At 40.1% G+C, this 72,089-nt stretch overlaps 3 protein-coding genes across 7 annotated transcripts in view; all 3 read left to right on the plus strand.

Moving 5' to 3' along the window:
* The window catches only part of POGLUT2 (protein O-glucosyltransferase 2), an 11,542-nt gene extending 5,309 nt beyond the window's left edge, over positions 1–6,233 (plus strand). Inside the window, exons 5-10 of one of the 2 annotated variants that reach the window (XM_057532770.1) lie at positions 1–33; positions 155–392; positions 2,057–2,266; positions 2,970–3,059; positions 4,231–4,371; positions 6,001–6,233. The exon at positions 1–33 is cut by the window's left edge and continues 140 nt beyond it. In XM_057532770.1, coding sequence (XP_057388753.1) covers positions 1–33; positions 155–392; positions 2,057–2,266; positions 2,970–3,059; positions 4,231–4,371; positions 6,001–6,018 — 730 coding nt within the window. In that variant the 3' untranslated portion in view covers positions 6,019–6,233. The remainder of the gene's footprint in view (positions 34–154; positions 393–2,056; positions 2,267–2,969; positions 3,060–4,230; positions 4,372–6,000) is intronic. The other variant, XM_007196799.2, reaches the window with a different exon arrangement.
* Positions 6,234–15,639: 9,406 nt separating this feature from the next.
* TEX30 (testis expressed 30) lies at positions 15,640–22,563 on the plus strand. Of its 4 annotated transcripts, none has more exons than XM_057532908.1 (6): positions 15,640–15,750; positions 18,882–18,955; positions 19,445–19,675; positions 20,454–20,505; positions 21,028–21,233; positions 22,079–22,563. In XM_057532908.1, exons 2-6 carry the CDS (start codon positions 18,941–18,943, stop codon positions 22,250–22,252), a joined length of 678 nt encoding a protein of 225 aa, XP_057388891.1. In that variant the 5' UTR covers positions 15,640–15,750; positions 18,882–18,940; the 3' UTR covers positions 22,253–22,563. The 4 variants fall into 4 exon arrangements, with proteins under 4 accessions (XP_057388891.1, XP_057388894.1, XP_057388893.1 ...); XM_057532909.1 differs by having other exon boundaries at positions 15,660–15,750; positions 18,868–18,955; XM_057532911.1 differs by lacking the exon at positions 21,028–21,233 and having other exon boundaries at positions 22,079–22,268.
* A 3,679-nt stretch (positions 22,564–26,242) lies between these two features.
* CCDC168 (coiled-coil domain containing 168) lies at positions 26,243–55,370 on the plus strand. The gene is given in 4 exon segments (XM_057532912.1): positions 26,243–26,965; positions 27,090–27,123; positions 27,221–27,254; positions 33,800–55,370. Coding segments are annotated over 4 exon segments (20,889 nt in total). The 5' UTR covers positions 26,243–26,701; the 3' UTR covers positions 54,357–55,370.
* The last annotated feature ends 16,719 nt before the right edge of the window (positions 55,371–72,089 follow it).

Below are 72,089 nucleotides of genomic sequence, written 5' to 3' on the forward strand. Positions count from 1 at the left end.
CCTGACTGACTCTGTCCTCGAGACCATGGGCCGGTGAGAGATGGGTCCCAGACGACCCAGAGCCTTGGTTTTCTTTCCTTGGTGAGTTCTTTCCCAACAACCCTTGCAGTGTGATGGTTTGGGAGAAAAATCTGTTGCACTCTCTGTCTTCCAGAGTCAGTCTGGATATGATGTCTGTGCAAGCCAACACGGGTCCTCCCTGGGAAAGCAAAAACTCCACAGCTGTCTGGAGAGGGCGAGACAGCCGAAAAGAGAGACTTGAGTTGGTTAAACTCAGCAGAAAACACCCGGAACTCATAGATGCTGCTTTCACCAACTTTTTCTTCTTTAAACATGATGAGAGCCTGTATGGTCCCATTGTGAAACACATTTCATTTTTTGATTTCTTCAAGGTATGACATCATCCATGGCCAATCCTTTGTGTTTTTCCAAATACCTGCATTTGGGGGCGGGAATTTGAGGCCTGTAAATTACAGGGAGTGGGAGAGGTGAACACAACATTTTAGAAACAGTAAGGAATGGAGCCCCGGGGACTAACCAGTTCCTAGGGGGGCAACCTGGGTTGTACTCAGTACCTAGACCTGATGTTAAATATGCATCACAGGAGCTTGGGACCTGGGTAGAACTATAATTTTTCCCCCAACTGACCCTCAAGAAGAGCACATTTCAGCTCCAAATCCTTTTTTATTAATAAATACATGTAAGTAATTTTACAAATATTTCTCCCCAGAGCCATAGCATCACAACAGACTAAAGAAGAAATATAAACCAGGTGTCTCTTATTGGGCCTTCCGGTAGGGAAGTGACTTGGAATCCATCCAAACGCTCTGCCCAGGAACTCTGGGGATGCTACACACTTTCTGTATCTAGAATGTGCATTGTTCCTGTTTCCTCAGGATGGATCCTTTCTCTGACAACTCCCCTTTTTCAAGCAGTGGGATACTGCCCTGATCTCTAGACCACTGAGGGGTTTTGAAGCCCCATGTGGTGAAGGGAAAAGTGGGCCAAAAAGTAGTCAGCTGTCTCCTGCAGGTGGGAAGGCCAGTGATTAGCTGTCTGTGCTGTAAATGGCCTGATTTTCTTTTGATGGGTTACCTGGTACGAGGAAGACCTAAAGAAGGCCATAAGTTGAATTGTCTGTGTTTCTTCCACATGCATATCACAGAAATTTTGGAAAGAAATGGGAGATTTGATACCAAATCAAATCTGATAACCAGCCATCCCTCCTCAGAGGGTGTTTTGTCAGACCTTTGTTTCTTTCTACCTGTTGAATTTGCTACAGCTAAAGACTGTTGACTACCACAGTGCTATAAACATTTTGATTCATAGATGTTCTTGCCCCAGAGCTTGTTAATTTCATTAAAACTTGCATGTGGCCACCTGATGTTAAAAGGTTTGGTTAGGGCTTCCCTGGTGGCGCAGTGGTTAGGAGTCTGCCTGCCAATGTAGGGGACACGGGTTCGAGCCCTGGTCTGGGAAGATCCCACATGCCACGGAGCAACTGGGCCCGTGAGCCACAATTACTGAGCCTGCGCGTCTGGAGCCTGTGCTCCACAGCAAGAGAGGCCGCGATGGTGAGAGGCCCGCGCACCGCGATGAAGAGTGGCCCCCACTTGCCGCAACTAGAGAAAGCCCTCGCACAGAAATGAAGACTCAACACAGTCATAAATAAATAAATAAAAGAACATGAATTTCTTTAAAAAAAATAATAATAATACTTTAAAAAAAAAAAAAAGAAAGTAGTAAAGGGATTACAGAGTCACGATAAATCTATCTTTTCTTAGGTTGTAGCGTTAGGACAACAGTTTTATAATTTTATTGGCCGCCCCACCGTTAGCCTTGTGGACCCTTTTTGAAACTTGGGAGAACATCAAAATGTGCCCTTAGCTCTAGGTCAGCATGTTATATATAATAGCGCTTACTAAGTGGTGGAGGCCAAGGGCAAAATCTGGCCAGTTTGTATCTGAGGTTTGATGTGTGGAAAGAGAAGGAGAATAAAGAAGAGTGGGAAAAAGGAAATTTAATGGAGGTTCTTGTACTTTACTGCTGTTTGCAGCATAAGTATCAGATAAACGTAGATGGCACCGTTGCAGCCTACCGCCTACCGTATCTGCTAGTAGGTGACAGTGTGGTGCTGAAGCAGGACTCCATCTACTATGAACACTTTTATAATGAACTGCAGCCCTGGAAACACTACATTCCAGTTAAAAGCAACCTGAGCGATCTCCTAGAAAAACTTAAATGGGCAAAAGATCACGATGAAGAGGTAAGGTCAGTCTCTTTGTATCCCAATTATCATGGGTTCATTTTAAATGTCTTGTGCCTGGAAAGCATTCGGGATGCTTAGATGTAGACCCTTACCTGTAAATGGGAAGCCACCTCCCCGCGGATAGCACAGATCCCTTCAGGGTAAACACAGGCATAGTGGCTTGGATTAGCTGTGTCCACTCTACACATGACACAAAAAGCTAAACCTTGGCCTTGATTATGCTCTCTCTTTTAGTCAGTTTGATTTGAGCCCCAAGCGCTGCCTCACCTCCTCTAGCAATATGAAAATGAAGATGGCCAGCCTGGCAGGAGGAAAAACTAACTGTGCTATGGATTAAAATGAGGGATTGCATGAAAAAAGCGTCAAACTAATTGTCTGCTGAAAATTGTCAAGGCAGTGCATTAAGCTTCATCTTACGTTTACTTTGCAAAGTCATTGTTAGTTCATGTACTGTATGCCTTTTCTCTCCAAGAGAGGCCAATTCTAGAAGGCCCAATATGACTTTTCAAACTTTCGAATCTTAAAATCGTCCCTTTGATTTGAACAAACATACTCTGTTAAATGTTCTCTTTACCGCACAAGACCCCAAAGATATTTTTTCCACTATTGTCCCACTAAAACGTACTCTGAAGATCAGTTAGCATATGTCTGTATGGGGAAAAATATGTTTCATTAAAGGATATTATTCTTGTTCCCACAGGCAAGGAAGATAGCAAAAACAGGACAAGAATTTGCAAGAAATAATCTCATGGGTGATGACATATTCTGTTATTATTTTAAACTTTTCCAGGTCAGTATTTTCTAAGAAAATAGACATACTTGTAATTGGTCATGTTAGTAGCAAGTAATATTTCACTTAACAATTTCTAATAGTATATTCATTAAGGAGATATATGTATACCTCTGTAGCAAAAATCAGGGATAAATATTAAATAATAATGAAAATAGTAGAAAGCCAAAGATTAGCTAATGGAGAATGCTACAACCTTAAAAGAAAAGTATTAATGTTAGAACCATGTGGTATGTGGTTAGAAAATTGGCTTCTGATCCTACAGAATTACTGTGCGTGGATTCACATTTCCTCTCTGTACAATATTGCTGCTGCCTTACCGTTTCTTTTTCTATACAGTGTAAGGTATATTTGGACCTGTTGTGCTGAACCCATATGGGCCATGACTTTTCTTGGAAATTGTTTTTATGGACCTACCCATTTAGGCATTGTAATCAGAGCGTATCTGACAATTTGAAAGGTTCTCTTTTTAAAAAAAAATGCAGTAGTAAACAAGTAATTGGCTAATAATAGTACTAGATCTAAGTTAAAATTTTTTTAATTCATAATTGCAGAATTGCAGATATTGAGCCCCATGTCTCAGGCTCTGCTGCAGAACAAAGTTGGTCATTCCTGGTCCCTTCCCCCTTTATAACCTTTCCTAGGGGATGGTGAAGTATGTAAACTGAAGAAGGAGCTGGGAGGACGTACTATTTGAATTCCTTAAGAGCCACAGGGTAGAGTTCATTCATTCAACTCACATTTTTCGAGCCTAAGCACCTCGGCCAGAGCTTAGCCCAGAGCAAGCACATGATGAATGAAGATGCGACTGAGGCTGTACCAGCCATGGTGGGTCAGGCAGAAATAGTCTGTCCTCAGATTCTCAGTCTAGGGAAGATGGGGAGCACAGTTATTTTCGCTACATGGAAGAAGGTCAGAAAAAAATACCATACGAGTCATATCACTGAAGCGTAGACTAAGGAGTGGTCCCTTAGAAATAGGCAGCCCAAAGGTCAGCCGCCTCTCAGAAGCTCTGTTGTTGGGCTTTTAAGGGGAATATGGAGGACCTTGCATATCACCACTTGACACATGAGTTAAGTGGACTGTGCCCTAGCAGACTCCGGCGTATCTAATTTGGTAAGTGGACGTTAAGTGATATATAAGGCCTGTTTTTGTATTGTTTCCTATACAGGAATATGCCAGTTTACAAGTGAGTGAGCCCCAAATCCGGGAGGGCATGAAGAGGGTAGAACCACAGACCGAGGATGACCTCTTTCCTTGCACGTGCCATACGAAGAAGGTAACCAGAACTCACCTTCTAGCCAGTGTCAGAGTAAGAACTAACAGTGATCCGACTCTTCATTCATTCCTTTCCTCGTTCAGTCAGGCAACAGCTACCTGAATTCCTCCTGGAGCCTCCAAGCAATTCATTCTAGCAGAGGCAGATAAAATAGATCCCAACAAGGCAAAAGGCAAGCGCTAAGATGCAGTGAAGTGAGCTCTCAGCAAAGTGGAGGGAAGCCTTTTTCACTGTGAGAATTCACATCACGTGGCATTTGAATAGATGTTTACAGTTTGAAAAGTGTTTTCACACCTATCATCTAAGAGCGTCATCTCCCTGTGAGATCGTTTCTGCAGAGTTCGTCATCCCAGTTTAGAGATGGAAAAATGTATAACCATCATTATTCATGTTAACAGAGTATTCATTTAAAAGCAATCTCGGTTGATACCACTACATACTGATTTTGTTTATAAAAGGCAGATGCACATATGGACTTGGCAGGCTGAAGAGGACCTTAGAGATCACCCAGTAAATGCCTTCATTTTATAGTTAACAAAACCGAGCCCAAAGAAGAGTTTAGCTCAGAATCATCTATATCTGGATTATAGCAAAGCAAGAACCAAAAGCCAGTGTATCACCTTCAAATTGTGTGCATAATTGTGTGTAAAGACAGTGTGATGGGTTGGGGGGGGGGCGGTGATTATAGGTATTTTTCATTTGAAGGAATATATATTGTATAAAGTTATTATATGTATTATATATATATATATAAAATAGGCTGGCTTGACATTATTTTAAGCAACAGCACCATGTCTCTGAATGGACAAACTCAGAACTGTGGCATTGGAACCACAGTTGAGAGCGCAGATTTGGCAGTTATTATGTCTGCCTCTCAAGGGGGTTTAAAAGGAATAAGGTGACTACCAGCCCCGATGGTATGATGAAGCCAGCTCATACAAGTTCACAGATTGTTAAATATTTAGGAATTTTTCACAGGGGTTAAATTTTGGTAGCTTGGAATCCACCTGGTGGAAGTATTTACACCATGACAACAGTACATGCTACAAATCAGTTTTGGTTGTCTGTTTTGTTTTGGGGGCGAACTGATTTGCCACTAACTGGCTCTCAGAAGTGATACATCATCAGCATTAATTCCCCTCAGTGCTGCAAGGCCATAAAATCAGTGAAAGCCAGTGACAAAACAGAAATTGCCAGAATCGAAACATGCTCCCACATGGAGTTAGTGATTTGATATCAGAACGCTTCTGTTGGCTCCAAGTGAAAGTGGGCAGCTCCCTTTCTCCACTCCTCTTTTTAAATTTTTATCTCTAAGTGACTTTGAGGGGTGCCAAATGAGTCCCCTGATTCATAGAAGTTAGGGACGAGAATGATAGTTTTGTTTATTTTTTGCCCATTGTCTACTCTAGCCGTTCACTGATACCATTCCTAACGCAAGCCTTTTACCATAATACAGACCCTTACATGTTCAGGTTCCCCACCAATGTGACTACCCTTGGGTGATTCCAAATAATAGTCCTAAAAGCCTCTAGCAATAACTTGGCTTTTTTTTTTTTCTCCTTCTTTCATCTTTACGGGAAAATAATTAATAGACTAATGTAAGCCTTCTTGACTCGTAGAAGACTTCCTGATGGCTCTAAATATTTTGTTTCTTAATTGCAGACCAAAGATGAACTTTGATACGCAAAATACCTTTCCTTCAAATAATGGTGCTCTGAAGACTCTTCTTAACTGAAAAGAAGAAGAATGTCTTTTAAATATTAATTCCATGGACAATATAAAATCTGCTCTGTGATTGTCTGGATTATGAAGATATGTTTCTTCTTATTATGCAGTATTCCTGTGACTGACCTTTAAAGCACATTTTTAGAATTTTATAATAAAAGCACTTTTATTTTAAAAGGCTGTGTTGTGCTAATTGTTAGCTGTGTTTGGACCATGGAGCCTTAAAAAGAGAGGGTGTCTGGGTCCTGGACTCAGAGTGAAGCGTCACAGAAGCCCCACCTACCCACACATGGGGTTTACATGAGAAAACAATAAACCTCTGTCTTTTTTTTTTTTTCTTAAAGATTTTTTTGATGTGGACCATTTTTAAAGTCTTTATTGAATTTGTTACAATATTGCTTCTGTTTTTTTATGTTTTGGTTTTCTGGCCACGAGGCATGTGGGATCCTAGCTCCCCGACCCACATCCCCTGCATTGGAAGGCAACGTCATAACCACCGGACCACCGGGGAAGTCCCTAAACCTCTGTCTTGTTTACACTATTATTTTGGATAATCAGTCCGTCACAGCCAAACCTAATTCTAACTAATACATCTTCCAAGGCTTTTCTTAATCTGGCCTCTGCCTGTATCTTTAATCAAATCTCTCACAGCTTCCTAATATGTACCCTGTAGTCCAGCAAAATCAATCCCCGTTCCTTCTGTGCCTTGTTCCTTACCTTCCTTGTACATGCTTCCCCTTGGTCTGGAATGCCATGACCCTCTTGGTCCTCTGGCTTAGATATCCTTCAGTGCTCATTGCAGGAATCACTCCCCTGAATCTCTCCATCTGTGTACTTGTATCGTCTTTTCCCTCCTCTGGGGTCATGATCTAAATTGTAGTCTCTCTCCCTGACCAGATGTTAAGCAACTTGATTACAGAGACCGTGCTCTTCTTCTGTTTCATAGTGTGCCTGAAACTAGAAAGATGCAATAAGTATTAAATGGATGAATGAATGACTGAATGAAAATTACCCTGAAATATGATTAAGAGAATTAAAAAGGAACTTGAAATCCTAACACTGAACAGTAGCATATGGCCCACAAATTCCTTTCCTAATTGTTTCCCTTCTACCCATCTTCCAGTTAAATAATGTGTTATAAATTTTTTAAATTGTGAAATGTTTCATATACACAAAAGTATGTAAAACATAAACCTCCAGCTTAAAAATAACTATAAGAACACACTCATGTAACTACTGACAAAGAATCCTGAACCTTCTTGGCCCATCTGCATTTCCTTGTAAAGTCTAGTCTGCTGGCGATTCTTGGTGTTCCCTGGCTTATGGACACATCCCTCCAATCTTTGCCTCTGTCATCACATGATCTTTCCCACTGTCTCCGTATCTTCTCTTCTGTCCCTTATAAAGACACTCGTCATTGGATTTAGGGCCCACTCTTAAGTAAGTCCAAGATGATTTCATCTTGGGAGTTTTAATTACATATGCAAAGACCCTGTTTCTAAGCAAGGTCACATTTCAAAGTAGTCAGGTTAGGACTTGGACAAATCTTTGGGGGCCCATTATTTACCCACTACATCTTCTAAAAACATTCCTTTTGAAACTAAGAACAACATAAGGATTCCCACCATCACACACTCCATTCCACCTAATGCTGGACGTCTGAGCTAGCACAGTAAATCTAGAAAAGAAGGAGAAAGTTGAGGATTGAAAAACAATAAAATTATCATTAAAAGCAGATGATAGGGGACTTCCCTGGTGGTGCAGTGGTTAAGACTCTATGCTCCCAACGCCGGGGGCCTGGGTTCCGGTTCAATCCCTGGTCAGGGAACTAGATTCCACATGCATGCTGCAACTAAGGAGCCCGCCTGCCACAACTAAGACCCAGCGCAAACAAATAAATAAATATTAAAAAGAAGAAAAACAGGTGATAGGCTATGGTACACAGAAAATCCAAATGAATCTACAGATAAGTTGTTGGAATTAACAAGAAAAGTTGGCATTTGCTGGGCTTCCCTGGTGGCGCAGTGGTTGAGAATCCGCCTGCCAATGCAGGGGACACAGGTTTGATCCCTGGTCCAGGAAGATCCCACATGCCACGGAGCAACTAAGCCTGTGCACCACAATTACACAGCCTGTGCTCTAGAGCCAGCAAGCCACAACTACTGAGCCCACGAGCCACAACTACTGAGCCCGCATGACACAACTACTGAAGCCCACATGCCTAGAGCCCGTGCTCTGCAACAAGAGAAGCCACCACAATGAGAAGCCCACTCACCGCAACGAAGACCCAATGCAGCCTAAAATAAATACATTTTTTTTTAAAGTTGGCATTTGCTAAATACAAAACTAGTATATAAAATTCACTTGTATTTTAATATACCAACTAGTAACAGAAATAAAAATGTTTAAGGTAAAATTTACAGTAGCTCTGAAAACTATGATGTAATTATTCGAGGAATTAAATCTAGCAAAAAGGCCCAAGATCTTTATAGAGGAAATTATGAAATCTTTTTAAAAAGTAGTTAAATCGAAAGATATTGTATGTCCATGGATTGGCAAACTCAATATTAAAGATGTCAACTTTCCCCAACATAATATAGAGTCAATGTATTCCCAACCTAAATATACTCTGCCCCTTTTTCCGTGGAACTTTATAAAATTTCTTTAAAAATGTATGGACCTGCAAAGTCCAAGAAAAATTAAACACTTTTGAGGAAGTATGAATTGCTAGAACTTTCCCACTGTATAGCAAGACACTTTATAAAGCTATAGAATTTGAGACCATGTGATACTGCTGCAGGGATAGAAAAAAATAGAGCAATACCTGAGAGCGATGCATAAACAGACCGGAAACTTGATCTGTGATCCAGAACTACAGAGAGTCGGAAAAAGGTTCACATTTCAGTGAATGGAGCTGGGACTGTGTAGTGTATTAATGATTCTGATTCCAATTTCAATGTGTGGTGGTTCTCCCCACACCACCAGGCTACTTTCCAACACCAGCTGGGTGTCCAACAATTCAACTCAATTCTGACACACTACCCAGAGATAGCATCAGATTCCTCAGGTTAACGGCTCAGTCCTTCACTTCAGATGCCAATCACAAGTCCAGGCTGCCACCTGTGCTTCCAGCCGACTGGTTATAAATCAGAGGTGCTCACAACCACCTCCATGGGTTCAATTAATTTGCTAGAGCAGCTCACAGGACTAAGGAAACCAGGTTAGTCACTAGACTACCAGTTTATTACAAAGGATATTAGAAATATAAAAATCAACATCCAGATGAAGAGATACACAGAGCAAGGCCCCAAGCAAAGGAACTTCTGTCCTCATGGAGTTTGGGGCCAGGCTTAATGACTTGTGGAAGCATCTAGGTCACCAACCTGAAAATTCTTCGAACTCCACCCTTTTGGGTTTTTGTGGAGCCTTCATTACATAGGCATGATTGATGAAATCATTGGCCAGCCCCCTCCCTTCCCCAGAGCAGGATAGGAGGATGCTAAAAGTTCCAACGCTCTAATCACATGGTTGTTTCTCTTGGCAACCAGCTCCCATCTTTTGGTACTTTCCAAAAGTCAACTCATTAACATAACAAAAGACCTCTTCATTGCTCTGTTGCTTCAGAAATTCCAAAGGTTTTAGGAGCTCTGTGCCAGAAATAGGACAAAGGAAGACAAAATACGTATTACTTATTATAAATCATAATGTCACAGATATCCATATATGGAAGAAAAACAATTGGATCCCCAGCATACACTCTATCCAAAGATAATTCCAGGAGGGTTAGTGACAAAAGGCAAAACATAATATAGGCGGGCTTCCCTGGTGGCGCAGTGGTTAAGAATCCGCCTGCCAATGCAGGAGACACGGGTTCGAGCCCTAGTCCGGGAAGATCCCACATGCCTTGGAGCAGCTAAGCCCGTGAGCCACAACTACTGAGCCTGCGCTCTAGAGCCCGCGAGCCACAACTACTGAAGCCTGCGGGCCTAGAGCCCGTGCTCCACAACAAGAGAAGCCACCGCAATGAGAAGCCCACGCACCGCAAGGAGGAGTGGCCCCCGCTCGCCGCAACTAGAGAAAGCCCGCGCGCAGCAACAAAGACCCAACGCAGCCAAAAATTAATAAATTAATTAATTTTTTAAAAAAACATAATATTTGTAATTAGCAAAGAGGCTGTCTCTGCATTATAGTAGTATAATAGTAGTATGCTGGCAGCTGCAGTGGCTGAAGAATTATTAATTCCTTCACTTTGTGGCTCTGATAAATTAAGCCTTATAACTTATTATCAAAAAATGCCAACTCCAGAAGTTTCTGGAACATGTGTTTCTCATTGTACAAAACTGTTTTTCTTCACCCTGAGAAGCTTGCCATTTTAATCCATCACAGTGGCACTTCCATAAATGGCCCGTATGTTCCTTGGACCTCAAATGACACATTAGCATAGCAGGAATTCCTCTGTCAACACTGCCCCTTGTAAAAATAAGTGAAAAGTAGGTTCTGACAGGGTGGTATTCATACTATATCTCTGCTTGTCTTATAAATCTTTTGTTTAAATGAACAGAGTTGAGATTCCAGTAAGGAACTCAGGAGGACTGACTTTGGTTGCTGAACTTGGAGACTGTGACCTACTGATGGATGATTAACTTGACAAGTCTCCTCTGTCAGTGTGTTTCAAAGTTTGGTTTAGAGAACCAGATTTTCAGTTTGAACATTTGAATTAGGGTATAAGAAATTGAATTGAAAGCTTCATATGCTCATATAAACGTACATAAATTTTTCCCTCCCCAAAAACATTTTTCTGTAACAAATTTTCACTCAGCAATAAATTATGGCTCTCTTTCCATAATCTTACATTTTTCTTAAGAAGAATATTTTGGATATGAAGAGAGGACGTGGCTGTAAAGGTGTGGTGTAAGGGTTGCTTGTGATTATAGATCAGTCCTATATCTTCATTAGAGAGCTGGTTACATAAATATACATATGTGATAAAGCTACATAGAGCTACACACACACACACACACACACACACACACGTGCACCTGAATGCATATAGAGTTGATGAAATCTGAATAAGCTCTGTGAATTGTATAATGTCAAGCTCCTGGTTTTGATACTTTTTAAACTTCCCATGAATATATAATTATTTCAAAATGAAATTTTATTTTTAATAAAATTTCAAAAGTAATACATGCTCATAATAACAAAAAATCAACTTCTTCCAATCCCTACCTTCTTCTCAGTAGAACACCTGTTAAAAAGTAGATTTTCAGACATTTTTTGGATCCATAAACTTGGAGGTTAGGTCCATCAAGGACCCAGATCACAATAATTTATCTTCTCCATCCTTTCTACTAGGTAGGAAGGATTGTTTCTAATTTTCAGCTCTTCTAAAAAGAAGGCTGCCTGCTGGTAGTACGATGGGATAAATTTCTCAAAGTGAATTACTGAAGCAATGGGTAACTTAAATGTTTATAGATAAAGCAAAGCAGAGAGAGACTATACAAACTATTCTCCCATTACTAGGGTTTTAAAATCCCATTTTTCTATATAGTCAGCAACACTAGGTATTATTCATCTTTTTCATTTTTGTCAATTTGAATACAAAAATTGTTTTTAAAAATATTACCCTGATTATTTATGAAATTGACTACTTTTTTTTCCTTGTCTTTGACTTTTCGGCCTTGTCAAATTTTCAATTTTAAAAATTTTTTCTTACTGATTTTTTTCAACTCTTTATATATTATGGACATCAACGCTTTCCATTATGTTTGCTGCAAATGTCTCCCGGTCTTTTTTGTCCTTTGACTTTGCTCACAATGCCTATATAAATATAGATGTTCTTAATTTTTATGTGGTCAGGTCTGTCCATTGTAACTTTATAATTTCTTGGCTTTGCATCTTACATAGAAAGACCTTCTCACCTTGAGATATAAAGAATATTTTCCAAATTATTTTAAAATATGATCCTGTAAATTTTTAGGATCTTTTGATATCAGTAAAGATCCCTTCTTACTGTTCTTCTTAAGATTGTTCTCAAATTTTTTTTGTCTATTCTTCCAGTTGAACTTTAAACTCACTGTAAAAATTCCAAGTGAAATTTCATTAATTTGAATAGTTGATGAAACTAAAATGTCTATTGTGTTTTCCTATCAGGAAAGTGGTGCATATTTCCATTTATTCAGGTCTTTTTGGGGGAGGGGGGTGGCTCTTAAGTAAAATTTTATGTTTTTTCATATAAGATCTTGAATGTTTTACATTATGTTTTTTCTTGGGTAGTTTCTACAATTGTTTCTATTTTGCTTAGGCTTTTTTAAAAAATTATATTTTTCTAGCTAGTTATTTAACGTGTTTAAGAAAACTGTAGTTTTTCTGTCCTGTACCCAACTACATACTGTACTATTTTAACAGATCTAATAAACTTCACTTGATTTTCTCAAAGAATCATATCTGAAAATAATGACAGGGTATCTTCTTTACCATATTTATAATTTTATTTATTTTCCAGCCTTATCACATTGAGTGGGACTTCTAGCACAATGTTGAATAATTGTGGTGATAACAAACATTCTTATCTTGTTTCAGACTTCAGCGGTGCATTCGTCAGGGTCCTCCAGAGAAACAACCATTAGGTTGTGTGTATACAGAGAGATTTAAGGACTGGCTCACGCCTGATTATGAAGGCTGGCAAGTCCACAATCTGTGGTTCAAGTCTGAAGGCCGTCAGGCTGGAATTCTAGGCAAGACCTATGTTGCAGTTCAAAGCAGAAGGCTGTCTGTTGGCAGAATTCCCTCTCACACTGGGGATGTCAGTCTTTTGTTCTCTTCAGTTCTTCAACACATTATGGAGGGCAACTGACTTCATTCATTATGGAGTCCACTGATTTCAATGTTAATCTCATCCCACAGCATACAGAAAATCCAGAGTAATATCTGGCCACATATCTGGGCCCCTTGGCCCAAACAAGTTCACACATAAAAGTAACCATCACAAATGGATTTTATTCAACAAGTATTTACTAAGCACCTAATATGTGCCAGACATTGTATTAGTTTCTGGGCATACAACAGGGAACAGTCACTATCTCTTCTGAAAGAAGAATGAAATAAACCAGTAAAAATAAATAAATTAGCAGCACAATTAAGGACTGATAAATAAAACCAGTTATTACAGAGAGAAAGTGGGCTGGGTGGTGGTGACTACTTTAGACTGGGTGACCAAAGATGCTACTGTTTTCACTGTTAAGCAAAATGTTTGTTATGGTTTATGATAAACAACCACTATTAAAATACGAAATTTCCAATTACTAACTTATTAAAAAGGAAGAGCATTAAAATCTTATTAAATGCTTTTTAGGCATCTATTTAAATGTTTGAGTTTTATTTTAATTTGTTTTTGTTATATTAATTCATAATGAATTACATTAATAGTGTTTTAATTTTGAAACATTGTAAAAACTCCATTATAAAAACTCTAATACATCTAATTATGTATTATTCTTTTAATCCATGGATGGACTAATTGTGCTAATATTTGGCTAAATCTGGCCCACCACTTTTGTACAGCCTGCAAGCTAAGCATGATTTTAACATTTTTAAATGGTTGAAAAAAATCAAAAGAATAATAATAATGATGATGGTGACATGTGAAACTCATCTGAAATTGAAGTTTTGATGTCCACAAATAATGTTTTGTATTACTCTCCTATTGCTGCTGTGACAAAGTACCACGAATTTAGTAGTTTAAAACAACACAAATTTATTCTCTTATAGTTCTGGATTTTAGAGTCTGAAATCAGTGTTTCTGGGATAATGTCAAGGTGTTCATGGGGCTGAGTCCCTCCTGAGGCTGAGGGCAGGATGCTTTTTCTGGCTTCCAGGGGCGCATTTCTTACCTTTCTTGTCTTGTGGCCCCTTCCTGCATCTTCCCAGCCAGCAGCTTAGGGTCTTCAAATCTCTCACTGCTTCTGTCGTCATGCTGCCTTCTCTCTCCCTGAGTGTTATAACAGTGTTATTCATAATAGTCAAACAGTGGAAAGAATCCAAATACCCATCGACTGGCAAATGGATAAACAAAATGTGGTTTACCCATAAAACTGAATACTATTCAGCAATAAAAAGAAATGAGTTATAAGAGGGAATAAAGTACTATTACATGCTACAGTATGGATGAATCTTGAAAACATGATTCTGAGTGAAAGAAGCTAGCCATAAAAGACCACATATTGCAGGAAATGCCCAGAAAAGGCAAATCTACGGACAGAAAGTAGGTTAGTGGTAGTCTGGGTTTAAGGTTAGAAGGCAATGAGCACAGTTTTCTTTAGGGGGGGATGTAATGTTCTTAGATTATGGTGATAGCTGCCAATGGTTATAAATTTACCGAAAGGCACTCTTAAAGTGAGTGGCTTTTATGGCACGCAGATAAAGCCGTTTTTTAAAATCTGAGCTAGAAAATTAGGAGACACGTAGAGAAACGTTCATTAAGCCTCTGTAATGCGCGAAAACGCTTGAGATAAATGACCATCAGTGGTTTTCTGCATTGTTATCTCCTTACTTGGGCTGCGACAGAAAAGAGGGCGGTTCCTAACAGCCCTGGGCTTGGGGAAGATTCGTTCATCTGAGACGTATTGATTTGCCAGGAATTCTTCCATACGCGGGAGATTCAAGACGAAATAACAGCGACAATAAAGACCCCTGCCTTCGGTCCGGGAAGGAGACAAATTCACAGTCTGTTCGGTGACCGGGGTGGAAGGATGATACATGGAAGGTCTTGGGTGGAAGGACCAAGGTGCGCGTGAGGCGCTTAGAAAAGGCCTCACTGAGAAAATGGCAAGTTGAGCGAAGACCCCAAGGAGTTGCAACGGTAGCCACTGGATCTCTCCGAGAGGAGGGAGGACCAGGACAGAAGCCCTGTCGTGAGGCCTCGCCTGGTGGGTTTGGGTGTGAGGGGAGTGAAGAGGCCCGGGCGTCTAGAGCTGAAGGAGCCGGAGAAACGAGACGAGTAGGAAACGGGTAAGAGGGGAAGCGACCGATCGTATGAAACCTTGGTCTCTGCAAGGCCTTTAGCTCTGATTACGGGCGAGACGGGAAGCCTTTGCAAAAAGCGTTGAGTTGAAGGTGCACCTTTCAATGGTCCAGCTGGCCACTGCGTCGATAAGTAGCGGAAAGGTGGCGGGCGGGCGTGGGAACGAGAGGCCCTTTGGCCGACTCTTTCAATAATCCGGGCAAAGACGGTGGTGGGGCTCGGGCGGGTCTGGTGTTAGCGTGAGAAGTGGTTGGATTCTGTACATATTTGCCAGTCGAACAAGCGGGGTCGCTGGATTGACTGCGGGGTGTGTGAAAAAGAGAACAATCAGAGCTGACCCTGCGTTTTTCGGCCCGTGCAACTGCTGGAATGGAGTGGCTGGGACGGGGAAGGGTCCTGAGCGGACGCAGTCGGAGCTGAAGCAGCGACAGGTGGCGGCACGTCAGCGCCCCCCGCGTCCCCGCCGGCAGCGGCGGGAAAACTCCCGCTCCCAGCGTGCCCCGCGCGCCGGCTCGCGCGCCCGTGGGTGGGGCGGGGCCTGCGCGCGCGTGCGCCGTAGCGGGACGCACTGGCGGGTGCGGCGAGGCGGTCCCTTCGAGTGTGGAAGTTCGCTCCCTGAAGAGAGTGAGGGCGGTTAGGTGCTCCCGGCCACTTTCCCGTCCCCGGTAAGCGCGGCGGCGGCGGCGGTTGGGGCCGCCAGATAGGGGACGGCTTCCGAGGGCCCCGAGGGCTTCCCGCGGCCCCGCCTGAGGCGTCTCGGGCTCGCGGCCGTCGCCCCTCAGGGGCTGTTGGGCGGCTCTGTGAGGCGTTCGGCGTCGGTTCGGTCTCGCGGGCCGCGGCCGCTGGGGCTCCGGCCGCCCGGCCGGTCGGGAGACGGCGTTAGGGGACGGTGCGGGCGGGGAGAGCCGAGCGGCTCCGGCCTGGTCCCGCGAGCCGGGCACCGGCGGCCTCCGAGCGGGGAGGGTCGCCGGGGTCCCGGCGCCGGCGGGCGGAATCGGACGGTCGTCGGGCGCCTTTGCGTCCCGAGCTCCGGGAGTGTTGGCTCTCGGACCTCTCGTTGTTGACGCGGCCAGGTTATCGATCTCCCCCCCGCCCCCCGGAGGACTTGAACTCTCAAGGCTGGCGTCCAGCCCCGCGGTTTCCAGCGTCTCGCTTCGACGCGGGGGATGAGGCGCAGGCGTTTTTCCCGTGGACGGTTACGGGAGGGGTGGCATCTGACCCCCCGGCATCAGGTGTGATCGCCGTCGCCTCGTGGGCGTGAAAACGGTCGCGACGTGGGCACGCGACTCCCTGCGATGAAGCTCCGCGGCCTCCCCGAGGTTGGCTGGTGGCGTCGGCCGCCTTTGCAGCTGAGACGCTGCCCCGTCTGACCCCCGGAGCCCGGCCTGATGACAGCCTGGACGGTCTAGGCCGGGTTGGGGTTACACCGTGCAGCCGTTTCGCTGTTTCCCGAGTAGCCCCGCTCGCGCGCACCGTTGCGGGAGGACGGACTGCGCGCACCGTTAAGTCTGGAAGGGAGGGGCGTTTTCCAGAAAAAGGGCCGCGGCAGCGCAGAAAGCCCAAACGCCCACGGCCGGCAGACGGATAGCAGAGCACGTTAGGTTAAGAGGGTGGCTTGAATACGTGTGCACCTAATTTTCCTTCCTCCGTAATCTCACTAAAAGTACAGCAAAGGGATTTTCAAAAAGACGCACACCCACAAGGATGAAGAAAATGGGACAGGAAACGACAGCAATAAGATGCTGGGCTCCGGAAAGCACAAGCCTGAGCACATCGGCTTAATTCTAAACCAGCCGCAGGGAGTGCTGGGGGAACAGTTCTACGGCAGAAACAGGGTCTTCGAAATGTGCAGCAGGTGGCAGCGAAAGGAACGGCGCTGGGCGTGGATGCGGAGGGCTGTACCACGGTGAAGCACGCCAGGGAAGAAGGTAGACCGCTGGCTCTCTCCCCGTGTCACGTCGCTGGACACTGCTTCTCTCCCGTTAGAAGCCTGGAGGCTGGTCTCTTGAGAACGTAAAGCAGGATCTTCGAACCGGGGGCCCCAGGCACAGTAACGAGGCTCCCTTTGTGAAAACAGGGACAATGAAGATTGATGTCCATCATCCCCCAGTTTAAACCCCAGAACTTTCTGCAGCCAGTCTGATACCCTTCAGGCTCAAATATGAGAATTCTACACGCGCGCGCACACACACACACGCGCACACACACACACACATAAAGGGAAAGATATAACAGTAAGTAAGTCACTGTGGTTGCTTCTGGGAAGGGAAAGGAACTTTGTGGCTGGGGGAAAAATGGGAGGAGACTTAACTACTGTTAACTGTTTTAACATTGTGTACCATGTGCGTATATTACCTATTCAAAAATGAAATGTATTTCTTAAAAAATAAAGGCAAGTGAATACACCCTTTGACACAGGGATTTTTCTTACAGATATGTCTACACACGTGTGAAAATAATGTTAAGTACAGTGCCACTCATTGCAATATGGTTTTAGCAAAAGATTGGAAACAATCTCATTTTCATTAATAGATGGTTGGTAAAAATAAATTATGTACAACCTTTCCTTGGAGTACTCTATAGCCATAAAAAAACAATGAAAGAAGCTCATTGTATAAGGAAAAGAGTAATCACCAAGATACGTATGGGGGGGGTTCAGAAAAGTAGGCCACCAGTTTATAAAAAGAAGAAGGAGATGTGTGTGTCTGTAGGTATATATATAAAATATCTGAAAGCAAAATACTGGTTGCCTTTGAAGAGGGGATCTGGATGGTAAGGCAAAAGTGGATTGAGGGAGAGACTTTTCCACTGTATATTTTTGTACCTTTTTAACGTTGGACCATGTTATTGTTATCTATTCAGTGAATGAATTAGTAAATGTTAATGGGAAAAAAGATGAATAATGGAGATCCTGATGCTGATGATATCCTGAACAATAAAAGATCTCTTACTATAGGAAGGAATGCTGCATAACAACCCTGAAATCTCTGGCTCCCAGCATTTCATGCTCTTGGTTCTTCAGGTAGACCCTTCATGATTCTTCAGTGGTTTAGATGTTGGTTGGACTAGGCTGGACTCCAGACTTTAGTTTTGGGTTCTGGTCTGCTCCATGTGTCTTCATTCTGGAACCCAGGCTAAAAAAAGCAAAAATACATGAAGCATGTTTTTCTCAGGGCTGAAGGCAAGAGTTCAAGAGCACTTCTGGAAATTTGCCATGCCTCAGCTCAGAAGTGGCACATTGAAACATATTCTGTTGATTAAAGCAAGTCACATAGCCAAGCCCAAAGGCAATAGGGTGGAGATTTACACTCTGCCTACTGGGAGGCTCTGCAGAGTCTCAGGACAAAGGGTGTGGATGTGTACTTCCATTGCAGGGGCCGAGGAAGAGCTGGGAATGATAAAGACGAAGGAAATGGGTTAATAGAAAGATGCTGTGAAATTCAGTTGAAGATGGTTGAGAATAAAGATGCTTAGGGAAAAAAAAAAAAAATATATATATATATATATATATTTTTTACAGCATTACCAAGATACAGCATCCTACTTTGATATGAATTTTCTTAAGGCATCCATGTTAAGATATCACATTGGCTTTATCTTAAATAACATCTGCCAGCTCCACACCTGGTCCTATAACCAATTCTGAGTGACCGTAGGAATGAAAATAAATAATGTGCTTGTAAAGACATCAGTTCTTAGAGAAGTAGTTCTGAATGTTTACTTTAGCTACTGAGTGTGTTCATTCATAGTTCTTGTGTCTGCCAACCCGCCTTTCACAACAGAATCTTCTTTTCAGGGAGATGTCCTTTGCTTCTCAGATGTAATGCACTTTAAGTTTGTTATTCAACAGTGAAAATGAGTCATACAGAGGTAATACATATTTTCATACATTCTGCATCTTCAAGGTTCCTTTTTTTTTTTTTTTTTGTAGTCATATGGCTCCAGAGTAATTTTCTTATTTTCATCTTGTACTGTGAGAGACAGCATAGCATTAGTGGTTAAGAGTGAGGACTTTGGAGCAGACTGCCTGAGTTTGGATCCTAGCTAATTGGATATATAACCTTGGGCACATTATGTAACCTACTGTGCCTCAGTTTTCTCAGCTATAAAATGGAGATAGTAATAGTACTTGCCTCAGAATTCTTAGGAATGTTAAATGATTTAATACATATAAAGCAGTTATAATAGTACCTGACACAATAAGTATTTCTTAAATATTAGTTATTATTAATATCATTGATTTTTATTTGGAGGCTGTGACTTGAATCATGGGTCTTGCAGAACAAACATATATAGTTATTCATTTGTCTGAATAGGCAAGGAAGTAATTTTTGATCCATTTATTCTCTTGAATTCCAGGTTAAATTAAAAATACCTTTTGGAAATAAATTACTAGATGCTGTTTGTTTGGTACCTAACAAGAGCTTAACATATGGAATAATTCTTACACATGGAGCATCAGGAGATATGAATCTTCCTCATTTGATGTCACTGGCATCCCATCTTGCATCTCATGGTTTTTTTAGCCTGAGATTTACCTGTAAAGGCCTTAATATTGTACATAGAATTAAGGCATATAAATCAGTTTTGGTAAGAAAATTTCTTTATATTTACTTATGACAGAATTCTGTTTTTAAAATTCATAATAAATTTAAGACAAATTTTATTAGCAGTCATTTGGTTTAACTTAAAAATCCTTTAATGAGAATTCTTAGAAACTCAGCAGTGTATGAAGGCTGTGTAATGGTCAGATTTCTCTTTTTTTGCCATCAGTTAGTTTCCATGGGGATGAGTGCTTACATCATAAATGTTTCTCCGTGATACTGCCAAAGAATCTACTTATGATATAATTTCCATATTGAAATTTAGGATATATAGTTCTAGGTATTCTGCCTTGTATACTATGAATGTACAAATAATATATGATTTCTGTATTAGAAACTGTAAAACCCCTGGATAAAACAAATCTGAAATTTCTTTTAATCCAGATTACTTCAAGCTTACTGAGTTTTTCAGAGCTTTAAATTAGATGTTAGTATTATCACATTTTGTATTAGTTGGAAGCTTTTACTGGCTTTTTTTCCCCTCCACGATTTGTTCTTTAAAACTATTTTAGTACTTGAATTTGTTTTAGACAGTGTTTTTTTTTCACTTATTTGCCTGTATTACCCAGTTTATGATTTGACAGTGAAGGCATGACCAGAGAGCAAAGAATTGGTTACCTCTTCCAAGAAGAATCCCTTGAAATTTCTTGATTGTTTTTGCAAAAATTTTCATACATTTCAGTAATGATGAGAAAATATATGTTGGTTTTCCAGTGGAATATTTCATGGGAGAAGAATTGATATTTTTTGGTCGATTTTTCTAGAATTACCTAAAGACCTCAGGAGAATACAAACTTGCAGGTGTTTTCCTTGGAGGTAAGTTTCCAATACTTGTGAATACTTGTTCAAAAATCTACTCATATTAATATAGGAATAGGTAATCGAGAATTAAAATTAATGACAGGAAGAGACTTAAGGATTTTTTGTTTTGGTTTGGTAAGTCACTTCCTGGTGTAACACCAAGATACTTTAATATTTAAATCTAATTTAAACCTCATATATATGTGTTATAACCTGAAGAGGTCTCCTTTTATTTATATCCCTGAATCACCCCCTCTCAAATGATTCCTTCACAAGGATTGTCTTCACCACTTCCAGTATTCTTTTGGAAAATAATTCCTTTTTTTTTTTTTTTTTTTAAGATTTGACTTAGGATTTAGCGCTTTACAAGTCTGTGGGTATTGCAGCTTTTTAATTGGCACCTGTTGTAGTTAATATTTGTTGATAAGCAATATGGTGGATGAACAGTGAATGAAATCTGATTTGCCACATTATCATCACCACTATTTTATGTGAATGTTTATATTTCAAACTGAACTTAATTTTAATTGGTTTTAGGTCGTTCAATGGGCTCAAGAGCAGCTGCTTCTGTAATGTGTCATATTGAGCCAGGTGATGCTGATAATTTTGTTCGAGGTCTCATTTGTATTTCCTATCCACTGCACCATCCAAAGCAGCAGCATAAACTTAGAGATGAAGATCTCTTTCGTATAAAAGATCCTGTACTGTTTGTGTCAGGCTCAGCAGATGAAATGTGTGAAAAGGTGAATTATAACTTGATATTTGTGTGAATGAGAGAGAAAGAATGAAAGAAACATCTTGGGAACAAGATATTACCTGCAACATTCAGTCTCTTTAAAAAGATGCTGATTTTAGGGACTTCCCCGGTGGTCCAGTGGTTAAGACTCTGCGCTTCCAGTGCAGGGGGTGTGGGTTTGATCCCTGGTTGGGGAGCTAAGATCCCACGTGCTGTGGCCAAAAATAAATAAATAAATAAATAAATTAACTATTTTTAAAAAGATGCTGATTTTACTAATGCTAGTTTTTTTCCTTAGTTAACCCTGTTGCTTTGGAGAACCTAAAAATATAAGCATACTGACAGTATTCATCCCCCTGTAAAGAGTGTTGGTAAATGGATTAACTGTCATGTAGAAAATGAAGGATTAATATCTGAATCTTGTGAATTTCGGATTACTAGACTCTACGTTTGGTTTATCATTTCAACATTTAAGCAGATCTCTTCAATTTGTTATAAAATTGACTCTTGAAAAAAAAGTAACTTGTACATATTACTAAATTTTAGTGTATTTCCCAGAGCATATAAATAATTTCCTTGGGGAAAACATTTTTTAAGAGAATTTTTTTGGCTCTAGTTTACTTAATGACCTTTTAGCATCAGTAATGAATGCCTAATCTGTTCTGTTGTGTTGCTGTATCTGAAAAACATGGACTGCCACTTCTTGCATGTTCCATTGCCTCAAAAGTTAGCTGTAGACTAGGTTTTAATATTTAGTGAATGGATGCCAGTATAGGTGCGGTGGGAGAGAGGAAATCTTTACTGAACACCAGTAGAACATTAGTCTAGTATCCTCTTCTTTTTTCCCTTTAGAACTTGTTGGAGAAAGTGGCACAGAAAATGCAAGCTCCTAATAAAATCCACTGGATTGAGAAAGCAAGTCATTCCATGGCAGTGAAAGGACGGTCAACAAATGATGTTTTCAAAGAAATAAATACACAGATTTTGTTTTGGATCCAGGAAATCACTGAAATGGACAAGAAATAATTGTCTGTAGTTACAAGCTATGTTATTTTGAATACAAATACAGTTAATTTGTTAAAGAACAACATACCTCTCAGCATTCTGAGATATATTTCAGACTAATTTAATGTTCTTTAATGTTCCCCCATTTTTAAAACACATTTTGTGAAATTAATGCCCTTTACAAAGTGTCTTTTGAAAGCACTGTTATAGTTGTATAAAGGTGATGTACAAATATTGAAGGTGGTCTAAATATAATTTATTTTCTTTAATATAGTTAAGTTTTGAAAAATTAAACATTGAATTTTGTTACAAGAGAACTTTTGTCTTATTGCCGCGCAGCTGAGAAAATACTCTTAATTTTGCAGAGCAGTGTCATCTTTATGAAAGGAAAACAACACTTTAGTAAATTTAGTCAGTTTTATAGAGTATACATCTATTAATCTAATCTTTTAATAAATCTCAAGGGATAGATGACGATACATTTTCAAATATGGGGACTCTGAGCATTGTTTTTAGAATAAAGTAACAACTTGCATTCATTAAATGTTTACTGAAGGCCTGTTATAGGCAAAGCCTCATGAGGTTTGCAATGATGAGTAAACACTTGGAGTTTGGTATAGTGGGGGAACTTGATGTCTAAAGCTGTCTGATTAAGGGGAGAATGAAATAAGGAGTAAATAGTGGGACTAACATCTGTGCTGTATCTAGGCAGAGTTAGGGCACTTAATTTTGCCTTGAAGTGCAGGTATCCCTTGGACTAGACTTGAATGGTATTGAGTTATATATTAAAAACATAGGTTCTATATTTCCTGTAAAGAACACAAAAATGTGATGAGGCTGATGAGATATCTATATCTATATCTATATATCTATATATATATAAAGTTTGTAGTGAGCAGTGGTTTTCTGTAGTAGGAAATTAACTCCCTTCCCTGGTTTCTCTACTGCCCTAATGTTAGGCCCTTCAGACAGCCAGGGTGGCCTGGGAAGCTTGCAGATTTTTGAGGTCCCTCACTCCTCCTGCCCTGGTGAAGTTAATGGATTTTAATTACTTGTTAATTTTTCTAAATAGTGCATAAAGAACAAAAACCTAGATAACAGTATCTAAATTGTGTGTATTACAGAATGAAATCACGTACAACTACAAAATCGAAATTTCCATGTCACTCAGTGTACAATAGTTACTCACTTTTTGACTGAATTTCTTGAACAAGGCCCTAACTTAAATAGTATATAATTCTTAACTTTTAAAACAAGAGTGATCAAAATATTATAAAAAATATTTAACCAGAGCTGACAAATATAATAATGGTCTATTTTAAATGTAAATCAATTGGAAAATATTAATACTGTAAACCAGAAGTGAAACTAAAAAGGAAAATACAAAGGAAAACTTACTATAAAGCAGACTATAATATAAAAGTACAATGAAGAAATAGATTTAAAAGGTTACTAACCAGCTATGTAATTATAATATTCAAGTTTTTAAATTAAACTATAGGCATAATATGGATGACCATTCAAAGATACTACTACAAATATAGGGATGTTGTAGAAGGTCATTAAAAGTTGATTTTACCCTGAGTTATCTATGAGAAACTACTATTCTTGATTGATGAAGTAGCTTGGCATTTGAGAACTGTGTACCTAGCCATGGGTGGGGAACATAACAACTGCTAGAGAAAGATATGAGTGATACGTGTAAGGCCAAAATAAACATTTGTGAAAAGGTCCCATCTGCTCTTCTGCACAGAATTGACACATCTTGCAGGGAAAGGGTGCAGCTCCTTCAAGTTTGAGATTATGGTCAAAGAGCTATCCTGGCACCGGCTCTGGTAGGCCCTGATTAATGGCACAACCATTCACCTAAATCAGTAGTTCTCAACTAGGAGTGATTTTGTTCTCTAGGGGACATTTGACAATGTCTGGAGACATTTTTGGTTGTCATGACTGGGGTGGGGCTGCTACTGGCCTCTCATAGGTAGGAGAAAGGCATTCTGCTAATATCCTGCAGTGTACAGGACAACCAGCCATTACGAAGATGCACCCGGTCCAAGATGCCAGTAATGCCTAGGTTGAGGAAGCTAGTCCTTGACAAACCAGCTTTGGGATTATCTTTAAATCCTTTCTCCTTCACCATTAGCTTTTCTACACCACTTCTGAATCCATTTGCTTCCTTTTAGTTGCCAAATACTGTGTTTTCAGTATCAAAGTCTGATTCTATCCCCATACTGTAAAATGAATTACAGTAGCCTAATTCATTTTACTATTTTATTGTCTCCTTGGTTCAATAAACCATTTGACACCTCTAACTCAAAAACTGTTGGTGGATCTCCAAGGGTGACTATTAAGATTAAAGACCTTAGTTCAAGGCTCTCCATGATAGGCCCTATCAACATTTTAACCTTATTTTCTCTCCCCCATACTCTTAACCTGTACACAGTACTCCAGCTAACCTGGATACACAAAGTTTATGAACAAGTCTTTCTGTCTTCTCTTCCTGAAACTTTTTTCTTTGTCTGTTACCAAATCATACTCATCCTTCAAGGCCCTTAAATTCTCTTTCCCACTTCACAGCTTTTCTTGAATTACCCCAGCCATCTCTCCTTCAAAGCCACATAATTACCTTCTCCGTTGCTATTCACACCCTGCCTTTTCAGAGATTATTGACATATTTGCTGTATACAACTAATTACATACTGCTTCGGGTCAGGGAATGGTTTTACTCATCTTTGTATCCATAAAGCACTTGGTGTTACTTGCTCAGTGCCTTAGTCATTGATTATTCAATAAATCCTTGTATTGAACTAAGATATTAATATCCTTGGTTTTATATTGCTATTTTATACACATTACTGGGACTTTCTCTTTACATGTAAAGAACAAAAACCTAGTTCACAATGTCCAAATAGTTCAAAGAGTGTGGCATTGGTAGATATATTTTTTTAAACTTAAATAGAATTATTTTCTGGGTGTTTTCTTTCAGTATCTATATTACTGTTAGTAATGGGATTTCTCTGCTGTTATTTTTTATTGTCTTCGTGACTTTTAAAAATAAACATAGCATTTACTTTTTTTTGCTGCTCACTTGAGATTGACATAAGAAGAGGTTTCTAGTGCAAAGGACAGAAGTGTCTATGCTGAAAAATAGGTAATTGTACTTTTATTAGTAGTCAAGTACTTAAATAACAAACATGACAAAGCCCTGGAGGGGATGGGGATACTCTTCTTTACCTATCTGCAGACTTAAGCATCAGCGAGAGTGGTACACAGAAGTTCCTTTTCAGTTCTTACAAGAGCTATTCGTGGTATACTAATTAGGGATTCAGTGTCATCAAGCCCTAAAAGATCTAAGGAACTAGAGAGTTCCTTAATGTTAAAACGCTCAACCCCCTTTAAGATAGTTAACATTAAATGAATTAGAGAATGTCTGCCATCAGGCAAGAGAAACTGAGTATTTTGCCAGCTGCATTAAATATTATAGAAAACCCCAGCAGAATAAAATCACCCTGATCGTGTATATGGATGGGGAGTCAGAGAGGAGGGTGAACCTTACCCTAGAAAAATCCAGAGGAACTGTTGAAGTTTCTTCTAGAACTAAGGAATGCCTACCATGCATTCCGGAGAGCTATACTTTGCAAAGACAAACCCCATGATCACAGTTTAACTAAATTAAGATCATAAATACCTGTCGGCTATGGTCCAGTAGACTGGGAGAGTGTAAACTCCTAGGATGCGTCATTGATCTCATTATCTCTAATACTCAAGGGAAGTAAGAGCTCAATAAATCTTTCTTGCACTCAGTTAAAGTTATGTGACAGAAGAGGCCTGAACAGTTAACTCTGGTGTAAAGAATTATACTTCTTTCCTCAACCGACCTTGAATAAGTGAAGACAAAGGAAGAATTAATTCATTACGTCTTCAAAGGGAAAGTGCTCTAAATCCAAGGTAGTATTAATATTTTCATTAATAGTACAGACTTTTTTGTATACTTGTGACTAAACTACTCTCTAGACTTTGAGGGAAGGTGAGCAGTACTTAGATCTGGCTCTGCCCCACCCTAATTCTGACATCAGCAAGCGTCACAAATAGCTGCTCCTTGGAATCACCAGAAACAGGGTGAAGAGGAAATTCACCAGGAGACCATTCCAAAATCTACCAAAATCTAACCTGGGTTTTCAGCATCACAGTAGATTGTTGAAGAGGAACACGGCTGACAGACCCCTCTAACAAAAAGAAACATAAAATGAGGTGTTCTATTTTACTAAAAAGTCAAGTTGGTATGAGCTCAGTTAAATACCCACTGTGACACGTACCTCACTTTTCTTAGACCCAGAGCAATCACTGCTGCACTTGACAAGGCACTGGGCAGCACTGGACATTTTTTTTCTGGCAGAGCATTGCATGTGGTTATGAGATGGGCATACCACCTTTTTGTGTTTTGGGGCATCCAGAATCGAGGACTTTGGAATGAAGACATCAGTCTATTTCACATATTACATAAAAATGCCAAAGCAATTTTATTTCTTTAAAAAAGTCGGTGGATTGGAAAATAATGCATTTTTGACATTATGGGACCTTCTAGAGTCCTGGACTTCTCAATATTACTGGATGGCAATCTTATTTATAATTTTTCTGGGAATTATCTTTGAGATCATACTCATAAAGATTTGTACAGCCTTTCAGAAGAAGCCTGCACTTCCTTCAGAAAAGGATAATACAGATGCCCACAAGGTAAGAACAAATGCTTGATTTCCTTTTCCCCGATTTTTCAAAGTAACACATAAGAATAACTTATAAAATTGTGGAAGTTTGATATTTGGATTACTCTAATATTTTATTGTCTCCCTTGAAACAGAAAGAAGACAGTTGCCTTAAAAGCATGAAATTTGGTAAGTATCCTACAATTTAATATTTTAATATAAAACTTGTTCAGCCTGAGCTTCTCCTTTTGGTGTTCTGACATTTTTTATTCCCATTTGTCTCTAGATAACTGGTCAATTCATTCATCTTCAGAAGAAAGGTAAGTGATGTATTCTGAAATTAGATGAAACAGGTTGGTTTTGTTCTACTCAAAATTACATCTGAATTACAGAAAAGGGTTTTCCCATTTGTATAGAGGTTGACAGCTGTTCAACATCTTAATTCAGTCGAACTCTGATTTTTTAAATGGTTGCTCTGTTCCAAGCTGTGTTAAATGGCTTTTTATGTACTGTTGAAATTATCATTTTAGGTAGGTAGACTCATTACCATTTTTACAAATGAGGAAAATAAAGCTTAGAGAGGTTAAGTGGCTTGCTTCCCTACCCCATCCTCTCTCTCCAGTACACATGAAGAAGAAATAATCACCAGTTCTGAAAATTCAGTTGAAAAATATTCATTTAGCACCTACTGTGAACCGAGCAGATCCTGAGCTAAGTGCTGCAAGAGTGACATGAAATGAGTTTATATCATCAGCATCCTAAGGATGCCTGAGTGCTAGAGATTAAATACAGACACCACTACTCTTGTTGCTATCAATATCTTAATTGTTTTCATCAAAGTCCGTTCAGCAATCATTAGATATCCCTATACAATGGACATTGGCTTTTATACTGGGATACAATTAATAAGATAGTATCTGTTCTCTGGAAGCTTATACTCTTGTGGAGGAGACTTAGATATAAGGATGATTGCTTGCAGTACGGTAACACAGTGATAGGAGTACTATGAGAACATTTAGGAGATACCTAAGCCAGCGTAGGGGTGTTGGGCTGGCTTCATGAAGAAGGTTATACTGGAGCTGAATTTTAAAGGTAAGTGAAAATTAGCCAGAAAAAGACAGTGGGTTAGGAGGATAAGAAAGGAAATTATAAACCATGAGCAGAGGAAAGGAAATAAGGAACAGGGTATGTGCAATAAATTATGATGATTTCAGAGTTGCTAGAATGCTAAGGACGGGTCAGGGAGTAGTGGGAGATGAAGGTGAAAAAATATGCTGGAGTCAGATCATGGGGGACTTTCTATACCCTGTTAAGAAGCTTGGAGTTTATTCTGATAGTGAGTAACCACTGAAGGTGGTTAAGCGTAGGAGTGACACAGTTTTGTGTTTCAGCTAGATCACTAGTAGCTAGCTGTGTGGAGTATGCATCTGAAAATTACTTTAATTTCTTTCAGTTGTCAGGTGTAAAGGGGCTTTATTCATTTAATCTGGTTGCTCTATTTTTATATGAGTACTAGCAACTCTAGTTATAAAGTGGGTGTCCTGAGAAGCAGTAACAGTATCTGGAAGTACGGGGAGGTGGAATCCCGGTCAGAGTTGGTTGGGAACAGGAATGCCAGAGCAAACCAGGACACCTCAGAAGTGCATCCACCATAAACGATCATCCAGAAGTCAACTGGACAGACCAGGAGTTGGTGTTTGAGGTGTACAGGGCTTAGGTGTGCACTGTGGTTGAAGATTCTCATGTAACTAAAAGCCAGAGGATTGACAGACAAGAGAGGAAGCCACAAGATGAAGTGGGGAGGAAAGGATTTTTAGCACCAGGATCAAGATAATCTGAGAGTTTCCCCATCCCTCTGTGCCATTATTCCATTCCTGCTTAGGTGGAATTAAATACTTTTAATAGGCTTTAGGGAAAAGTAATTGAGAAGAAGAAATTGGGGGGGATGGTGTTGAGGGAAAAGGGTTAGGAAAGAGATATGGCTTCCATGGTGGCAGTACATTGTAGTGAAAAAACACATTTTGAATTAAAAAGGTCTAGGTGTATGTCATAGTTCTGCCTCTAAATGATGGCATGGCCTTGGGCAAATGACTTAAGCTCACTCCTTTTCCTTACTTTCAAAATAGCAGTTAGAAGAATTACCTCTTAGGAATATCAAGAAGATTAGTTAAAGTGATATGTGTAACAAAGCAAAAATATTTTACTGTGGCACCAGAATTCCTTTTTGGGGTAGAATTATGTTTGGGAGAGCATCTTAAATTATTTTGAGATAAAAGGGCTTAAATATTGGTAGAACCTCAAGCATAAAAATGGTTAAAGTTGCACTGCATCAGAGACTGAGTGGGTTTTGTCTTGCTTATGAGATGAGAGAGAAGAGAAAGGGGAGGGGTGGGCAGAGAGGAGGGAGGAGCAGGGGAGGCGGTGTGAGGCTCGGGACTGAATGGCACGAAGGACGTCAGAGGGTGAGCCTACCACCCAGTATCCGGAGTCAGGGAGAGCCGTGCTGGCCAGGCACAGTCTCAGTGAGCAATGCGAACTGCTGATCTTATATCCATTGAGTTTTGGGAGATGGTTTGTTTCAGGGTTGACCTCAGCCTTAGACGTGTGTTCCTGGGAAAGTCTGCCACCAATTGCCTGAGTTTCAAAGATTAAAGCTGTCACTGGTTGGTTTCAGAAGTGTATTTCCTGAAGCGAGTTACCATTGATAGACAAAATTGTTTAAAAGCAGATTTGGTGTTTGTTACTATGACTCTAGGATTATGCTACGACTCTATGCCATTGATTTAATTAATTTACAACCACTTCTAGTACTTGTTGCCATGGCTATAGAGCTGTCAGTCTTTTCCTAGGAGTACGGGGAGTTCTTTTTAAATTTTCAAAGGCCAGTTGAGATTCCCTGGTGGGGAGAGGCCAAAGGACATTTAAAAAATAGACAGACATGCCTAACGGTTAAGTGGGAGTTGTTTGCTTTGCTGTAGTTAACTCCCTTCTATATCTGCCTCTAGCTTTTCGTTAAAGTTAGCCACATGTGTGGGTGGTTTGTGTATGTGTATTTTTCCCCCTTCATTGAACCTGAAGAACGGGTTGGGTTGTATGTCTGGATCAGCTTGCTGTGGACAAGCGTTAGCCATCAGAAAGCTAGAGGTGAAAATGGCCACTCAGCAAATATTACTGAGGGCCTACAATGTGCTGCAGGCCCTTGAGATACAGCGGTGAACAAAACAGACATTGCTTCCCACCTTACGTTTTAGAGGGGAGTCTGATAGTAAATGACAACATGATAAATAAATTATATGGGAGGTGGTGATAATTATATGTGATATGGTAAAACAAAAGATAGTGTAGGGTAAGAGGAATCAGGGTGCCAGAAGTAGGAGAAGAGAGGTAGGTGCAACATATGTGGTGGGATTTAACTAAAGCCTTGAAGGGATGGGGAGTTAACCAAACAGAAATGGTAGAAGAGTATTAGAGAGGTTGGAGAATAGGTGACCAGATCATGGTTGGACCCTGCAGGCCATCTTAAAGACAGTGGCTTTTACTCTGAGTGACAACAGGGGATCATTGTAGAGTTTTATACGGGAGAATGATATGTTCTGTCTTATATTTTTAAAGGATTATTCTGCCTGCAGTGTTGAGAGTAGACTATACTGGGTCAAGGGTCTAAGCAGACGGCAGGCTTTTGCAAGTAATCCAAGTGAGAGATAAAAGTAACTTAAACCAGGGTGGTAGCAGTGGAGATGGCAAGAAGTGGTTAGGATATACTTCAAAAAGTAGAATCAGTGGGGTGTGTGGATGTGAGAGAAAGGAGGCAAAGATGACTCCAAGATTTTTACCTGAGCAAGTAGGAAAGATGCAGTTGTCATCAACTGAGATGATGACAGCTGTGGGTGGAGCAGGTTCTGATGGGGAGATGAGGAATTTTGTTTTGCAACCATTGAGTCTTAGATTGATTGGGCATCCAGTAGAGATAGTAAGTAGTCTGGGAGAGATGTCTGATAGAGACAGTGAGTTTGGGGGTTCTTGGCATATAGGCAGTATTAAAAGCCACAGAGAGGGTGAGATTACAAAGGGACTGTGAGAAGATAAGAGGAGCAGGGGCTGAGCCCTGGGGCACTTCAAAGAGGGCAGGAAAAAGAGGAGGAACCAGCAAAGAAGACTGACGAAGAGCTACCAGTGAGTTAGAAGGATACCCAGGAGAATATGTGGTCTGGAAGCTCTCCAGAGCAGGAAAGACAAATAGTTATATAAGGTATACAAGTTAGGTATCAGACCAATATCCCTTATGAATATAGATGTAGAACCCTCAACAAAATACTAGCAAACCAAGTTCAGCAGCATATTAAAAGGATTATATACTCTGACCAAGTGGGATTATCCTCAAGAATGCAAGGTTGGTTCAACATACATCTAGCATTGTTTTATTATGTTTAAAATCATAATATTAAATTGTTGAAATATTGGTCTTGCATTTCAGCTTTTTTCTATATTTTCCCTGAAATGTGCAAAAAACTAATTCTGTTTATGTCTCATATTTTCACTGTTCACTTTCCTAAGTGAATAATACTCCTGTCCTGAGGAAATTTTATCCTAATTATGTCTGGACACTGCTATAACTTGTTAGGGTCACCTGGATTCCCTAGAATGCTTATGCATCCTGCCTGTATCAATTAGAATATTTTAATTCTCAAGTAACAGAAAACCACGATTCAAACTGGCATACCAAGAAGAGAATTTATGATAATCATATAATAGGAAATCCTGAGGTAGGATTTGCTTCAAAATTGGTTGATACAGTGGCTCAACAACTTCATTAAGGTCCTGTAACTCTCCCTCTGCCTTTCCTCATGTTGGTTTTACCTTAAGGTGAACAGAAAGATGGCCACAAGAGTTTCAAAATCAGACCAGCAATGTCCAGAGGAAGTAAGAGGCCATTTTTTTCTCTGTCTTTTCTGGGAACAAGGCAACTTTTCCCAGAAGTTGTTAAAAATCTTTGTCTTATGCTGGGATTAGTTCATGCCCATTCCTAATCTAATTACCATGTTAGATTTAGCCTAATCATTTGGGGTAGAATGAATGTTGAAGAGTCCACATCCATGATCATTACTGCAACTCCCAATTTTGCTCTAGTAGTAAAGACATGATACTAAAGATAATGGGTAGGTGTATTAGGGTTCTCCAGAGAGAACCATTGGAAGATAGATTAATAGATAGACAGATAAATATAAAAGGAGATTTATAGGAATTGGGTCACATGGTTATGGAGGCTGAGAAGTCCCATGGTGTGCCATCTAAAAGCTGGAGAACAAAGAAAGCAAGTGATATAGTTCAGTCCAAGGCAGAAGCCCTGTGGGGAGGGGGTGTGCAGCACTGGCGTAAGTCTCAGAGTCCAAAGGCCCAAGAACCAGGGGCTCTGATGTCTGAGGGCAGGAGAAGATGGACGTCCCGAGAAGAGAGAGGGAGAGTTTGCGCTTCCTCCGTCTTTTTGTTCTATTCAGGCCCTTAATGGATTGGATGATGCCCACCCAGTTGGTGAGGACATATCTTCTTTACTCAGTCTACTGATTCAAATGCTAATCTCCTCCAGAAACATCCTCACAGACACTCAGAAAGAGTGTTTTACTGGCTTTCTGGGCATCCCTCAGCCCAGTCAAGTTGACACATAAAATTAACCATCACAGTTGGTAACAAAGATGTGTATACAGCCTGTATATTAGATATTAATAAATTCTCTTAACAGTTGAGAGAAGTTGAAAAAGTATTTAACATATTTTAAATATTCACCTAATAATTTTGTGTTCTCTATGAAAAACGGCAATCAGTAGTTTAGCTGAAACTACTCCAAATTCTAATTAGCAGAATCCAAATCAATGAGATTTTCCTGTATAAAAAAGCATTTAGAAAAAATGATTTTTGTGATGGGGTATATTTTGATGATTTTATATATTATCTTCATTGTTTATGATGAAGCATTATTTAAAGTAGGGTCATTCTTCCAGTAAAGTACAAGATAATCTATGTTCCCTGAACAGACAGCTACCAGAATTTCTGACTTAGCCTATATGAGTTTCAGTTGATGACTTTAGGCTGCCTTACCATTAAACAAAACTTAAGGTGCATCAGAATCACCTGGAGAGCTTGTTAAAACTCAGATTTCTGGGCCCCATCCCCAGGTGTCTGATTCAGTAGGTCTAGGGTGGGGCCTGAGATTTTGCATTTCTGCTCATTTCCCAAGTGATGCTGATGCTGCTGGTCTGAGCATTGTTAGACCAAGCCTAATCATTTGAGGTAGAAAGGATATTGGAGAATCCACATCCATGATTGTTATTTCAGCCCAAAAGTATGTTGAGAAGCAGTACCCTAAAATGTAGGCTTTTCTCTTGATCAAAAACAAACAGCTGTTAAAATAATCTGGACTTATTTATAGAAAGCTATAGTTTATGGTATTGGACATTCTTCTGTGGTACCTCTTAAAGTTCCATAAGGATATTTTTACTCTTGTCAAAACTTTCCTACACAGAACAGAAACAAACTGATATTCCTTTTAAAAGGATATAATCTTAACCTGCAACTTTGACTGTCAAAATAGACAGTCAAAAGTAGACTTTTGGACAGGTTTTTGAGGAAGAATCCCTCATTCTCCTAGATATGAAAATAATTTACTTCACTTTGTCAGTGGATTGATTTATTAAATGAATGACACTAGGTAACGAATTAGTGTGTAATGTGGACAATGACTTTCCAATTTATCTCTATACTGAGCTATGTTTTTATAGACTATTGGGCTTCCTTAAATCTAGAAGAGAGTTCCTGTAGAAAATAGGTCCTCAGTGACAATTGATTTACACACTGCTTTCTTATATTTCAGAGTTGATGACTTTTCAGAAAGAACAACTACTTCATCACTTACATCTGAAGGAAATGAACGTAACTTTGGAGACAGAGTTTCACTGCCAGATGAACCAACGCGGGCAAGTACCAGTGAAAGTAAATATCGCCTAAGTCACTTTAGTGAAAGTCATGAGCCATCTTCAGATGGTACTAGCTCGTCTTTGTCACTGTTTCATTCAGAAGTACAGGGAAATTTTCCAAGGTGCAGAGGGTGTCCTGAAAACGAACATGAAACAATACAGTTTTCATCTAAGAAATTATTTTCCATAATGAAAGACAACGAAAATAAAAATTTGATGTTTTCTTCTGACTTTAACTTTTCAAGAATTTCTAGAATCATTATAGAAAGTGAAGATATAGATGTGGCACCATGCCCTCCTGCCCATTTATTACTTTCTAGAGACCAAGTCAGACTTCTGGAAGAAAATGTGAGAAATCAAATTCCTTTAAAATCCAAAGCTACTTTAGAGAGTAAAACTACCTATCTGTACTCAAGGTCTCAAGAGCCCTTGATTCAGAATCAACATTCTGTTAGAAGGGACATTTCTGCCGAAGCACAAGATTCTTTTCTGGGACAAAGTGCTCTTCCGAATCAAGATTTTTCTGAAGCCCAATTTACTAGTCAAGCCCAACAACTTGTTAACAACCAGGTATCAATCAATAGCCAGCCTGATATCAAGGCCAGATACATTGCTCTGCCTCAAGATTTGATGAGGAAACCACTTTCCAGCAGCACACAAGACTCCTTCCAGACCCAAGATAGGGACAGGAGCCAACATTTGGTCCAAGTCCCACATTCTGTTGAGACTCAAGATTCAATCAAGGACCTAGAGTCTGATACAAAACACTCAGAAGAGGCCCAATATTCTGTTTGGTTTGAAGATTCAAACAAGATTCAATATTCAATCCCAGGGCAAGATAATATTTTTAATAATGCCAGACATCTAGTTTTAACTCTAAGCCCAAATTCAGTTGCTAATGTGATGCCACAACTAAAGAGTGCAAAGACAAAGGGCCAGAAACAAATTGCTAGCTCAGAATTAAACCAGTATCCTGCATATGGCTCAGTGCCTCTTTCACCTACCATGACCAGGCAGAAAAACAGAAGAAAAACATTACACAGTAAAAGTAAATTTAGTCTCAAAGTTCTACCTCAAAAGTCAAAGAAAACACCAACTTCATGGGTATTTCAAATCACAGTATGTCACACTTCAGAATATAGCAAGTTAAGACACAGTTATAAAACTAAGAAGAAAGAGTTACATCAAAGAAAAGGTATATCAGGTTTAGCATTGCGTCTTATTTATGCTTTCAAGCTTGTTCCTCCTTATATTAGGAAGTATTCCAGGAAAAGACTAGCGAAATTTATGCCAGGTTTAACAGGATGTAGGCATTTTCTGCTGAAGCAAAATAAGTCACTGTATGCAGAGAAAGTCAACTATGCAGGGCCTGTTGAGAAAAGAGGAACCTCAGGGAGTACTAAAAACGAAAAGCATCATGGCAGAGACAATAAAGAACTAAAAAACATTTCACCACAAATTCCACCTCAGCTAGAAGAGTCTTTCATGGTCAATATTTATCAACAAAAAGCACCTTGTTCTTCATTAATAGAAACAAACTGGAAGAATAAAGACTCTCTTAAAGACCCAATTTTACAAGCAAAGGAAATGGACATTACAGAGTTTTGTGCCCCAAATAGTGAAAAAACATCTGACCTGCATATTGCAAAGCATGAGACACCTTTAGAAGAAGCTATATCAGCACCTTTGCAGAAATTTGATTCCTCTCCCAAAATGGAGTCAGACAGAAGAATGAAAACATGCGAGGACCTAAAAAGTACAGAGAATTCACATCTTCTACTTACAAGTGGAGAGAAGTTACCAACTAGTACGTCAGAAATGCAAAGGTGCTTTCCAAAGGGAAATACCCATGAAAAAGAAGATTTTCCTGAAATTGTTCTGGGGTCTTCAGATGTCAATTTGCTCATTTCACTAGGAACCAAAAAGCATAAAAGCAGTGAACAGTCAGCAGGTGTAGAAATTCAAGAGAGTCCAGAAGGTGTAATTGAGAAGGAAAAGAAACCATTAATAGTTAATGTTACAGAAGATGGTGACCTAAGTGAAAGTGAGGAACTCGAATGCAACACTAGAAGCAGCATAAAAAATAGGCAAGATGAAAGAATATCTGATGCATTTCACGATGCCACTCACACTGCCCTTTCTGAACCACCTCATATGGAAATGCAGAGTGGATTAAAAACCAAGACAGATACATCAAGAATAGGGCTTAGTCATTCAGCGGTAAAGCAAGATGAATTACCAGATGACAAAAAAACATGGAGTGCAGAATACATTGAGAAGAGATGTATATTTAAAAAACCACAAGAACATGACAGAGAGGAAGAACAACAGGCTCTGCAAGAAGCAGATCCACAGCTAACACCAGGTTTCAGGTTCAGTCTACAACTAAAGCAGAAGCCCAAGTACGTCAAATTTGAAATAGGACAGAGCTGTTCAGAAAGTAGAACAACTCAAAATGAAGAGCTAGAGGTACAACCACACACTCTTTCTACAGAAACGACTGTGGGCACTGGTCCATGCCCCACAATGGATCCATTTCAAGTTGAGAAGGTGAAGCAAAGCACAGACAGACCTACAGGCAGGGAAACTGCAGATCCAGTGCATCCTCTTACAGTGTCACAGAGCTTGCCAGTTTTAACTGAAACAACAGAACATGGTGTCCCATTGTGTGGAAGCCCCGGAAAGCCCCTGGATGATCAAATTACAGAAGAAAAGGAATACTTAAAAAGAGTTTTACCTGAAGTTGCCCTGGGGTCTCTCCATAGGCGTATGCTTCCTTTATCAAGTGTACGCTTGATAAATGTACGCTGTCTCAACCATGTAATTACGAAAGTAAAGACGCCACCAATACATCGTAGAAGAAGATTGAGAGATGATTTCAAAATCATGATTAAACAAATACTGCAAGATGAAACTGTGGCAGATATGCTTCTGAATGTTATTGACCCTCACGTGTCTATTTTGCCTTATATTATAACACACAGCAGATTAAATGCAGAGAATCACAGTCATACCAAGCTAAAACAAGAGATAGCAGAAGTTGAAAGAGAAGAAAAGTGTTCAGATACCATTACTAAAGGAAGTGACTCTGGAGACACACCAGAAGCAGCTAAATTGCAAGATGAAGTGAGTGGGGAAAAAGAAGCTTCACCAGAAGCAGTCCTTGAGGATCGCTGGAACCTCAGATTGGATGCATATCCAGAGAAAGAGCTTAAAACAAAGAAAGAAATGCAACAACCAATCACATTGGCAGAAATCATGATGGAGTCTGTTTACTCGGCCATAACAGATCCATTTCATGCTGAGAATATGAAGAAAAGCCTGACCACACAAACAGATTTAAGATGCACTGCACATTCTGAGATGCCTCCTCCAGCATCAGAAAAATCACTGATTGGAGACCCTTTAACAACAAGAGAAAGTGATGTTCGAGATTATGGAAGTGATACAAGGGAAATGGTTTATTCTTTTGCAGAAACAAAGGCAGAATTACCCAAAGATTTACCAGCAATTTTCCCAGAGACTTTTAATTGCCACATGCCTGTTTTATCTCATTCTAAAGTGAAGAAAAATAGAGTAAGATTCTCACACCTAGAAAGTAGAGTGAAGTCCAAGTCTGTACACATGAAAGCATTGAAGCCATCAATTTCACAAATATGTAATATCACAGGTCATAGAAAGAAACTGGAATCTGACTTTAAGGCCAAGTTTGAAAAGATCAACCAAGCTAATGGGCTGGATTATGAATTTCTAAACACCCTTTACTCTCCTGTGTACAGCAGGTTACAAGGAGAGACAAACAGCTTCTGCCATGCTCAGGTAAAGCTCCAGGGACTAGCACATGAGGGGAGACCACAGTATGTTGATTTCTTTGATAAGAGTAGTGCATTCTATGACAGAGAAGGAAAAGTACAAGATGGAGAGGAAGAGGAGCAAAAAACGTTGCTAGTAACTGCTCCGCAGCATACCCAGTGCCTCTGGATCAATGGGTATCAAGGGAAAGAGACCCACCTTGCCGAACCAGACCCAGCACTGGACCGTTTAACACAGGAACAAGATATACAGCACCGAACATGCTTTACACAAATTGCTTCGCAGACTGGCCTCCAGATGGGTCCTCGAGAAGCTAAGGAACTCCAGAAGATCAACAAACCAGAAGATGACATAACAGCCCCTACGGGTCTGGAGATTCCAGCTCCCGAGGCAGGGAACTCATCACTTGATAAACTTTTGAACACTACAACAGAGTGTGGCTTACCATCTGGTGGAAACCTTAAAAGGGAACTAGATTCTTATTTTGTGGGGAAAAATTCAGAGTTACCAGAAAATTTGCAAGTGACCTTCCCACGGTTTTCTGATTCTGTTGACCCCTTTGTTTCTAAATCTAAAAGAAAGAAAAACATATTAAAATTAGCAAGGAAGCAAAAAACAGTGAGTCGTAGGTATAGAACTATGAGAGAACAAAAACCATCAATTTTGCATATGCTTAATGGCAGGCAGAGCAAGGCACTGCAATGCAATTTAAAAACAAAGATGAAGAATCCACAGCAAAATAAAAATATAGCAGATGCATTTTTGGATATCATTCACTTCAAGGTGCCTACTTTGCCCAACATCAAAATGAGTATTGGATTAAATGTGGAGACAGATATGCAAACGGTAACAAGACTTAGTCATATGCAGCTAGTGCAAGGGAAATCGCCAAATGGAAGAAAAATATGTTGCCCAGATTCTATCAATATGAGTAGTTTATCTAACAGTGTGAAAGATGGGGAGGAGAAGGCAGGGGAACAAGATTTACCAGCTCCAGAGACTAGCCAAGGCCTCATATTCAATATATATCAGAAGAAGAATCATGACCTTGTCAAATCACATGAGGAACTGAAACAACCAGGAAGTATAAATATTCAGGTACAACCACAAACACATTTTGCACAGATTATTTTAAGCTCTGCTTCATGCCCTACATTGGATCAGTTTCAACTTAGAAAGCTAGAGAGCTATGCTAGGTTTTCACCTCCAATGTCAGGAGAAGCAGAGATTGATGAACACATATTTTCTGCAAGAGAATGTGGTGTTCCATCTGATGCAAACCATCAAAAGGAACAAGCTGATGGTATTGAAAAGAAAGAGACAGTGACTTTAGATTTCTGCCTGGCTTCTTTATCTATATCCAAAAGCAAGAGAAACTTCAAACAGTATTCAGACTTGAAAACCTTAATGAAGCCCAAATGTGGAATTTTAAAAGCAAAGAAACCATCAATTTCAAACATGTTCAATATCAAGGGTGGTGCTAGCCCAAATCATAGAAAAGAATTGGGATATAACTTAACAACCAAAATTAAAGAGGTGGATGAAGGTGAAAAAATGGCAGACGACAGGTACTCCCTCACGTCTATTATACCTGCTGTTAATAGGTATAGCAAGAGAGAAAGGGAAAAAAACATGTTGTTAGGAGAAAAAAGACTCAGTTCTAAACAAGTAAAGCGAGAGATATCACCACATGAAGGTAATATTACTCCAGGTGACACCAAAGAAACCAATCTTCAAGATGAAGAGGAAGAAGAAGGTGAACAGGAGATGTTGTTAAAGATAATTCCACAGCACAGCCAGCATTTCGTCTTCTGTTCAGGCCAGAGGAAGGAGCTTGACCTTCACAAATGGGGAAACAAAGGACGTGGGAAAATTCTGTTTGTTACAGAACAAGACGTCCCACGACAAATGCAGCTTCCAGATCCAACCCAGGCAGAGGAGCCAAAGAGAAGCCAGCAGACACTAAATGGCACGGTGTGGTCAGCGAGTTCAACCCTTCCCTTTCTAAAGTCAAAGGAATCACTAATTGGTCGAGTTTTAATTGATACAATGAAATGCGATGTCCCAAGTAATGGGAGATGTACGGGGGACCTGTACGATCATGGTAAAGAGGAAAAGACAGAGTTTAAAGAAGATCTACAAGCAACTGTCCTGGGGTCTTTGGATGCCTCCACACCTGATCTGTTTGAATCTAAGAGGCAGAGAAAGACACTTACATGTAGAGCCTTAAAAAGTAAAATGAGTCCCAGATGTGTTATTATGAAGACAAGGAAGGCACCAATTTCACAGATATTTAATATCCCTGGGAATGGTTGTCTAAAAGCCCTACCTCCAAAAACCCTGAAATCACAGATTGTTGACTTTTTAATTCAGATAAAATACTCTGGGGTACTGGAAGATCTTACTGCAGAGAGAAAGGAAGGAGTAGCCCAAGAATTACCAGCAGCAATTCCAGAGGTTTTGGATTTATCCACACTTGCTTTACCTGTGTCGAAAAGAAAGAGAAACAACTCAAAACTTACAGACAAGAGAAATAAAATGAGTCCCAAATGTGTAACTTTGAAGGCAAAGAAGACACCGATTTCAAAGACGTTTAGCGTCACAAAAGGTGGTGCACCAAGCCGTGGTAGGCAATTGGAATGCAACTTCAAAACCATGAGGAAACAAGGTCAGTCTGTGGCAGCTGTCATCCTGAATGCCTTTTCCTCTCCCATGGCGGTTTCACTGGACATGAAAGTGCATAACAGAAGTAAAGTAGAGATGGACATGCCGTGGAAGATGAGGTTCAGTCATGAGCTGCAACACCAAGGGCAGTGGCCAGATGGAGAAAGAGCCTCGTGTCCCTCTTCCAGGGGCGAGAAGGGCAGGGCCTCAAATGTCAGGAAGGAAGTCAAAGACCTCGGTGGAGAAGCAGCGCCATGGAATTCCCAACACCTCACTATCCATGCTCCTAACATGAAGGAACCTCGCTTTGTGAAATCAGATCTAAAATGGAAGTATTCAGCAAGGAAAAAAATCCCAGAATCGCTTACCATAGCTCAGGAGCTGCAGCAACACACACTTTTCACACAAAGTGTATTGCCTTCTGTGTCTTGCTCTATTTTGAATTCACTTCCATTTGAGAAGCTACCAAAAAGAACAAAACCACAGAGTCCAAAGATTTTATCTCCAATGACAGGGATATCACTTAGTGAACCTTTAATTGTCAAAGCACCGACTGATACCCTATCTGAAAGAGGCCCTGCAAAGGAACTTGCTAGTTCTATTCCAGAGGAAAAAATAGGGTTACCAAAGGATTTACGAGTGAGAACCCTGAAGTCTTTTGGTATCTACATGCCAGCGTCACCTAAAATTAAAAGGTTGAGAAATGCAGCACTAACCCCTAAGTCTAGAACTGGGAAAGCCCAGATGGCATCGATTTTAAAGACAACTAATATCACTAGGTCTGGTGCCCCCAGCCATGGAAAGGAACAGGTCTGCACCTTGGATGACATGGCCAAAGAAATATCTCAAAGTATGTCAAATATATTTATGAATACCTTTTTTTCACCTACACCTGTTTTACCTGCCATCAAAACACACAAAAAACTGAAAGCAAAGAAAGACCCATTAAGCAAAAAAGTCAATATTATACAGTTAAAACAAGAGGAAGGGAAAAGAGTGTGTAAATATACCTCTAATAAATGGAGCATCTCAAGCAGCACATCAGAATCAAGATCGCAAAATGAAAAAGAAAAAAAGGGCAAGGAAGTTTTATTCGAAGCAGGTCTACAATTCCTGAATAGGACCGGAAGTAGAAAAGATCAAAATATGCTTATTACAGAGCGAGAAGCGTGGCAACAAGCACTAGTTTTGGAAAATATGTTGGAGTTTATTTGTTCTCCTCTGATAATTCCATTTCAAACTGAAGAGCTGAAAAAGAATATCCTACCACAAACAGACATACTGCATAGAATAAGTGAAAAGAGTTCACGTCTAAAAAGAGGGAAAGCAATGTTTGATGGTCTTTTAATTGATGAGACAGTGTATAGGACTACGTCTGATCAGAGCCCCACAAGGAAGCTGGATGTTCCCAGTGCAGCTTCCCTACAACTTGAAGGAGAAGAGGAAGACATAAAAACTCAAAAAATAACAAAATACACAGTTGATCAAAATATCCCACCTCCCAAGTCAGGGATCTCAGTGCTTGGAGATCCATATAATGAAAGCTCTAGAAGGAAAGTGGGTGGTCGTATTGCCAAGAAACATAAAGAGTTGCCAAGAGATTTACTAACAATGTCCATGATGTCTGTTTTACCTGAATCTAAAAGGCAGAAAAAGGCATTAAAATTTCCAGGAAGGAAAGATCTTATGGGTCCCAAATGTATAACAACGAAGGCAAAGAAGCCCCTTTTTTCACAGGTGCTTAATATCACTAAGGATGGTCATCTGTACTGTAGAAAGGAAGAGGAAGGCCATTTAAAGTCTATGATAAAGGACATGCAACAAAATAGAGGTATAGGTGATGCGTTTTTATCTCCCACACCTGTTTCAACTGATAACAAAATAGATATTGAAATTGATAGCACACCAAAAACAGGGACGGATCGACCAAGAGTGAAAATATACAACCATACCTATCCAGAGCTAGAGAAATCACCAAGTGATGGGGAAGCATGGGAGGCCAATTTGGCTGATACACAAAGCAGATCCAGCAACACAGGTGAAATGAATGTGCCACATAAAAAGGAAAAGGAAAACATCCCAGAAATGTTAGCAGAATCAATTCTGCACTATAGTCAACACTTCCATTTCAGTTCCCATCATATGAAAAATCTTGGCCCTTGCAAACCAAAATCTAAACTGAATAGTTCAGAAGGCAGAAGGACTTGGAATTTGTCTTGTGCCATGCAAAATATGAGGCAAGAAGAACACATTAGAGAAACTATTTTAGAGACTGTTTCTAGAAACGTGATGAATTTTATTCGAGTACAAACATTGAAGAAAAGTCTTCATACTCAAGAGGGAATACAATATATGGTAGGTCTAAAGACCCCATTTCCAAAAGCTAGAAAATCAGAGACTGGTTCCATACAATGTGATGGTCTCTGGGATGGAAATCCGAGGAGGAAATGGGATCGTCCTATTTCTAAGAAAAAGACATGGAATCAAAGTGACTTAGTAAGAACTGTCTTAAAGCCTTTAGATTTCTCCAGCCTTGATTCGTCTGAACCCAAAAGCCAGAGTTACACATTAGAGGTTGTAGACAAGAAAAATACAACGAGTCCCAAGCAGGTAATTCTGGAGGCAGAGAAACCATCAATTTTACAGGTGCTTAATAGCACAAGGTGTCTTACAGGAAGCCATAGAAAAAAACCCCACAAAGTTAAGTACAAGATAAGAGAGAGGCGATGGAATGAAAGTGTGAGAGAGACATTACTCCTCACCACTGAGGGAACTAAGATTCCAACGCCCAAGTTAGTGATTGATCAACTCTCATTCGATACAGCAGCGAGGGACACTCTGTATAATGACAGAACACGTCACAAAAATCTGGATGGTCTTATTACAGAGAAAAAGGCAGAGTTGGAGGAAAACTTAGCCACAACTCTCTTGGGGCCTTTAGATTTATTCACTCCTGTTTTATCTGACTCTGAAAGCCAAATAAACACAGTACAAGAGAAAATCATACTGAATCCCAGATGTTTAGCTCTGAAGAAAAAGGAGCCACTCATTTCACAGATACTTAAAATCAATAGGCAGTTTGCCACAAAGCAGAGGACAAAACTTAGATCCAATTTAAAAACCAAAATGAAAGAGATTTGGCAAGGTAAAAATGTGGCTGTTATATTTACAAATGCCATTTACTTCGCATTGGATACCTCTGACGTTAAAAGGCAAAGCAGATTCAAAACAGAGATAGACAGAGTATCAAGGTTTAGTCCTGTACAACCAACACACATGGAGTCGCCAGTTGAAAGCCGAGTAATTTTACAATTAGTTAATGCCACAGGTCATGCTGCTTTAAGCATTAATAAGGAACAGGAACAGGAACAGCGGATGGACATAGAGAGAGAGAAAACTGTGTTAAATGCAGACCTAAAATCTACAGATGCTTCTACGTCTATTCCACCGCACATAAAAATGGAGCAGTCACCTAGTACCTGGGGTAACTATGAAGAATCTTCTGAAAAGAGAAATGCCCTGAACAAAGCAAAAGTTACAGAGGAAGAAGAGTATGAACAACAGGTTTTGTTTGGAACACCTCCACAAAATACCCAGCCATTTGAGTTTCTACAAATGAGACAGCAAGAACCATGTGTCTCAGGAACCATCCAGAATTCTGCTTATGCTTACAATCCTAAATATCCTAAAATCATAAAACATAAAGCTAATGCAAAAGCAGCAGGTGTGAAAAACACTACGCACACTGAACAGGTAAAATTGAAGGCAAAGAAACCACTTGTTTCCCTGATGTGTAACACAACAGGTTATGGAACCCAAAGCAACGAAAAGGAAACGAGGTGTAACATCAAGAAACAGAAGCCGGGGTTCCAGCAAGGTAAAGCTGAGGTAGAGTTAGTCCTGAAAACTATTTGTGACTCTGGGTCTATTCCACCTCAAATTCAAGCGTTGATGGAAGCAGAAAGGGAGAAAGGCAAGGCACAAAGGCTGATACACATTCCTCCAGAGCCAAAGCTGGAGAAAGCGCTAAACAGAAGACAAATAGCATTTTCACAGTCCATTGCTAAGAGTGCTAAATCAAGAAATATATATAAAACAAGCAATGTGCAGATAGGTAAAGGTAAATCAGGTGTGAAACTGATAAACCTGTTTACTTCCTTACCATCTCTATCACATCCTAATTTGATTTCAAGAACAAAAGGAGGAAGAGATAAGTCAGGAACACCATGGAACTGCCTTCCACCACTAAACCTCCAGGCATCATCAAATATCAGGAAAACATCATTTGCAGAGTCAATTAATAGAGACAGTTTAAGCAACATAATAGAATCAAAACAACGTTTGCCCCAGAAAAAGAAGGAAGATGGAGACAATATAGTATATATGAAAGATATAAGGGGCTGCAAATGTGCCCCTTTTAAAAGAAAGAAAAAACTTTTTACACATACACTGCATGGAAACGAACCACAGTGGAACAATAAAGAACAAGAGAAAATGATGCAGGAAGATAAGAGTGATCTAGTTGTAGTTCAGAATAAGCCCTATGTTTCCATTCTGTCTTCACCTCACCTGGAATGGGGTCCTGCAGTGAAAGAAGAGGCATACATGCGAGGAGTATCAGGGTTCTGCCTTCCACCATTGACCCTCCAGGAATTGTCAGATGCAGTGATAATATGTGAGGAGCCAACTGATGATATTTTAAGCAGCATAGAAAGATCAAAATATATGTCACAGGAAAATGAAGATAAAGTGGAAATGGCTTTGGAAGAGAAAAGGAATCCCAAAAGAATAGCTTTGGAGGCGAACCAGTCTCCAATTGCACGGGAATTACAGTTGAACATCAAAAAAAAAGAGGAAAAGATGCAGGAAGATAAAGATGAACGAGTTGGGATTCAGAGAAAATCTTGTGTTTCCATCTCTTCTCTGCCTTACTGTGAAGTGGACACAAGAAGGAAAGGAGAAGCAATCATGCTAAGAAAAACAAGATCCTCTTTTCTACAACCAAAACTCCAGGGTTCATCAGATACAGGAAACATAGCACATAAAAAGTCTGTTTATGGTGATAACTCAAACAATGTAAAAAAAGCCAAAGAACATATAATGCAGGAAGAAGAGGGGAGAGCAAAAATGGCAAAAGTCCTACCTTTGGAGAAAAAGAAACCACCAAGTTCACAGGAAATCCAGTTGGACATCAAAGAACAAAAGAAAAAGATACAAAGAATTCAGGGTGAACCAAATGTGATTTTGACATGTACTTCCATACCTGCTACTTCTTTTAAATTGGATACAAGAATAAAAGAGGCAGACTACAGAGCTGAAGTAAGAAGGTACTCTCTTCCAGAACCATCACACCAGAAATCATCAGATGTAGTGAAAAAAGAAAATAAAGAGTTCATCAAGGGTGATAGCACAAGTGATGTACAAGCAGCAAACGTATATATGCCCCAGAAAGGAAAGGATAGAGGAAAAATAGTAAATATGAAATATATAATGTACTCCAAAGAGACAACTTCCAAGGCAAAGGTATTACCACTTCCACATGTACCCAATACCCCTGGCAGGTGTAGCCCCCAAATTAGAGAAGTACAGACAAACAGAAGAAAAGACTTGGGACATGTACAGGAAAGAAGAAGTGAACTAGATGAGGTTCTGACAGGACCTTGTCTACCTCAGTTTACATTAAGCAAAGTTATAGAAGGCAAGAAAGAGAAGCAAGGAGTAATAAAACCCGGTATTCCATCCTCATGGCACAGGGAATCATCAAATGCAGAGAAATTAAAATACACACTGTCACCTGTGAATGATATCTCAAGTGATTTGAAAAGAACAAAATACATGACACAGAAAGAAGAGGATAAAGCAAATATTTTTGTGAGAGACCTAATGCATCCCAAGTGCTTAGCTTTGAAGGCAAAGAAATCACCCCTTTTCCATATACTCAAAGCAAAGAAACTGCAAGTGAACATCAAAGAGCAAGTGAAAAGGGGGCAAGAAGGCAGAAGGGACACAGTCGTGCTTCTGAGCAAAATTTGTCCTTTTGTCACTTCCTCAGTTCATCTTAAATTTGACACAACAACAGAAGAAGAAGGTGGTCCAGGAATCATAAGGAATTATGTGCCACCCCCTGAGCTCCAAGATTCATTGCCTTCAGTGCAGATAGCACCTCCAAGGTCAACTGATAGCCACAGAAAGAAAGGAAAACAACATCCACCACCGAAAGAAAAGGACAGAGTACAAACAGCAGCCATGAGCGGCTCAGTGTGCGCCAGTGGCACAGATTTCAAGGCAAAGACATCGGCCCCTCCTCATGTGTTCAGTGTTGCTGAGCACGGTGCTCTAAGTAGGAGAAAGGAACCATGGCCGAGCATTGAGGAGAGCATAGAACAGGGGCAGGGAAGAACAGAAGACCTTGACATGGCTCCAACAAAAACTCCTCCTTCCTCGCCTTCTGTATCTCACCGTAGATGGGATGCAGGAACCAAAGGAGACGAAGACTTGCCTGCAGTTGCAGGATTCTCTCCTTCACCATTTCAGCTCCCTGCGTCATCAGCTGCAGGGAAAATCAGATATGCAGAGTCCAGTCAAGGTATTAGCTCATGTAATGTAATAATAAAAACTAATGGACATATGCCATATAGAGAGACAAAGGTCAGAGTAAAAACAAAAGACAAGAAAGATAGAATATACCCCAAAATAATAACTTTGGAAGCCCATACATCCCCACTTACACATCTACTCAGTAGAAACAGACTACCTTTGAATGTCAAAGAGCAAGGGAAGGAAGTGCAGGACAGCAAAGGTGAGCCAGAAATTGTTCTGAGGGAAACTCGTGCCTCCTTACTTTCTCCATCTTACCTGAAATGGGACACTAGCAGGAATGAAAAGGAAGACACAGAAAGAATAACACAATCCTGTTTTTCACCACTGAAGGTTTATGATCCATTCAATCCAAGCAAAAAAGCAGATGCTAAGTCATTTGATGGTTATTTGTTAAAAGACAAAGATAGACTCAAAACAGGTATTGAAGACAAAGTGCTCCCAAGTGAAAAAGCAGATACTAGGTCATGTGATGGTTATATGTTAAAAGGGGAAGTTAGACTCAAAACAGATACTCAAGACAAAGTGCTCCTGATATCTATGCATCAGAACACAAAGGAATTACCACTTTCACATGTACGTGATACCAAAGAATTGAAGTGGAAAATTAAAGAGCAAAAGAGAAGGGTACAGAGAGAGGACAGTGAACTAGTCACAAAACGGAAAAACATTTATACTTCTTTACTGGCTCTACCATATCGTAAATCTGATACAACAGAAGGAGAGGGGTACATGATAAGAATTACAAAATTGCCTCTCCCACAAGCACAGTCCAAGGAATCATCAGAATATGCTGAAACCAATGAGGGACAACTTTCAAAAGATGTAAAAAAATTAAAAGAACACATGCTACAGAAAGAAGAGAAGGAGAGAGAGAAATATGTGGATATGAATAGTAGAGTGGACCACAATAATATGGATTTGGAAGCAAAGGAATCACCTATTTTACTTACATACAATCTAAGTGACCTTCAGTGGAAAACTAAAGGGCAAGAAGGGAAGGTTCAGGAAGATAAATGGGAGCCGGGTGATGTAACACTGACTGAGACTTGCACTTCTAAATCTTCTCCTCTTCACCTTGACAAAAACACCAGCATCAGAGAAGAGGGCATGCCAATGTTATCAAGACCCTCTTTTCCCCCAGTAAACTTCCAGAAATCATCAGGTTCTGAGGAAGTGGTACATGCAGAGCCAGTGGCTAGTGATACTGTCATCAGTCCCCCAAAAGAAAAACATTTGCCCCAGAACAAGGAAGAGGATGGAGTAGAAAGAGGAAACCTCGTGTCCCCCAAACATCATGAAAAGGAGATGCAGAAAAGTAAAGATGGACCAGATATGGTTCTGACCAAATCTTCTACTTCATCACCATCTCTCCCTGCCCTCAAATTGGATAAAGAAGTACAAGTCAATGATGAAATGCTAGCACTTAAAAGGTCTGTTTTGCCGAGAATATCGTATGCAGGGGAAATGGTACATACAGATTCAACTAGTGGTGATACCATGAAAGATGTTCAAAACCTGACCAAATCTTCTACTTCATCACCATCTCTCCCAGCCGTCAAATTGGATAAAGAAGTACAAGTCAATAATGAAATGCTAGCACTTAAAAGGTCTGTTTTGCTGAGAATATCGTATGCAGGGGAAAGAGTACATACAGATTCAATCAGTGCTGATACCATGAAAGTTGGTCAAAACCTGATGAAATGTTCTACTTCATCACCATCTCTCCCTGCCCTCAAAATAGATAAAGAAATACAAGTCGACAATGAAATGCTAGCACTTAAAAGGTCTGTTTTGCTGAGAATATCGTATGCAGGGGAAAGAGTACATACAGATTCAATCAGTGCTGATACCATGAAAGTTGGTCAAAACCTGACGAAATGTTCTACTTCATCACCATCTCTCCCTGCCCTCAAAATAGATAAAGAAATACAAGTCAACAATGAAATGCTAGCACTTAAAAGGTCTGTTTTGCCCAGAATATCAAATGCAGGGCAAATAGTACATACATATTCAATTAGTGGTGATACCATGAAAGATGCTCAAAACGAGGAACAACCTATGCCTGAGAAAGAAGAGAGGGAAAGAGAAAAAACGGTAGATAGGAGAGGTGCGACGCACACCAAAGATATAACTTTGAAGTCCAAGAAGTCACCTTCTTCATATATGCTCCACAGAACAGAATTACATCTGAACATTGGAGGGATAGAGCAAAAGAAACAGGAAAGTCAAGGTAAACCACCCAGTACGGTGGTAAGAAACATTTATGTTTCCAAACCTCCAACTAAGCTGAAATTGGATAAAGGTACACAAGTAGATGAAGGAAGGCTTGGAATTAAAAAACCCTCTCTACTTCCACGAATGCTTTCAGCATTATCAGATGCAAAGAAGAGACCAGATACGAAGGGAATTGGTAGTGATGTAATAAAAAGAAAACAACATATGTCAGAGAAAGAAAAAAAGTATGATGTGAAAAAAGTAGATATGAGGCTCAGGACACATCACAAAGAGGCAACGATTTCACCAATACCACATGTCCTTAGTACAAAGGAATTTGTGCTGAATGTTATTAAAGAGCCAGGGGGAAAAGTGCACAAAGGTAAAGATGAACCATGTATGGTTCTGACAAGAACTTTTCTTTCCATCCCATCAGCACCTCTTTATCTAGAGTCAGGGAGCAAAACAGACAAAGACACACCAGGAATCATGGGATCCTCTCGTCCACAGCAGAATCTCCAGGAATCATCAGATACCCAGAAAACAGCAATTAGAGAGTCAGCTGCTGGTGAGAGTGAAATTGTTAAAAATACAGAACACTCGGTGCCAGAAGAGGCCGTGCAACAGTGGACCTCAAACTTCATGATCAGTGTACAGCGAAGGAAAGAACCTCCACAAGTCAAATCTGAAGGATATTTGAGTCGGTTACTTTTAAATTCACAGCATGAGGACTTTTATTTCACAGGATTTGGTACCATTACAAGTGGGAAAAGGCTGGAATGTTTCTTTTCAGGGCCAGAAGCTCAGCGAGAAAAATACAAACCAGAAACTTTTACTATGGTTCTTTCCTTCCCCATGATGGATCTAACTAAAATCGAAAATCTGAAGAAAGAAACAGAAATAATGAATAACTTAAACCATAAAATAAGTCCTCAGGTTTTAGTTTCACTTCCAAGGAAACTATCCAAGGACATATATGCCACACTTGGCTCCCCTGTCAGTTCAGAAGGATTTTCTGCTTCAGAGCAAGGTGCCTACCAACAAGAAACTTTATCAAAAGCATCTCCAGGATCTGCAGAGTCATGTAAATTTGATAGGCCAGAGGAAGACAGACGAAATAATGAAAAAATAAGTGAAATGTCCTCTCCCAAAGTGTTAGCACCACAGACAAAGGAATCACTTGAGAAAATGAATATCACAGAGTCAAATGACCCCCAAAATATAGAAAAAGAAGTTGTCATGAAAAAGCAAGTGTTGGTGCAGTCTGGGAGTGGACAGAAGACCAGGGTGGATTCTAGCCTTTCTCTGAAGATTCCACTTCAAAATGTAAAGCAGAAGACACCACTGGAAATAGATATGCACAAGCAAACTACAGTGTACCCCGGAATACAAATACTACCAGGAATACACATGGATATTACAGAGTTTGATGCCCAAAGAGGGAACAGGGAGCAGACATTGCTTGTTCCAGAACAAGAGGAACACAGTCTAGAATCACCTCAGAAGTCTATTTCCTCCTGCTGGACTTTTGCACTTCAATCTGGAGATCTGGAGGAAAAAAACAAAACTGACACAAGCTCTACTAGAAATCTGGTGCAAAAAAGGTTACAAATAAAAGAAGAGATATTACAAATAGACACAAATATAGCTGTCCATCTGGAAGAGGACAAAATAGAAATGCACAAACACACCGTTGTTAATCTGGAGAAGGAGACAATAAAAATGGACAAAAGCAATACAGTAAACCTGAACACTGCATCTCTAAAGGCAGAGGAACCTCAAATTAAGAGTCAGGTAATCACTCATATGGCAAACAGCTGCCTAACCAAGCAAAAACATAAAAAGGAACGAGAAGTGTCTGGTGCAAAACAAAACATTCAGCTACAAAAAATGTTTCAAAAACATGTTCTGGATTCATTTTACGCCTATATTCCTCTTTCTCCCAAATTTGGAGGCCAGAAAGGCAGATTAACAATAGCAGACTTGAAAAGAGAATTGAGCCCCAAATATTTAAATATGAAAACCCCAAAGCATCCAGTTCTACAGATTCTAGGCAATACAGGACATGGTACTCCAAGCAATCGAAAGAAATTAGAGTATAACTTTAACAAACCAAAGAAAATAGCTTTGTGGAGAGAAGATGCCTCAGGAATATTTGTCAGAAGTCTTTCTATTTCCATGATGAGTCCATCTCAGACTAAAGAAACAGTAAAATCTGAGACAAACCTAGAAAGAGCAAAGAGAACCTGTCTTTCAAAATTCCAGAAGAAATCACCAAACGCTAGTGAAACTATGAAGAGGGACAGCTCAAGCACTGTAAAAGAAGGAGACCAGAATTTTACAAAGACAGTTCCACAGGATTCCCAGCCCTTCACGGTGGATGAACGACAAATGCACAAACTTCCTAGTGTCAAATCAGAAGCAAACCTTAGCAGTGAAATATATAAAAATTTAGCTCCACAGACAAAAGAAAGTGTTGTTCCACGCGATGATATCTCAAGGATCGTAAAAGAACCTGACTTGCTTATGATCAAGCAAGAGAAGGCACCAAAACCCATTCAGACACCTACAGAGTGTCCATTCATGTCTAAAGATCCAAAGGAAAATGTGGAAACTCACATGAGAAGTACCCTAAATATGAATAGTTTTCCTCCATGGGTAGAAGAACCACAAGATGAGACTCAACTATTTGATACCATGGAGTGTGCCTCGCCACCCAAGCATAGGGATCAGAGTGAACGTGTGCAGGACACAGCCATACAAAAGGTCCAGCAACAAAAACCTTCTCCAGGAACTGTGCCTGTACCACCCCAAGTTAAAAGTAATGAAATAAAAATAGTGGCAGATAGTCCAAGTGCAGAAAGTTTACTTCCTCTTTATGAAGCAATTAAAAATGTCATTGAATCCCAGGTAAAAAATATGATTCGAGACAAATTTTTTCCTAATATACTGGAAAAAGTAAAAAACAATAAGACTGATGATTGGAAGTCACCACCTTTGGCAGGGGGTCCAGATGCAACATCCATGACAATACATCACAAATTGCAGCCAAAACCTATTTTAGAAAATTTTACTTGCAAAGAAAAAACCAAGCCCACTAATCATTTAGAGTCAAAAGCACCTGAAATAAAACTGAATTTGATACCAGAGATGGTAAAACAATCCTTCCAAAAGTTCAACTTTTATCAAAAACTGGCTATTTCAAAGCATAACAGTTGGAAGCTCTATCCAAGACATAAAAAAATGTTCTTTTTGTCTCTGGAAGGGATTGATACTATAGAATTTAACCTAAAGCACAAATACCAAAAAGACTCACCTCCTGTCAGCTGTATGAAGTCACTGATTGTTAATGTTTCAAGGGGCAGTGAAAAGATCATTACAAAGTTAAAGAGTATAAATGAGCTAGAAAGTGGAACATCTCCTTTGACTTCTGCTAGAGAGATGACATTGCCTCATATTCTCCAAAACTATTCAGTAGGAGAAAAAAACAAACTTCTCATACACTTTTCTATGAAGACACTGGAGATTCAAATGAAAGCCTTTCCCAGAATTGTAAGAGAATCTTACACGATGGCCAGGGCTCAGGATGGAAGGAAACCTTTATCTAAATGTATTCATTCTGGTGTCAAAGTACCAAAACGAAAAAACAGAGTTTTGTTACTTTTTGAGGAAAAATCTCTTCATCAAATAGATCTTGATTTACAATACAAATACCTTCATTTTCTCCTGGGCTCTCCAGTCAAAAGTATGTTCCCTAAGCCAAATGCACTTCCCAAACATATTCTTAAAGTACAGACAGTTGCAATACGTAAAAAAATAGACAATAGTGGAGAAAGTGGTGGTCTTTCCATTGATACAAGCCCGTTAGAAGAACATATCTCTTTCAAAAAGCAAAGTTTCCATGAAAACTCATCATTAGTCAGAAATTTCTTGGAGCCCACCCAGGTGTGTGCCTCTGACCCTGATCAACACAACACAGTGCAGAAAGATACCATGGCTCTTTCAAAGTTAAAATCTCATGTGACTCCAGAAAAAGATAAACAATGTCATGTATGGTTTCAAGAAACAAATACATGTGAATCTGTTGACTTAAAGACTCAGGAAAAGACTCAGGATTTAGTTGATTCCCATTCAATTCAGAATTTTGAAGATTTTACTGATAGTCAGACAAATATTGAGAGTTCAGATAACTTGGAGGAATGTTCAGCTCTTGATGTACACGAGAGTGAAGAATGTATGTTTTCAGATGCCAACCCTTATTTAAGTTGGAAATCACAGAATATTCTGTTTGAATTACAGAAAGGCATGCCTGTGGAAAATCTCTACAAGAAGAAAAAAATCAAAACTGATTTGAAACCACTTTACAGTGAAGATTCAGGTTCCCATCATATTAGAGGCTATCAAAAACATTCCTCAATTGTGACACCACCTTCTTATGAATCCCACAAAAGCAGGAAACATAGGTCATCCTCCAAAATGACACCACCTTCTTATGAATCTCACAAAAGCAGGAAACATAGGTCATCTTCCAAAATGCGACCTCCTGACCCGTGGTGTCACAGTTCCTTAAATACTGTAGAGGTTTTGTCTGTATCATCTTCCGTTCTGTTCAGTGAAGAGAAGCTTTCGCAGACTACAGGGAGCGGAAAACGTTATTCTTTAGTCCCCTTAATGGAATCAGACATTAAATTACATCTTGCAAAAAGCCAAGGCAAACCTCACAGGCATTCAGAAAGCAAAGAACGGAAGAAGGCCAAATTGGATATATCTAGAAAGAACAACACTCCTTGGGAATGTGATGACAGTTATACACAGAGTAAAGAGAAACACACAAGAAAGGAGAAAGTACGGGATTATGAGTCAGAAAGATCAGATTATTTCCCAAGCAAACATAAGTCAGCATCAAAACCTCCTCAAGAGGATATCAGCTTCCATTCTGAAGGAAAACAAAACCAGCCATTTTTTTATGCCTGTATACCATCAGACTCGCTCTAGATTATACCCCAAACCGTTCGCTGGACTATTCCCCCCAACACTTTAAGGAAGAAGAACTTCAGAATTCCCCTGGTGGCCAAGATTTCAAGTTCTTGCAACATATGGAGTTCATCCAAAAAGCTGCTGGGGTCGCTGTTAGGGTCCTTCAGCCTCGCTCGTCAAAAATGATGTTACCATATCAAGATTCATCTCGAGGGGAAAGCTGGTCACTCTTGTGATATTCTTTGAAAAATACAATCATATAAAGTCAAATGGTTTCCTCATGAAGTGTTTTCTAAACTGATACCTTTTATTTCTACAGTAGATTTGCACAGTTCTGGGAGGGATGGATGGGAAAGCAGATGATTTCCGGTTTGGTCCAGCCATGCGTGAAATCTCCCCTCAGTTTATGCTACCTCCTTATAATCCCCAGAGGAGAAGCCCACAGATGCCCAAGCCCCCTTCCCACCCTTCCCACGCCCCCCCCCCCATGACTGAAGGGTGAGTCGGAGGAATTGTAGCCCATACATGAGATTGGGAGCACCCTGAAAGGTAGGAGGACATAGATACTGAAGGGAGACAGTTTCAAGTAGCAGCGAGGGTTCAACAATGTCAGATGTCACAAGATACAGGGATAAGTACTGGTTTTGAGAACCCAGTTTCCTCTGACGGCTTTGTCCTTGTCCCCAACCACAAGTGGAACCCACAGCAGCTCTGTGACCCGTACCTGCTCACCACCTGCCATGGCTAGGGCATCAAGGCACTTGGGGACCTCGGCACAGAGCACCTGCCACTGCATCCTCTGGGAGGGGCAGGGAGCCACCCCACAGCACTGCCAGGTGAAGGGAGACACCTCTCAGTGCACCTGAACTACCTGCCCTCCTCTTACCACCTGCCCTGGGCTGCCAGGGCCCTGGTGGGGGATGGAGCAGGTCCACCTGTAGACAGAGGTGATTGTGAGATGCAGTGTGATCTGGAGCACTACCAGCAGTGCACCCTCACCTTTGCCCTCAGGGCTGGTGACCCCGCCCCCTGCCCCCAGGCTCTTGCAGGAGGCCCAGGAAAGCTGAGTTGACCCAGGGGCTGCCAGGAGAAGAACCCAGATGTGTGAGATTGGGGGTGGGGTGGTGGTGGAATTTTTAGCGCCAAGTGAATTTTTTTGAATGTATTTTGTACTGGCTTATTTCTTGTATGTAAATAAAATATTGGTCTCATTTGGAAAACAAAAACATTTTTTTTGCCTCATAAAAATTCCATAATGTTAATCATTTTATTATATTTTTCATATCACCATTATATTCATGCTAGGATAACAATGCTTCCTCTATTATAAATGCTACTTGATCTCTTTAAAACACATATTTCCTATGTGTGGAATATTTGGGCATGCTTAATAAAATACAAAACTATAAATATTTCCAATTTGTTTTTTACCAAGGAAAGTATCTAATTGTATACAACTTACACACAACTTCTAATTTTAATAATAGAAACAATGAAATTGTTTCACTTCTTGACATTTATCAAGACTTTAACTCCCCAAGACATGCACTACAGCCACGCACTAGATTCTGTCATACGTATGATGGTCTTGGCATCTGAGTCATGTCTGTTGGGTTTGACAATCAAATTGAGTATTTTACTACTTTTTATTATAGAGAATTTTGAGCATACACACACAAAAAAGACAATAGTATAATGTACCTCTATGTGCCCCTCACTCAGCCTTTAAACTTAACCTATAGTCATACCTGCCTCATCCACTTCTCCATTGGTATTTTGAAACAAATTACAGGTATATAATTTTATCTAAAAATATTTTACATATCTCTACAAGATAACTATTTTTAACAACCATCTCATATCTAAGAAGTAACAATAGTTACGTAATATCAAATATTCAGTCAGATGATTTCCAACTATCTCATGAATGTCATTTTCTAATAGTTCCCATTCCATTGCTTTTTTTTTTTTTTTTACAATTTTTTCAAATTGAAGAAACCAGGTTGTTTGTTCTGTAGAGTTTCCCACAACCTGCAGTTTGCTGATAGTGTCCCCATTTCAGATTGAAATTATTTAACTTTGAATTCCTGCTTGTTCCTTAAAAGGTCTTTAAATAGATTACACAGTGTGCACCATTTAGAGTAAAATGCAGTGTTTCAGAAGACTGCCTGTCACTTCTGGCAATGCAAATTAGAGCTGTCACAGCTATAGGGCTATTATATATTTATCTGCTGTATAGAGCTGTCCTATAGTTACATGTTCTCTAGGGCTGTTATATAGTTATATGTTATATAGAGCTGTTATATACTTAGAGCTGTTATAGCTGAAATAGCAAAATTTTTTACCATCAATGGTAGGGAGGGATTAAGTGACTAGTTCTCGTATTGTGAAGAACTTGCACTGAGACATCAAATGTCTATTTGTCATTCTATTTGAAAAATATTACAAAATTTTGAATACCAAATTAGATATGAAAGGGAATATTTATTTAGAGTGAGAAATCAATACACATTTCAAATTGTATAAAGCTGATCAAACTAAAACCATCATGAGTCCAAAAAAAAATAACTGCTTTTTATACTTGTTATTAACTGCTTAGTACACTTTTTTCCTACTTTTTTTTTTTGGCTGCATGCTCTTTGATCACCCTTCATAAAACAACAATTTTGTAATACAATTTTTCCTATAGAGATCAAAAGTAAACCAGTCTTCTGGGGGTTGATCAACACTTGTTGTTTATTATTAACAATTTAGAAAGTTCAGGCACCTTTGCTGACTCAGTGACCATTTAGCACACCATTTCATCTGGAACCACCAGACTTCATCCGAACAGGATGCAGAAAGTACTGTAAGATGCAAGCTGACAAGCTGAGATGCATAAATGTGTTACTTTGCCCACAGATGACCTTGCTGTTTGTGGTACTAGTATAGGTTTGTACTCCAGAAACAAATATCATAAACTCTATGTCATGGAATCCTCATTAAAAAAGAAAGTATAGTGAATGTATCTGCTCTTTTGATTATCTTCCTTTTGGAAAAGAACGTCCTTTTTGACTAGGTGTTGTAGAGAATGATTTATAGCTTATAATTTTACACACCTGATGCATGGAAGACTTTTCCAGTTTGCTATCCAAATCTTCCAAGTCTTGTTTCTCCTCTGTTACACATATTCCTCCTGCTCTGGGCACTGTAGGAAGCTATATAGCCTTGCACCCTCAAGTCCCAACCTGGGATGTGTCCTTCCCAGTGGGCAGGATTCCTAGAACTTATCTCTATACGAGGATGGCCAGCATAGTTATAGACAGAAGTGAATGTCAATCACATAAACATGAAGCCCACTAAAACCAAACTAAATGCATCCTGACTCAACTTCCCCTGAGCCTAAACCCCCAAACACGAAGTCAGATGTGACAAAGTGTAAATCAAAGTGGAAAGCAAGAATACTTTTAACTAATTGGAGTTAAAATGTCTCACTCTCACAAATCTTTGAGGCCCTGAAGCTCAAGCTTCTTTAGCCTTTATGGTACATCTGCTTATGCAAATCAGATTATATTAATTAATTAATTTCCATATTCTAGCAACAAACATTTATTCAGTGTCTGCCATGTGCCAGGCCTTGTCCTGGGTGCCGGACCTAACAAAGCACAATCTCAACTTGGGAAGCTCACAGTTAACAGGTCGAGAAGAGACAGTCTTGCATACGTACACAAACAAAGCCTGGGGCATCTAATTTCCCCAACACATATGCATATCTTCCTGGTATCTTTGCTGGAGAAAACAAAAGCAGTTCTGAGGCCAAAATTATTTGTCCTAAGCCATCTGTCAAGAATTACCCATTTGGAATGGGTATTGGCAAAATGATGAACACCCAAGCCAAATCTTCTGGTGACCCACATGGCCTGCCTTCTTTTAGACGCACAAGACTCTGGAGGAACCAAGGCATGTGTTTCCTCCTGGCTTTAAAGACCCACGTTACAACAGATGGTGATGGTGTAGCCATGAGCCGTTAAAACTGGAGAGAGAGATTTAGGCTTGTGTTTTGAGGTAATGAGGGAACTTGGGAGGACAGAGACAGCGTTTGTCATAAGCAAGATGTACACTTAGGTCTGAGAATTTCCTAGTTCTACTGCATACAACTACACCCCTGCAAGGCCTGACGCATTACTTGGAAGAAATAGAGAAAGCAGCAGGAATTCATCCTTGAGTCAGAGGTTACCAAACTTTCTCAGGGCTTTCAGTGCCTCTGGTTTTTTTCATTACACTCCTAGGGCAAAATAAATAAGCCAACAATTCTGCATATTAAGTAGCATAGGTCCAAACAACTTAATTATGATTTATATCTTAACCACTTAGGAGTTGCTTGAAAAAAAAGCAATATAAATCAAAAGAAAAAAATATTTTTATATCACTCTTAAATAACCACACTTACTAGTTGGATGTGTATACCTCTTGGGCCCTGCACAACGTTTCAAACTTTGGGAATCAGATTGGACACTTCACGTTGATTTTTGTGCAGTACTTGCTTTTCTTTTCGCAACAGCTAAAAACCTCAGCTTCACAAAGAATTTACATAATGCAAAGGAACGTAGCACCATTGAATGATTGTGAAGTCCCTTGAGCTAGTAGTTCATGCTGTGTCCAACAGATGTCGCTGTGTTTCCCTCACAATTTAAACCAATTCCACGTGGCCACAGGGCATAGGTTTGGGACCGCCCAGAAACACTAACAAAGGGAGCAGGCGAAATAAAAGCCCCGAGAAAAGACTGATCTCTGTACCCAAAGGACCAGGGAATGGGAAGCTGAGCAGTACAGAACCCTTTTCACAATACCTGGTCTTTTCCAAATACCACGAATAAATCACACCCTTTCCTCTCTTCACTGGGAACAGTGCCGGTGTACTGTTCCCTGTCTATGAGCTGACACATGGCCCCCATCCTACCAGCCCAGAGGTAAAGTGTCCACAGAGCCTGAGGGTGGTGCCCAGACTTCCACCAAATAAGGTAACTAGCTGGCCAGTTAGAAGATTTATAGTGGAACTAGAAAAAAGTCCAGAATATCTTCAAATATTACTCATCACACCAAGAACCAGGAGCATCTCATCTTACCTCAGTGAGAAAAGACAAGAATCTGTGTAAGATTTTAAAGCAGTCATCATAAAAAATGCTCCAATGAGCAATTATGAACACTCGTGAAACAAATGAAAAAAAAAATAATAAAGACACAGAAAAGAAATACAGGGTAAAAGGAAGAGTCAGTTGAAATTCTTCAAGCTGGAAAATGAAATAAAAGGCTCATTGAATGCGCTCAGTAGCAGAAAGTGGAAATGACAAAAGAATCAGTGAGAAACTCCCAAACAGGATAAACCCAAAGAAATTCATGCCAAGATACATCACCATAAAATTTTTGAAAATAAAAACAAAGGGACTTCCCTGGTGGTCCAGTGGTTAAGAATCTGCCTTCCAATTACAGGGGACGTGGGTTTGATCCCTGGTTGGGGAATTAAGATCCCACACACCACAGGGCAACTAAGCCCGCACACTCTGGAGCTGCTGTGCCACAACTAGAGAGAAGCCCGCACACCCCAACGAAGAGCCCATGTGCCGCAATGAAAGATCAACCACTGAGCCCATACGCCACAACTATAGAGCCCACAAGCTGCAGCTACAGAGCCCCCACGCCACAACTAGAGAGAAGCCCGCGCGCCACAATGAAAGATCCTGCATGCCGCAGCTAAGACCTGACGCAGCCAAAAATAAATAAAATTTTTAAAAAAATCATTACATAGGCAAAAAGTTGTTAAAAAAAAAGAAAAACAAAGAAAGATATTGAAAGCACTCTCTGCTATTCAATACCTTCCAGTGAAGCCCCGTTTTACTCAAAGAAAAAAATCAAAGTCCATACAACAGCCTCCAAGGTGCTATGTGATCTGGCTCTTTACTAACCTTCCAAGCTCATCTTATATTTCTCTTTCGTTGACTACATTCTAGCCACACAGGCCTCCTTTCTGTCCCTTGAATATACTAGGTATGCCTCCACTTGGGGTCCTTGCTCTAGTTATTCCCCTTCTCAGAATTCTCTTTTCCCAAATATTTGTTGAATTAATTGAATGACAAGAGTGGTAAAATGAGAATAGCTACCAGACACACATTCTAAAAGGCTTCCATTATTTCACTAAAATATTCTATACTGGCTTCCCCAGGTGCTACTCTGATAACATCCAGGTGTTATCTTGAATAATATGCACTTCTAGTGTCCAGATTATTGTCCCTTGTACTATCATTCAATAATAGCAACTAGTAGGAATTTTTAGAAATAGTCATTGCCAAGTACTGTGCCAGGGAGAGCAAGATGGACCTAGACTGAATTCAGTCAAGTTACAGGATACAAAATCAATATACAAAAATCTGTTGTGTTTCTATACACTAATAATGAACTATCAGAAAGAGAAATTTAGAAAACAATTCCATTTACAATTGCATCAAAAAGAATAAAATACCTAGGAATGAATTTAACCAAGGACATGAAAGATCTGTTCACTGAAAACTATAGGACATTAATGGAAGAAATTGAACAAGACACAAATAGATGTAAAGATATCCATGCTCATGGATTGGAAGAATTAATATGGTTAAAATGTTCATACTACCCAAATCAATCTACAGAGTCAATGCAATCCCTGTCAAAATTCCAATGGCATTTTTCACAGAACTAGAAAAACAATCCTAACATTTGTATGAAACCACAAAAGACCCCAAATAGCCAAAGCACTCTTCAGAAAGAAGAACAAAGCTGGAGGCATCAAGCTCCCTGATTTCAAACTATACTTCAAAGCCATAGTAATCAAAACATATGGTATTGGCATAAAAACAGACACATAGATCAATGGAGCAGAATAAAGAGCCCAGAAATAAATCCATGCATATGTGGTCAATTAATCTACAACAAAGGAGGCAAGAATATACAAAGGGGAGAAGGCAGTTTCTTCAATAAATGCTGTTGAGAAAACTGGACAGCCACATGCAAAAGAATGAAACTGGACCACTATCTTATACCATACACAAAAAATAACTCAAAATTTATTAAAAACTTGAATGTAAGACCTGAAACCATAAAACTCCTAGAAGAAAACATAGATGGTAATCTCCTTGACATCAATCTTGATGATTTTTTGGATTTGACACCAAAAGCAAAACAAGAGGAAAACAGGAAGAAGAAGAAGAAGAAGGAGGCAGAGGCGGAGGAGGGGGAGGACTGCATCAAAAAAGTTTCTGCACAGAAAAGGAAACCATCAACAGAAAAGGCAAACCTACTTAATGGGAGAAAATATTTGCAAATCACATATCTGGTAAGGGATTAATATCCAAAATGTATAAAAAACTCATACAACTCAATAGCCAAAAATCTAACGGAATCACTTTGCTGTATACCTGAAACTAGTACAATATTGTAAGTCAACTATACTTCAATTTTTAAAAAGACAAGAAATAACAAGTTTTGGCAAGGATTCAGAGAAAAGGGAACCCTTGTGCATTATTGGTGGGAATGTAAATTGGTGCAGCCACTATGAAAGACAGTATGGACGTCCCTCAAAAACTTAAAAATAGAGCCACCATATGGTCCAACAATTCCACTTTCTGGGTACTTATCCAAAGAAAATGAAAACACTAATTCAAAAAGATACATGCACCACTATGTTCGTTGCAGTATTATTGACAATAGCCAAGACAGAAACAACCTCAATGTCCATTGATGGATAAATGGGTAAAAAGGATGTGATTGATATATATATATATATTTTCAGCCATTAAAAGAAAGAATGAAATCTTGCCATTTGTGACAACATGGATGGACCTTGAGGGCATTATAATAAGTGAAAGAAGTCAGACAGAAAAAGATATGATCATATGATCTTATATGTGGAATCTAAAAACAAGCAAAAAACCAAAAAACAAAAAACCCAAACTCATGGATGTAGAGGACAGATTGGTGGTTGTCTGAGGTATGGGGTGGGGTGTAGAAGAAATGCGTGAAATGGATCAAAAAAAAAAAAATCCAGAGGGAGAGGGAGATGGGGGGAAGCAATTCTATTACTTGCAGCAACAGCGATAGCTTGATACAACTTAACATTCCATTTCTTCTAAAATTCATAGTTCCCTGCAGGGAGAACATACTACCAAATTCCTATATTTTTACTTATTTCATTTTACAACATATAAATTTCATATTTAAGATGTTTGCTAGTTTAAAAATAAAACAACTGTCAAAGATCTATTCCTGATTCCTCTGGACAACATATAAACAATTCCATGGCTTTCCCAGCAACTCAGATAGACATTCCCCCTAAATATCCAGAAAAGCATAGTACTGCATCTTAGCCAACTCATTAGTAGATTTAGAACATGCATATCATCATAGGATTACAAGAATTATTACAAAATAAGCCATATCACCTCTCCTTGCTGACAAAAATAGACTGGAACTCTGGAAAGGAAAGCTGGCCCTTCATCCAAGAATCTCAACTGATTGTGAGCTGCTGCACAGTAAATTTATCAGGACTCAGCATTACTCTGTGTTCATTCTAAGTTAACATGTCATCAGTTCTTCAAAACTCAGCTGTTGCTGCCGTATCATTTTCCAAAAGGAGTAAATACATTGCAATATACATTCTATACAGCGAATAATACCGTCCTGATGCACAATGCAGAGCCATGTGACCAGACCGTGAGTGACCATTTCTTTAGGGAAGTTCTGTTGCCCCCGATGCCGGGGAGAGCTCATCAGCCAACACTAATCAAGCACCAGGCACGCTTCATATACACCATAACATTTACTTTCACGCGGATCCTGGCGTTATTACTCCCATTTTACAGATGTGGAAACTGAGGTTCAAAGTTTCGAAACTTGGGCTTCCCTGGTGGCGCAGTGGTTGAGAATCTGCCTGCTAATGCAGGGGACACGGGTTCAAGCCCTGGTCTGGGAAGATCCCACATGCCACAGAGCAACTGGGCCCGTGAGCCACAATTACTGAGCCTGCGCGTCTGGAGCCTGTGCTCCGCAACAAGAGAGGCCGCGATAGTGTAAGGCCCGCGCACCGCGATGAAGAGTGGCCCCCGCTTGCCGCAACTAGAGAAAGCCCTCACACAGAAACGAAGACCCAACTCAGCCATAAATAAATAAATAAAAAATATAATTAAAAAATTAAAAAATATAAAAGTTTCGAAACTTGGCCAAAGTCACCAATTAAGGGGCAACATCTGAGTTCTACCCCCAGTCTAATTGCAAAGCCTCATTAGAGAGCAGGATACACAATTCACATTACCTTTAAGATCGGGTATGAGATTTCAAAGGCAGCTACTTTAGGCTGTGTTTCCAGACACAGAGGGGAGGCACTCTTTGGTCCCCCTTTCGGAAGCTTCGGTCTCCTCTCTGCCCCTCCTTGAACTTCTCCGCACTCCTGTTTTTCCAAAGCTGCTGCTCTTCCCCAACCGGCCAGCTGAAGCAAACAGGAAAGTGGAGAGGCACAGAATTTCCTGCCAGGAGACCATGGGGTCAGGTCCAGCTCTGTTACTATCTGCCCAACATCCCTGGGTTTTCTATTGTAAAATAAGAGCGCTGTACTAGGTTAATGGTTTCCCCTGTGTGAGCCTAAATAAAAGATACCTGACTTTTTAGCTGGCATAATCTCAGCTGTCTCCTAGCCTACAATACCATGACTGGCAGTGAATTCTCATGAAGCCTTTCTTGACAGCTCACACCAGCCCATCCTCATCTCTCTCTTCTCTGAATTCATGGCTCATCATTTGTGTATACAAGGTTGCCCTGACATTTACAGGGCCCAGGGCAAGAATGCAAAGGGAGACCCACATACCATTTGTCTAAATACGCAAAAGTTATCAATAAACTAACAAGCCATTATATAAAACGTGTTCTATCCTTCAAGGTGACAAATAAATCTTCATAACGCACTGGGAGCCCGGGCTCAAATTTAGAATCCTCAGACCTCTTGGAGATCTGCACGGGAAAGTGACAGTGCAGGAGGGGTCATCTTGGCTCAGGACTCTGGCCCACAGCCCTCCCTGCCTCCTTCCCAACTTGGCCCGTTCCCACAAGGAAGGACATCATGTTTGCGGGTGTGAACACAGCAGCACACGCATGCAAGGTACACATGTTCCATCAACCTTCCCCAACACACACACATACACACACACACACAGAGCTGTCCCTTGCCCACCGCTGGGTCCTACCGTGTGTGTTCATTCTCTGGAGAAGAGACTTGGAAAAGAACACATTCAGACCCTGAGGGTTGGCTCAGGACCACTGGGATGGGGTGGAATCCTAGGAACCCACAGCACGGTCCAGAAGAAGGTGAGTGGACGCCTCGCCTGTCACACACTTAGCACACTGCTTCCCGGGAAGGTGGGCTCGGTACGAAAGAAAGCCGAGCCCACCAAGACATGGGTGCAGAGCAGGGGACCCTCTTGCTGGAGACTGAAGGCAAGAGGGTCATTCCTTTCATGCTTTCTTACTTTTAGCTCCCCTTATTTTCCTCTTGTCAGATAAGATCTTTAGACAGTTTTGCTTCCTGTGGGTACCAGGTTTAGGTAAGAGAACTGGATATTTTACTCCCAGCCTATGCACAGGGTTTCCTTTGCAGAACACCTTTTCTCTTGCAAGATTCCTTACTTAACATTTATACAGAATTCTAGAAACCCAATCTACCATCAACTGTTTGGATTTAACTATATATCACTAGAGTCATAGCTCAAAACTATTTCCTCTCCACTTCATCTTGAAGTTGGTTTTCTAATTTACTTGTTGTTTATTGTAACCAGATTTCTCTAGTATATTCATCACATGAAATATTGATGTTTCAGTCTTTGAAACCACGTATGTCCACGTAGGTGTTTCTGTTGCTACCTGGAGGTATGGTTCTTCAGCTGGATGTGGGAATCTTGGATTACAGCCTTTTCTAGCACCAGTTCGTAAATACCATCTAACTGTCTCCCAGCCTCAAGTAATGATAAATGAGACATTCAACACTGCTCCAAATCTTTTTCTTCAGTAAGTTTCTTATATTTTAGTTCAGAAGCTGTTCTGCTTTGTAGGGGGTGAGCCCAGCAGAGAGTGAGGGGGAAGCTAGCAAGGTCCTCTGCATCTGAATCCTGGCAGATCCCCAGGCAAAATATGGAAGTCTGGAAGCCCAGCAGCTATTTTGCTCAAAAGAAGTAGTTGGGCGAGGAAGGGGGCACAGAAGCATTTGGGTCACCATCTTCCCAGAGAACTCCCTACATTCACAGCACTTTTTAAATGCACCTGTGAAATCTTGAAGGATTCTGACAAATCACCCTCCACAATGCCATTCCCTACTCATATACCATAATATATGATAATGTTCTTTCTTCTACAACCTCGTAATGATTAGATACTGTCAATCTTTAAAAATTTTTCCATCTAATGAATATTAAATGGTATTTCATTGTTATTGTTTAAATAGCTTTATCGAGATAGAGTTGAACACAGTAAACTACATATTCTTCAATTGTACAGTTTTCTAAGTTCAACACATCTGACACCCATGAAACCACCACCACAAACAAAATAATAAACATATACATCACTCCCCAAAATTTCCTTGTGCTTTTTCAAAAAATCTCTCCATCCTGCCTTTCTTCACCCACTCCACCCTCATTCTGCAGGAAGCCACTGGTCTGATTTCTGACACGATAATTAGTTTGCATTTTGTAGAATTTTATATAAATAACATAATTATTTTGAGATTCATCCATGATGTTGCATATATCAATTGCTCATTCCTTCTTACTGCTAGGTAGTACTTCGTTTCGTCGTATGAATATACCATAATGTGTCAATTCACCTATTGCTAAACATTAGAGTAATGTCTAGCTTTTGGCTACTGTGAATAAAATTGCTAAGGGCAGTCATGTACAGATCTTTGTATAGACGTACTCCCTCATTTCATTTATGTAAACACCTAAGTGAATGGCTGGATTTTATGTCAGACCTTTGTTTAACTTTTTACTAAACTATAGAGCCATAGTTCTGGAACATAGTCCTGGGTTCATGCCCACTTCTCTATGGCCTGGAAACTTGATGCAAGAAAATGGGTTAATCATAGGGCTCACCTCTCTTGTTTTCTGTTTCTCTGGGATCACTTTCTTTTGTTGCCTGATGTTCAGTATGTTGGCAACCACTGTTTTCTACATGTTGCCTAGTTTTTTGTTGTTTCAGGCAGGTGGGTAAATCCAGTCCCATCTCAACCATATGCAGAAGTGTACCTTTTCCTAAGCTTTAAATTCTTTTTTATTTTTGTCACTCTTTAAAAAAAAATACATTTAAGGCTACAGTTTTTCTGGTGAATATTTTTTACATATCCCCTGAATTTTTGATACTTAGTTCCTTTTCTGCTCATTTTAATGGCTTCTAATTTCTACTTTGTTATGTTATTTCATCTATTGTCTAAAAGACCTTAAATGATTTTATTATAAAACATGCCCCAAATTTCAGAGAACAGTGCCATGAATGCCTATATACCATTTCCCCAGATTCAACAGTTAACAAGATTTTTCCACATTTACTTCATCTATGCATGTCTGTTTTCTTTTTCTTTGCTAAAGTATTTTCAAGAGAATCCTAGACATGTCATTTCCCTCCAGCGTATTTTAGTCCCTAAAATATAAAAACATTTTCTTCTTTAATCACAACGTTATTATCACACGTAATAAAATTAACAATAATTCTTCAGAACCATTTTATGATCAAGTTCTCCTGATTATCTCAAAATATTTGTACACATTGTTTATTCAAAATAGGATGGAATCAGGGTCCACTCATTACATTTGGTGGTTGTGCTTTTTAAGGCTCTTTTCATCAAACTGAGGCCTCCCCTTTCCTCCACCATTGGCTTGTTCAATAAGCCAGACCAGTTGTCCTGTAGAATGTCCCACACTCTGATTTGTGTTTTCGTATCTCTGTGATTTTATTTAACTTCTTTTCTATCCCCTGTATGTCTTCTAGTTCGCCCTAGAGACTTGATTAGATTCAGGTTTAACTTTTTTTTTTTGGCAAGAATATGTTACAGCTGGTGCTGTGTTCCTCATATTGCATTACATCTGGAGGCACCTAATGTCTGGTTTCTATTTTTAGTGATGCTAAGACAGATCAAAGGGTTTGGGTGGTGACAGCCTGATCTCTCCATCATAGCTCCCCACCAATCATTGGTCAAGTGATATTATCCTTTGATGACTATTGCCTGATTCAATTATTTCATTAGGGGTGGCTAAGTGATACTTTCATATCATTTCTTTCGTATGTATTAGCTGGAATTCCTCTGTAAATTAGAACTGTCACTCTTCAGTTAGGGCTATTTGTTTATCCTGAAAGGCAAGATAACTCTTTCCGGGGCTTCTCTGGTGGCGCAGTGGTTGAGAATCTGCCTGCCAATGAAGGGGACACGGGTTCGAGCCCTGGTCTGGGAAGATCCCACATGCCGCGGAGCAACTAGGCCCGTGAGCCACAACTACTGAACCTGCGCGTCTGGAGCCTGTGCTCCGCAACAAGAGAGGCCGCGATAGTGAGAGGCCCGCGCACTGCGATGAAGAGTGGCCCCCACTTACCGCAACTAGAGAAAGCCCTCGCACAGAAACGAAGACCCACCACAGCCATAAATAAATAAATAAATAAAAATTAAAAAAAAAAGTTTAAGATAACTCTTTCCTTCTAATTGCCAATTTTCAGAGTAAGAAATTGGTGTCCTCAAGCGGGAAGCAGCCGCATAGCACAGGGAGATCAGCTCAGTGCTTTGTGACCACCTACAGGGGTGGGATAGGGAAGGTGGGAGGGAGGGAGACACAAGAGGGAGGAGATATGGGGATATGTATACGTATAGCTGATTCACTTTGTTATAAAGCAGAAACTAACACACCACTGTAAAGCAATTATACTCCAATAAAGATGTTTGAAAAAAAAAAGAAAGAAATTGGTGTCCTCAGACAAAACTACAATTCAAAAAGCTACATGCTATGATCATAGCAGCATTATTCACAATAGCCAAGACATGGAAGCAACCTAAATAGCCATTGACAGATGAATGGATAAAGAAGATGTGGTATATATATACAATGGAATATCACTCAGCCATAAAAAAAGAATGAAACAATGACATTTGCAGCAACATGGATGGACCTAGAGATTATCATGCTAAGTGAAGTAAGTCAGACAGAGAAAAACAAATACCATATGATATCACTTATATGTGGAATCTAAAATATGACACAAATGAACTTACCTACAAAACAGACTCACAGATGTAAGGAACAGACTTGTGGTTGCCAAGGTTGGGGAGAGGGATGGAGTGGGAGTTCGGGGTTAGCAGATGTGAACTATTACATATAGAATGGACAAACAACAAGGTTCTACTGTATTGCACAGGGAACTATATTCAAAATCCTGTCATAAACCATAATGGAAAAGAATAACTGAATCGCTTTGCTGTACAGCAGAAACTAACACAACGTTGTAAATCAACTATACTTCAAAAAAAAACAAATGAAATTGGCTCCCTGGTACTTCCAGTGATGTCCCATGAGCTGGGTCGCTTTCTCTCTCTCCCTCTCTCTTTTTCTCTCTTCCATATATTCAATTGGTTAAATTAATTGAAAGAATACATGTCTCTTATTAATTCCCCAGCTGTGCCCCTTTGTGAGTTGAGGGTCCCCTAGAGCCAGCAGCTTGGCTTTATGGAAGAGGCGGGAGATAAAATTTCCCTCAGAGAGCTAGCGGCCACTTTTTCACAGAGAGCTGTGACGCTGCAGGCTCAGGTGGGCTGAAACCTTCGCAAGCAGGGCTTGTTGGGTTCTCCGCACCTTGTAGTCATTGAGTTCAAGTTTACCCGCCTCAGATGGGAATATCAGGCAGGAGGGTCACCTGGCCTTCATGAGCGCCCAAGAGCCTAGCAGCTGCTCTTCAAAAGCGGGAACGCGGGGTGGGAGCGATCGCATCGGGGAGTGACACGTTCAAGATCCCTAGGGGTGCGTCTGAGTAGAGGCTGCCTCTCTTTGCCCGAGACTCCAATGGGCATAATCGTTAGTCACAGGGACTTATAGCTCGGAGGAGTCAGGATGACAGGTCCCCAAGGGTGGTAGTACTTCTCTACATGACCAGAATCATTCCCTCTGGCACTTACGGGACAAGATGTACAAGCACATAACACATCAATGCGTACCATACGTCCAGATGTAAAAGCAGCTGCGCCAGCAACATTCATTAACTCCACACCTTATTAGAGAAATATACATTTAATATACTTGCTGAAAGGGACACTTGCTGGTATCTACTTCTGCTTGGGTCCAGTCAACAGAAAGAAACCACACCTTAATTTAAAAGGGAAAGTTGAATGTACAGAATTAATAACTGTAACAGGAGATTGGAATGATGAGGCGAGAACGAAAGAATGTAGAAAGCGCACAAACAGGGAGCAGCCACTGTACTTAGGGCTGAGATGGAACCCCCTTTTCTCCACTTACCCCACCAGTTGGGCTGAAATCCACATCTTGTTGAGAGGGCAGGCTGCGGCTTGCTGAGAAGTTGTCGTGGTGTTGTGCTGGCCATATTCCTTGGAAATCTGCCCTAGAGGATGCCAGGGAAAGGTGTTCATGAGGAAGGACGGAGCTACAAAACCGCCCAGGAGTGCCGGGGGAGAGGGCGGTACGCTGCTGCCGCTGATGCTGCGGGCTGCCGGGTACTGCATGCAGAGCAGTGGAGGAGCTGTGAGCTCTGCGGAAGCTGGGTCCTGGGCAAGCCACCGGCTCCAAAGGAGGCTTACCTGGGGATGTGTGCTGGGCTGAGGGAGACACCGGAACTAGGAGGCAAACCCTGTCCTCCTGCGCCCTCTACCGACAAAGTTTAGCATTGTTCCATCGGGCAAAGGAAAAATCTTTAAAGGACCCACACCTGTTTTCGCAGAGCAGGCAAAAAAGGGTGAATGTGAAGCAGAAAGTCAGGAAGCCCGTGATTGGCACCGTATACCTGTTGAAAGGGACCTTTGCTTGTATCGATATTTTGAAAAAACTCAGAATAAAATACAATAAAATGTTAAGTTAAAATTGTAAGTGGCAGGACTTTCGGTGTTTATTATATCCATTTTGTAACTTTCTAGATATTTTAAATCTAGTCTTGGTGAGAAAAAGTGCTTGATATATTTCTTAAGCTTGAGAACCCTTGAGCTGGTAGATAAATCCCTCTACGTCTAAAGAAACTGATCTACATGAAATTTTTAAACTGGTATGATCTGAATTCTGTTGAAGAAATAAGAAAGAACTTGTTCCCATCCTTTATTCATACTTTAATTTATTCATTAAACATTAAGAGCATCTCTTCTATGCTGATAACCATACCGGGTCCCAACACTCCTGTTCCTCACATCCAGGAGGCGAGAGACAAAATCTTGGCTAGTTAAACTGGACAGAAGAGAATACAAGAGACATTTACACTCAGAAGGAGTTTTGGAAGTCCTCCTGGTACAGTGGTGCCTGTGTTGTGCTGAAGGAAATAACAAGAATTATCCAAGAGAGAATATTTCAGAGAGAAAAGCAATTGTTTGAAAAAAGAAAAAAGTCTAGCTCAATTTTCACCTATAAATTAATTAAACCAAGAGAATGGAAAAATGTATACTCTAAATAAGGAACATCTAAAAATTTTTAAATGAGATATAGTCTAAATAAAGTGAGTAATAAGTTTGATGGAATTGAAGCATTTATAAATGACCTGTGATCCTACAGCTCTCATTGTGCCAGAAGAGTTAAGAGAGAGAGAGAGGCTAAATTTGGGTCACAGTCAATTTTCTGACCATCTGCAATGCTAAAAGTTGTAAATGGTTGGGATAACTCAGCATGCATTTCAGACTAGAACCAACACATTCTGGGACAGGTAACACATACACCTTTCATGAAATGTGCATTTTATCACATTCATCTTCTAAGTGAAAGAACATTTGCACGTTCTCTCCTGTCTATCCTGGGCTTCTCAAAGAGATACTGCAAGATCAGATCGCTGTTTTCCATGTGTGTGCAACTGAGTATTTCCGATCTTATTGTCTATGTGTTCAGGCATCCTGCAATTCTTTCCTTTGGGAGAAGCCACTGTGCTGTTATTCCAATACCTAGAGTGATTCATATGTCTGGAATGAAAAGACGATCCCAAATTGGTTCCACTGATAATGCCACTGTCATTGCTGTGCTTGGCAGAGGACCAAGACTCTAATTAAATCGGCTGATCTTTTGACACATGTGTAAAACACTTAAGCTGCCCTGCCATCCGGGGTTTCAACTTGCACTGACTTGTCGACTGAATTCTGATTTCTACTCAGGGTTTTCTGTAAGGGGTTAGAAAAAGATCGACTTGTTAAATTTGTTTCCTGCAGAACACTAAAATGGAATCCATCCTGTACTGCGATTAAAATCTCTTAACTGAAATGTTAAATCTTGAGGCTTTTTATTGTCATTTACTTTTTTAATTAATAACTTTATTTTTTAGAGAAGTTTTCAGTTCACAGTAAAACTGAGCGGCAAGTACAGAGAGTTCCCATATACCACCCCCACTCCCTCACATGCACAACCTCCATCAACATTTCCACCAGGGTGGTACCTTTGTTACAATCTATGGACCTGCACCAATACATCATCATCACCTAAAGTCCATAGTTTACATTAAGTTTCATTCTTAGTGTTGTACGTCCTATCGCTTTTTTTAAAAAATTTATTTAATTTATTTTATTTTTGGCTGCTTTGTGTCTTCATTGCGGTGCGTGGGTTTCTCATGGCCGTGGCTTGTCTTGTTGTGGAGCACGGGCTCTAGGCACATGGGCTCCGTAGTTGTGGCTCGCGGGCTCTAGAGCGCAGGCTC

Source organism: Balaenoptera acutorostrata, chromosome 18 (genome assembly GCF_949987535.1).
Source record: "Balaenoptera acutorostrata chromosome 18, mBalAcu1.1, whole genome shotgun sequence".
Classification (NCBI taxonomy): Eukaryota; Metazoa; Chordata; class Mammalia; order Artiodactyla; family Balaenopteridae; genus Balaenoptera; species Balaenoptera acutorostrata.

Coding starts and splice junctions, on each gene's coding strand:
- TEX30 (XM_057532908.1), top strand. Junction 19,676..20,453: donor AGGCATATAAATCAGTTTTG/GTAAGAAAATTT, acceptor CGATTTTTCTAG/AATTACCTAAAGACCTCAGG. Junction 20,506..21,027: donor TGCAGGTGTTTTCCTTGGAG/GTAAGTTTCCAA, acceptor AATTGGTTTTAG/GTCGTTCAATGGGCTCAAGA.